Consider the following 70,020-nt stretch of genomic DNA (forward strand, 5'->3'; position numbering starts at 1 on the left):
TCAACCAAATCGATGAGCGATACAGATTATTAACTCGAGGAAAATGAGAGAAAATGTTTTATCTGTAAACACCTTGAGCTGTATATTATTAAAACCACTAAATAAAACCCGTACAACAGCTACATGCATCGCGTTGCCATGTATTTCGTTGGTGATGCCAAAATCGGTATAAATGTGTTATTTTAAGTTTGATCCTGATTTGCTGTAAAGCCTGTTTACATTGCTGGCACGACGCTGATGGTACAGAGGTTAGAAAAATGATTATTCTACTGATATTCATTTCAGAAAATATTCGATCAGTAACATTAATTTCACTTTGATTTGGCCAAAAATTAAAGTAAATTGCAGTATGGGACAGTGTCAGACCTGAATGCACTCCAATGCAATATTATGTTTGAACATATGAAGTTTAAAGTTTAACAGCTCTAATGTGCAGCTGTCTTAGAAATTATCGTCTCTAATGATCAGTAAAATAAATACATTAACACGTGTTTGTACCAGCTTTACTGTCTTGTGTCATTTGCAATAGCAGCATATTTTACTGTCATAACCTTAACAACCTGTTATCAACCAGCTGCACATGACTGATTCATTTTTAGCAGAAGAAGAGTCGCATGATGGGTTAAGCACTCACTTTTGTGTGAACGCGCACTGAATTTGAAGCAGAAAACCTGAATTAACAAATAAAGTTGATAATCACCTTCATGATTCATTATCTCTGACTGGGGTTTTAATTTCTGTTGAGTGGACATACACAAAGAAAGCCTGGCTATGTTAAATTTGCTTTGTAGTTCAGCCCTCTGGTTTGTCAGTTCAATGCTAGCTGGTAACAGAAGATTTAACTTTGTCATGAGAGCTTGGTCAATATCTGTTACATGTTTCTGTCCATTAGCTGTATAATATTATTGAAATTATGGCCACTTTTTGGATTTTTGAGTACTGGATTATTTGTTACATTGGCTTAGCACCCACTACATTGTACTGATTATTCTATGTATGTACTGAAACAGACTTGAAACTTAAATTTTACTGTTACACAACTATATCACCCTGTTTTGCCAGAAGTCATTCGGTGTTGAAACTACTGTAAAGTATTAGCAGAACCTGTGGTATGTGTGATTAGCAGAACCATCCTTGACCTGACTGTATTCACTTGTTTCTACATATTTCAGGCACCTTGTTGTGGGAAATTATATGTGTGTCGGCTATGCCATGATGCAGAAGAGAACCACCAGATGGATCGATTCAAAGTCAGAGAGGTGCAGTGCTCTGAGTGTCAGATGGTGCAGCAGGTAACTGAGAGAAGCAGCTGAAGTGTTTAAACTCTACTATCAATTGTAGCAGGACCAGCATGTGTTGTGATACAACAGTTTCTTGAAGACAATTCACTTCTTATCCAAGAGGTTTATTCTGTTCGCACAAACTGACAGGGAGTTACAGAATTGTAACACTCTAAGGCAAAAAATGGCTCACACCAACACACAAACAGAGCAGCATTGTATATGCAGTCAAATGCAGCAGACTGCACAGACTTGTCCATAGGGGAGACTAAACAACCGCTTTACAAGTGTATGGCTCAGACTTAGCAGTTCACCTGCATTTAAAGAATAAGTGACATTCATGTGAGGACAGCAATGTACACATTTAGGTCAAATGGTTTAAGACAGGAGTCAGCCTGCACCGGCCATCTCTAAAGAGAGGAGGGGTTTTGTGACACCGCTTATCAAGCACTGATAATGCAGTGATAAGGTCTCTCTCCCTAGAAAGTTTTGCCATCATTTACATCTTGAGTCACTCCTGATTTGGCAGATTCACATCCTTTGCTTTGTAAAAGTGGAGCCCCATCACCACAATTGCTTTCATTGTTGTTGGACCACCTGGTTTCACAACAATTCACATCTTGAGGCATGTGAGTCCTGGTTGTCATTGGACCATTAGCCACATGAACTGGAGTGACTATAAATTCTGAACTCCCTGTCAGTCAGTTATAACTGAAGAAGCCTCTTGGTTGAAGGTGAAACGTCTTCAAGAACCTTCAAGAGAAGTCCAGTTGATTCTACCGAAACTCCTACGATAAATATTACATTTAATGCATTACTGCTACATTGAACAATAAGGTATGTAAAATTGCATACATCATGTCCCAAAGGTTCATCCTCCCCAGAAAAACAAAGTTCAAAGACTGAATGTGCATTAGAATCAGTTTATTCAATAACTAGCATTTCCCCCTTTCAGTTTTATCACGACTTTCGGTCTTTCAGCCATGGAATGTATGAGATTCTTGAGTGTGGATGGTTCTATCTTCCCACTTTCCCACACAGCCCCAGAGTTGAGCTGTTTCATGGTGGTCGGTGGTGGACTAATAAAGATGCGACTGTTCAGGATTCCCCAACAGTTCTCAATTGGTTTGAGGTCACAGTAGTTTGGTAGTCATTTCTCCTTATACAGAAAGCCAGGTAGATGCTGAGTCATACGGGCAATGTGAGCAGGGGCACCATCTTGCATAAACATCAGTTCCGGACATCTGTTAAACATTCTCCGTTCAGTCACAGGCACCGATTTTGTCCTCCTGGCCAAAACTAGAAGTAGTACACTGCTCAAAAAAAATTAAAGGAACACTTTTTAATCTAAGTATTGATTCAAATCAGTGAAACATGAGGGATACTAATCTGGTCAGGTAAGTAACTGAGGGGCTTCTTAGTCAGTTTCAGCTGCTTTGGTGTTCATAAAATTAACAACAGATGCACTAGAGGGGTAACAATGAGACAACCCCCAAAACAGAAATGAGTTTACAGGTGAAGGCCACTGACATTTTTTTCCTTCCTAATTTTTTCTGACTGTTTTTCACTAGTTTTGCATTTGGCTAGGGTAAGTGTCACTTCTGGTAGCATGAGGCGATACCTGGACCCTACAGAGGTTCCACAGACAGTCCAACTCCTCCAGGATGGCACATCAGTGCGTGCCATTGCCAGAAGGTTTGCTGTGTCTCCCAGCACATTCTCAACAGCATGGAGGAGATTCCAGGAGACAGGCAGTTAGTCTGGGAGAGCTTGACAGGGCTGTAGAAGGTCCTCAACCGATCAGCAGGACAGGTATCTGCTCCTTTATGGAAGGAGGAACAGGATGAGCACTGCAATAGCTCTACAAAATGACCTCCAGCAGACCACTGGTGTGAATGTCTCTGATCAAACAATCAGAAAGAGATGTAATGAGAGTGGTCTGAGGGTCCAGCGTCCTCTAGTGCCCGCTGTGCTCCCTGATCGGCACCGTGGAGCTTGGTTGACATTTGCCATAGAACACAGGAATTGGCAGGTCCACCACTGGTGCCCTGTGCTTTTCACAGATGAGAGCAGGTTCACCCTGAGCACATGTGACAGACATGAAAGGGTCTGGAGAAGCTGTGGAGAACGTTATGCTACCTGTAATATTGTTCAGGATGACCGGTTTGGTGGTGGGTCAGTGACGGTGTGGGGAGGCATATCCATGGAGGGACACACAGACCTCTACAGGCTGGACAATGGCATTCTGACTGCCATTAGGTATCAGGATGAAATCCTTTGACCCATTGTCAGACCCTACATTGGTGCAGTGGTCCTGGATTCCTTCTGGTGCACGACAATGCCCGGCCTTATGTGGTAGGAGAACTCATGCAGTTCCTGGAGGATAAAGGAACTGATACCATTAGCTGGCCCCCATGCTCACCTAACCTGAATCCAATAGAACAACTTTGGAACATTATGTTTTATTCCATCCGACACCATCAGGTTGCTGCTCAGACTGTCCAGGAGCTCAGTGATGCCCTGGTCCAGTTCTGGGAGGAGATAACCCAGGACACCATCTGTTGTCTCATTCAGAGCTTGTCCCGGCATCGTCAGTCATGCATACAAGCACATGGAGGCCATACAAACTACTGAATACCATTTTGAGTTGCTGCCAAGGAATTTCAGCAAGATGGACCGGCCTGCCACATCAGTTTTTCACTTTGATTTTGTCTTGAATTTAGCCCTCCTGGGGGGTTGATAATTTTCATTCCCGTCAAACAATTTGGCACTTTTCATTCCTAACACATTATCCAGTCCATATCAATGCTAAGATCCAGTTTGTTTTTCCCACGTATTGAAATATGATGTATTTTCGAAGTGTTCCTTTAATTTTTTTGAGCAGTGTACTTTTTCTGGAATGTTGTTTGTCTTATATTGTGCATTAACAGTGGTGCATTGAGGCATAATATTTCATCAGATCCTTGGCTCTTGCAATTAGGCCACATAGACTTCCTGAGCGAGGCAATTCTTTGAAAGATCTTCCTTTGTTGTATCTTTGTCACCACTCTATACCCAGTGGATACTTCTGCCAAGGGCTTGAGCTACCTGCTGACAAATTTTTCCTGCATTTTGAAGAGCAATGGCCAGTGCATGAATCACAGACTTTGAATGAGTAGCTTTTCCATCTTTACTCTTGGCCATGGTAATAACACTTTCAAAATTTGGTTGTGAATGGATTGCATTTTGGTCAAGAAAGAAATTTCTATACTGGGACCTGACAGTTTGACCAGACAAGCAACCAAACAGTACCGGATTGACCAGGTGGAACCCATTTTGAGGGCAAAAAAATCAAAATAGTTGTCCAGTGGGTTAGAACAAACTTTTGGGACACAGTGTACTAACAATTTAGATTTACTATGTTAAAAAGTTAGACTCAGTCCTCTTTGGCATGGAGGACACAGGTTTTCCACAAATTTCCACCATTATTCAGAGCCTTTTTCCCTTCTTTCTCTTGCTGTTGGGATTATATTGCTCTGCCTCCCTCTTTAAAATATCCTAGGCAGCATACTTTGCAAGGTGATAGTGTTCACTTTTTTCCTCTTTAGAAACTGTGTTTTGGATTGTTGTGATGCTGGAATATTCCTCTTCTACTGAGTGTCTGCAGACAGAGACTCAGCCAGTGTTTTGCCATAACCAGAGGCATTCATGGTGTCATCTATAAATGTCATCTTCCCAACACCTTTTTGCACTTATGCACCTCCATGCATCACTATCAGGACTATGTGTTCACTATGGTGTGTAAAAAAAAATCACATTAATCACATCTCACCAAAGATTGTGCTTCCAATATTTGTCAGAAGCATTCTTCTCATGTTTTTTTTAGCAAAGTTTTATCATGCAATTTCATGTTGAAAAGCATGCAAGGTGTTTTTTTTTTCTTAGACACCCTCCTTAGAGGTTGATGTCATGCAGTATTCTTCACCTTGTCTGAGCTGTCACAGAACTCTTTTTTCCATTGATTACCCCTGCACCAAATTTGAAGCAGTTGCTTGTCTGTTTTTCAGAGTTAGATTGTAGAAGTAGAACAATGTCTCTGCCTGCTGTGGCTCTGATCAGTGCTACTATGGCTCATTGTAAACTTCTTGATCACTTCTTCAGCTGTCTTTCCACAGATTTTTAGTTGACCACTAATCTTCCCATATCCTTTTCCAGCTTTATGAAGTCTCACGATTAGATTTTTAAAAAAAATCTATGTGGCACCATAATTCCAACATGCAGACTGACACAGCCCATACATGCAAAACTGAGAAAATTCTGGTATTCATAACTTATATTATAGCCATGGTAATGCAGTTTAACTGCCTGGAAATCACAGGTATTCTCAGTTGTGTTTCAATGATCGCCAGTTTTCCAAACTAGTGGCAGTGACCACAAGTGTATTTGCTATTGTTGCACTGTGTTTCTACTTTGGACCCATTTTTAAAATGTTGTATTTGTTTCTGCTTATTCACAAGATGAAATCCTCTGCTTGTCAAGTTAGAAATAGTGCAGTTAGTGAGAGATGATTCGATTTTGAATCATAAAATGATATTTTACAGGAGTGTAATGACCTGTGTTTTGTACTGTAAATGTTACTTGTTTTCCTTTTATCTCAGTGTCATACATGCATGCTATGGTTAAGACCTGTAAATCTGTATCACTCTTCTAGGCTCAGCAGACTTGTGAACAGTGTCACGTGCAGTTTGGAGAGTATTACTGTGACATTTGCCACTTGTTCGATAAGGATAAGAACCAGTACCACTGCCAGCCCTGTGGGATATGCAGGTAAAAAATATTAGTGTTCAGATATCCTAAATTCAGGTCAATAGATTGTTACAATTTTTTGTATCAAGTTTTTTTACCCCTCTAGCAGATACTAACAATGATAGAGATATTTGTGTAATGTAAAGTTGTATACACGATCACCCTGATATTGGATTTATTTTGTTTCCAGTTCAGCTAACACTATAGTCAGTAATTCAGTAATTCAGGTTTTTTAGATTTGCCACTATTGCACAGTGTGTTTTCACCGTTACAGGATTGGGCCCAGGGAGAAGTACTTTCATTGTGAGAAGTGCAATTTGTGTTTAGCTCAGGATCTGCGAGGAAACCACAAGGTGATTATTACTCTGCGTCATATGTTTTCTGCATGATCAGCAAATGAGTGTCCTCACTGCTTTCATTTACAGTTGTGTTTTTTGTTGCAGTGTGTTGAAAATGTTTCTAGGCAGAACTGCCCAGTGTGTATGGAGGTAAGAACATTTTCAGTACAGAAGATATTTTTTTATGTAATCCTTTTCTCCACTGTTTGATGTGATTTATTATTTCTTTTCATACAGGATATTCACACATCCAGAATTGGAGCTCATGTCCTTCCTTGTGGCCACCTTTTACACAAGTATGATTCATTCTCTGAATAGTAGTGAATGAGATTCCTGGGGTTGAATTATGTGTATTTTCTGTTTTTACAGGCCAGAAAAAATACACTGGTCAAAGATACTATCTTGACATATTTTTATACAGGTTGCCAACTCTGTATAATATGTATATAAAGTATCTGTAAAATAAGAAAACAAAAACAGGCATTCAGAAAGAAGATGAGTAGAAAATTGAGACCATTAAGTCTGCTGTTGATTTACAGGATCTATGTTATCTGTAGGAGTTTATCGTGAATAATTCAAGATCTTCTATGCCAAAAAGATAACGTTGTGTTTGTTCATATTCCTCTGCAGGACCTGCTTTGATGACATGGTCACAACAGGGTATGTCTTATGAACCCCTTTTTTCTTTAATTAGTTTTGATGCAATTTGGTCACCAAGTTACAGTCACATTTCTCCACTAAGCAGTTTTTTTGGGGTATTTTTATGGCAAGTAAATGAGAAACCTGGTTTCTGTCATCAGGGCAGGGTTTCCACAGCAAAAATTCTCACAAAAAATGTGATCCATACACAGAAAACCAGGTTGCCGATTAGCTTTTCAAAAGTGCGTACCTGTCAACAGAGGGTTTTTAAAGTAATCAAAAATTTCCATTGCTTCACCATGGACCATTCCCTCACCCCAATCACTGTCAACATACCCACCCACACATACACAGGGAATCCTGAAAGCACTACTAGGCAACCTTCGTTAAATAGGCCCAGTGGTTAAGTCTGCTGCCAATGCAATATAGTGACAACAGAAAAATATTTAAATGAGAGGACAATACAAGGAAAATACAAGTAAAATACAGGAAAAATGAAAGGGTTGACAGGTATGCAATTGTGCATGAAACAAATTGGAGACAGGAAAAGTAACAACTGAGCAAATGCCCAAATAAGAAATCAGTACATTATTTGACCCTCCTATTTAAAATACTTAAGTCCAAGGTTGTTGCTAGAGGTACGGACCCGTACCCGTAGCCTGTGGCCTACGGATACAGCACTTGCCATTTGCTAATCAGATACGCGAGATCTGGTCACGTGACTCCCAGTGGACGCTAGCGGTACGGACCCGTAGCATCGGTACTACAGGTACGGACCCTAAACCTGACCCTAACACTAACCCTAACCTTAACCTTTGCTTACCTTTCAACAGTTTGCAGTGGTTAGCAGCTTCTTGACTCGCGAGACTCGTGTATGGGTCCATATCTGTCTGGCAAATGGAAAGTGCCGTATCCGTAGCCCACAGGCTACGGGTACGGGTCCGTATCTGTACACACTACCTAAGTCCAAAGTCTGACTGAACCTGACTTGTGTGCTGTGCTGTGTTTTCTTCAATCACTCGGGTGCATGTGCAGTAAATGTGTTCTCCAGTTTGCCACAGCTTCCATGTGTATCCTAGTTAATACATGTAGAGGCACTGAATGAGGATGTACATGGTGATTTTCCTTTTTTCATTTCAGAGCGTATCGCTGCCCTCTGTGTATGCACTCTGCTTGGAACATGGAGCACCACTGGGATCAGATAGACAAAGAGATTGCTCAGTCACCGATGCCTACTGAATACCAGGGTGCTACCGTCAGAGTAAGACCTCACTCATCCAATCAAATGCATGTGTAATGTTTTATCTTTTTTTTCAAAGTAGGTTTAATTTATTTATGGATCATTTTATGCATTTCTTTCAGTCTAATTAGTACAATTCTTGTCCAGTTGGTAATCTTGACGTGTAATCTGTCATTTTTCTTTTTCCTCACTGTAGATTATATGTAACGACTGCCAAGCCCACTGCACGGTGCCTTTCCACGTGTTGGGGATGAAGTGCACTGGCTGTGGCTCCTACAATACAGCACAGGACGGGGGACTCATCCAGCAGCCTCAGCCACAGCAGGCAGAGGCTCAGCAGGACACTGAGAATGAGGCAGAGATGGACACAGAACCAGAGCAGCAAGATCAACATGAGTCGACCATGCCACATTAGCAGAACTGGCTGAACCGTCATGGATGGATTTGACTGGTGCACTTTATTGTAGTTACCTACATGGAGTGTAGCAGTAAACTGAGCCAATGTTTCCACTTTGTACATTCTTTCGAAAAATCCATCTATTTTCTGTACCTTCTTATGCTCTTCAGCGCTGGACTTATCCTAGGATGTGCAGGGTGAGATGAAGGGGCACCCTGGATAGGGTCCCAGTCGATCACAGAACCTTCACATTAACATCTACAGACTATTTGAAGTCATAGTCCATCAGACCTGCATGTCTTTAGACTGTGAGAGGAAATCCACAAAGGCATGGACACAACATGCAAACATACATGGGACTAGTGACTGTTACAGTCTGGTAAATGTTTGATGGTTTCAGGAACTGTGCCATAACTCCTATTGAACTGCTCTCAGTAAGACACTGTGAGCAGATGTGTCTGTTTGTCATATTCTGTATGATCATGTGCAGCTTGACAGAACAATCTGCCAGCTTTGGAAATCTGTCAAAAGAGTTAGAACTGTCTTCAGCAACATGATTAACATTAGTGTAAATCTGAACATTAACTTAATTTAGTGAAAGATTGATCAAGCATAAGGGAAAGATTCACAGGGCATTTATGCAGGAAAAATACATCAAAAAGGTCCAGAGATGCTTTGTAAGTCGAAGATTTAACTGTTGTCATTTTTCCTCATTTGATTTCTCAGTCCATATTTTAGTTCCTGATTGTGGATCCAGTTTATGATTTTCAGATATTGATTCTACAGTTGATAAAAATTGTGAAAATAAATAAATTCAGTTTGAATTTAACATCAAATTCATGTTTACAGTGTTTCTAACTATGATCCAAATGTATTACAAAGCCTCCGTTCAACATAGTCAAAGTTTTGTCAATTTGTTATTTAAAACTGGTGTGTCATCTAATTAGTTTGCTTCCTTCAGTTATGACTATAACGTGTAACATGTCACTATTCTGATCAGAAAGATGATGAATTTGTATTGACAAGTCCAACCATTGGCTTATGCATGGAAAAGTATATAGTTGGCATTTAAATGGTCTATAAATGAACCTTTTAGCTGCACGTTGTCTAAAGCTAGCTAAGTAGATGACAGAATGGAATTTGAAACATCTTTGTAACTAGTAATGTGACACAATTGCTGCTGTGACGTGCAGCTATTGAACAGTTACTGCTCATCCACATACAGGCAGTACTGTCATTTCTGCTGCTTTGACAAAAGGCCCCTTATTTCAGGATTGTGAGTGTTTTTTATGTCTTTACCTCTTGCAGGTGTCAGGTTGCTGTGCTGTACAATAAGTGTAATACAAACTCCCACTAAACAACATCATTTTACCATGCAGTATTGTATTGTCTTCTGGACAATTTGTTGCACTGACTACAAAAAAAATCATCACAGTCTCTTTTTCAAATGTTCATTGGGACATCTGAGGTGTTGCCAGGTAAGGTGTTGATTATACAGCACTTCAGTTCAACCACTGCAAGAATTCCAACATTTTCATTGTTTTTAAACAGCAGTCATCTAAATTAGCACCATTGTAACAGAATTACCTCTGACAAATGAAATGTGAAATCAAAGTAAAAACCAAGTATAGTCTAGATATTTTGCTTTTGTGTAATAGTGAAGTATCAAACCAACACTGTATATGTACAGCAACAACCAAACTGAGACTCTATGCTGAACTAAAGATGAAATGAATTATAGTTTCAAATGTTGTCTCCTCTCACAGGTTCTGGCTCAGGAGTCACAAACTGGAAAGTGAAACAAACTGGAGCACCAGTCAGGGCAGTTCCCATCGGGATGGACAAGGGTGGGTCCACAGAGAATGTTAGAGGCGTTGGTGTGACGAAATGTGGAGGAAAGGGTGGAGTGGCACGCTGGTGGAATCCTTGGTATGTGGTGGTGACTAGTGGTTGATTTGTTCCTGTGATTATATCAGTTTCTGTTAGCACTGGGTGTAGTGGGGCCTCTGTGTCTGGTAGGACACGCACAGTATCAGCATTAACTGAGTCCTGTGCAGGGCCAGACTCGGGCATATCCTGAGAGATGTCTATGCCCAGAGCAGTTTGAGAAGGATCATCTGGGATGAGTGGTAAAGCATCAGCGTCACCAGAGGCTTGTGGGTCTTCAGGGTGTGCCAGGGCTGAAGTATCAAGCGGGGCTGGAGAAGACCCTACATCTGGGTCCAGAGGGTTAGTCTCCATGAAGTCCGGCTGCAGGGGCTCCTCAGAGTGAGTGGCAGCTTCTTCTGATGAATTAGACTCACTGGACTCTGAAGACTTGGATGAATCATCGCCATCATGTAGACAGATCTGTTGTATGATTAGAAATGTCACAAGTTCACTCACGTCACTATACAGTGGTAAAGTGCGGCAGAGAAGTAAAGCTACTCACTGGTTTAGATGTTACTACAGTCAGAATGAAGACAGCACACAGCGAGGCCCTCAGAGCTGCCATTACCGTCTCTCCTGTATCTACTCAAACAAATCAACTGTAAACAGAGTGAATTAATGGAGTGTGCTTTGTGCATCAAAAACAGCACATTTCAGAGGCAAATACTGTACTTCATACAGCACTACATTTAACTGACAACTGCACATAGTAGGAATAGTAGTAGTAGCTATTGCTTTTTTTCTAGCTTAATTAACCACGCCTGACGTACACGTCAGCAGGGTTACTGCATTCGCTCCGGTATCTGGCTGGCTGGGTAAGTATGTATGTGTGTGTGTGTCCGTTCAGGGGCGTGGTTCTGCCATCTACTGAGGGCTCGTCGAGTTTACTCCTGACTTCTTAACATTCACAACCCTTTCCACAAAACAACATTATAAGTTTTAAAACATTGTGTTTGTTGGACTGTTTGGTGAAAACAGTGCAGCACAAGGTGGGTCAATATGTGTGTTCCTGTAGGAAACAGAAATGTTAGGACACACAACTGCTGCTGTGGTATTGGTATCTTAAAATTATTTACACAGTTTTAATTGTCAGGTGCTTTTGTTGTCTAATGATTTAGAATTTGATTCAGAAATATGCCCCTGATATTAAAAACAAGCTGAAGAATTTTCACTTGGCTCATTTTTAGGTTGGTGAATGTTAAGTGTTTAAAATCACTTTTTCCTATGAACAATAATATTCATAACTTTTTCTTAGTTTAGTGCTGCAAATCAGCTTTTTTAAAATTTCAAGCTGCAAACTAATTTACATTAAAATGGGTTAAAAAGTTCATTTTGCTGATACTTATAAATTAAATTTACATATTATACTGATAGATTTGAAGTCCACATCTCAATTCAACTGAAATACTCTTTCATTCCAAAATAAAGCCTCTAAAATGAACATCTCTAAAAACAAGACTTTGGATTACAGATTAAATGTTTTCTTCAATACGATGAAAAATTATTTGTCATCTTAACCTACAAAAAGTATGAACATGAGTGAAATATCAGCATTTCTGCTTTAAGACTCACCTTTATAGTTTCAGTTTCCTCTTCTCACCACAGAGACACTACAGAATAATTCTAAAATGTGTCAGTTCTGACAAATGCAGTACAGTAAATGTTCACTTCCTCTCAGTCTTGAATGAATAACAGAACATCTGCATTGGGCCTGTTTTATATGACTGTTCATATGAGTGGGTACAACATCCCATCAATCCATCATTTGGCTCATGTTCCTGGCAACATAGCGTGCAGCTCTGATTTACTAACTATCAAAGAGAACTCATTAAACACCCTGAGATATACTGAAATTATAGAGTGCTAAAATTCTTAGAATATAATAAGATAATATGTACACCAGAAGTGTCTATTCATAAGCAAAGTAAACATGTGTTTTGTGGTTTTGGTGTGAACAATGGGAAGAATCCGGTTTACACTTTAAATACATGCAGAAGTCATCAGAAATTCTTGGCAGCATCTCATCATGCAAACTGTTTACACTGACTGGAACAAAAGCAGCATAAAATGGCAGGGAAAAATACAGTTTTATCTTGTTTCAGCATCCTTAGTATACTACAGGATTCACCAATTCCCGAGCTTCTCTTTCAGCAGTCAGTAAAATATATGACTTCCCAGTGGAAACAGACAATTGTTCCTGTCGATACAGAAGCGACATTTTAAAATCACTCTGAATCCATGTTCCAAGAAGTATTCTTTTTTAAAATTGTCATAATTTACAATGACAGCAGCAGTCAGTTAGAAACAGTTTGAAGATAAGAACATGGTCATCAACACATTTAGGTCTTTTACACACTGATACAGATGCTTTCAGATTTGACTGATCAGGCTTCTGCTTGTCCAGCATCCATATGTTCATAAGAATGAAAAATGTGTAATATGCTTTACTCTAAAAGGAACAGCAGAGCTAATAAGAGGGTGAGAGGAGTGTCAGTCAAGTAAACACTGTATAAATCCACACTAATTATGACCTGTATGTGGTGGCCTTTCAGTAAAAATGCTATTATCACAATGTAGAATCACTGGTACAAGCACAAGTTCTGCATTAAAAGTATATTAACAGCGAGATGTATTCGTAAGCTCTCACACTCACTATATCATTAGGTTGTTATAATAATGAACTTTATTTATATAGCACATCTCTTGGAAGAAAATAAAGTAAAAGGACTAAAACATCAGTTAAAATGAAAGACAAAATGATTGAATCAGTCAGAGCGCTAAAACATCAATCATGCATAAAGGGCTTTTAAGAAGAGATTTCAGACACTAAAGATGTTGTCAGTTTGATCTCAACAGACCAACTGTTCCACAATCTGGGTGCTCCAACAGCAAAACTCTTGTTCATAAGCCATAGAATAACCAGCAGAGCCCCATTCACTAATCAAAGAAAACACTCTGAGACAGAATATGTTAAAAAAAAAAAAAAAGTCCCTATTGTAATTCAGAGCTCTAACATTCAATTCAGTCAGTTCCTTCATTTTGATGAAGAAAGTGGTATCTTGACCATTTTTTTCATCGAATATCCTTTTATTTTGCTAAATGAAGTTGCTGCAAGGTTGCACTACCATGCCTTTCCCATTAAGTATTTGTTTGATTCTGGTACAGTGATACAAATGACATTAATAACATTTTTAAATCAATGCAGAATTTAGTAGGTAGCCAGTGTAAATTGTGATGTACCAGAGTAATGTGATCCTATTTCTTAGAGCTGTGCCAGATGTAGAATGTGAAAGGAGCTCTACTGATGTATTTAAAATCAGTGGCAGAAGAGATCTAATTTTGGGGATTAGAGTAAAAAATTAAAACATTACTGAACAACAGTTTTCACTTAAGCATCAAAACAGAGATCAGCTGAAGCTATATTTTAATATTACAGTTCATTCAGTCCCACAGAATGTTAGTAGTAGTAAAAATGGCTTCAGCCACAAAGGGCTAAAGCTACAATAGCAACCGGGAGGCTCAACAACCCTGAGTGACCACAATCTGGATAACTCAGACATGCTGATGTTCAGTAGGTATGTTTACCATGTTCCTCTTCCTTTAGTCTGGTACACCAACATTTTCTTATTAACGCTAAATAGAAATTACCACTTCAGCAAGCTAGTAGATATGGCAGTGGTTATACATCAGTGCGCCGGCCAGATTACAGTTATTGACCTAATAATGGGACAAGAGGAAAAGTTAAACAATGACCAAAACACATTATTACAAGTTATCCTGAGGGAACATGCAGCGTTCTGAAAAAGTCATCAGGGATGGTGTAGTTCTTCACTACAGGAAAAACAACAAGCCCCAGGCTAAATATGCATGCTAAATACTGTTTCAAGTTTTGTAGAGAATTTAACTCTTGCAGGAAAGCAGTTTTATACCGAGATACCTGAACTCTGCTGTTGGTTGCTCTGAAGTCTGACTCTCTTCTTACCATATTAGCAATGTTTCCATATGCAGTTTCCTGATGTCTTCTGTTTTTGCACATTTGTCACATAATCCAGATCATCAAACTAATATTTAATATTTGACAGAAATAACCCACAAAACGCAACATGCAGTTTTAAAAGATTTATTGAAGATTTGCTTAAAACCTATATCATCCCTGTGAAAAGGTAATTGCCCCCCTGAACCTAATAACTGGTTGGTCCACCCTTAGCAACAATTGCAGTTAAGCGATTGTGATCAGTCTTCGTCACCATGGAGGAATTTTGGTCCGTTCTTCTCTGCAGAAGAGTTAATTTGACCACAGATGGCTTTTGAGCATGAACTGCCCTTTTAAGGTCTTGTCACAGTATCCCAATAGGCTGAAGTTCAGATTTTGACCTGCCACTCCAAAACCTTAATTTTGTTCTTTTTTAGCCACTCAGAGGTGGACTTGCCCGTGTGTTTTGTATCATTGTGCTGCATAAACCATTTGTCACAGGTCATGAACTGATGGATATTCTCCAGGAGGACATTCTGATTGAGAGCAGAATTCATGGCTCTCAGTTATGACAAGTCATCCAGGTCCTGTAGAAGCAAAGTAGCCCTAAACCATCACACTACCACCACCATGCTTCACTGTTGGTATCATGTTCTTAATGTGTAATGCAGTATTAACTTTACACCAAGTGTAACAGGACCCATGTCTTCCAGAAAGTTCCACCTTTGACACATCAGTCCACAGGATCTTGGAGCTCATGCATTTTTTTTTTCCCCCCACAAAAGCCAAACGAAACTTTGATCAGTAATGATTTGATCCTTGCAATTCTCCCATGATGCCATTTTGGCCCAGTGTCTTCCTTATTGTGGAATCAATCTTAACAGAGACCAGTGAGGTCTGCAGATCTTTTGATGTTCATCTGGGTTCTTTTGTGACCTCCTGGGTTAGATATTGATGTGCTCTTGGAGAAATGTTGGTCTGCCAGCCACTCCTGGGAAGATTCACAACTGTTCCATGTTTCTCCATTTGTAGATAATGTCTCTGTGGTTCTCTGGAGTCCCAGAGCCTTAGCATTGGCTTTAACCCTTTCCAGACTGATAAATGCCAGTGACTTTGTTTTGCATCTGTTCTTGAATCTCTTCAGAACATGGCATATGCTGCTTTGAGACCCTTTAGCTACTTCACAATGCCAGACTGGTTCTATTTAGAGATCTTTAGATTCTGCAAACCTGGCAGTAATTCTATGTGAGTGAGGTTGGTGAAACCAAGTCCAATTTACAAATGAATTTGGTAACTTTGCAAACATCAACTTCAGCTCTCTAGCAATGTTTAGCAACAATCCCCTCCATTCTGATTCCTGCTTCTTAGACATGATTTGCTTTTCTATACAAAATTAATGCAATCTGAATGAGTTTTAGGTAAAAGGCTTTCCAAGACATTCCATTTGGCTCTCCTTGATATTACCCAAACAGAATCTAATGTATAATCTTCCTGTGATTGAACAATGTTGAGTCTGATCCAGGACTCAAACAGTGCATGTTAAAGATTTAGCTTTGGTGGTCCAACTTACTGTAAACAATGCTAAAATAACTCCACCGGAAACAATAGAAAATACAGACCATTTATTTAAAACATCACTTGCTCATAAATCAGCCTCATTCCACAGAAGACACTGGTTCCTGCAAAGAAACAAAGAAAAGTCAGACTGTCCCACAAGCTCAGTCAGCCAAAAAGAGAGCCTGTTGGTTTGTGTAGTGCTGGCAAGGTCCACCTCTGACTTGTCTGCATCTGCTGGGGTGGTCTGTTTACTGGGAGGAGCCTCCGCTTTGTTCTCCAGGTCAGTCATGCTGGTCTCCTTCAGTGCTGCTGTGCCACCTCTCCTGCAGCAAGGAAATGCATAAATGTCAATCTGTGCAAGCTCTACAGGCCACTGCTGCTAAATGTGACAAATCTTTTAATGTTCTCCACAGACGGATGTAGAAATACACCAAGTCATCTCTGTATTGTTCACATTAATCTTCCTACAGGTTGTTGGCAACATCTCCATTTTTGACCTGCTATCCATACTACAGTGCCAGAAAAAAAAAAAAAAAGAAGAAAGGAGCTTGGTTTGTTTATACATTGGTCCAGAGTGAAGTCTCAGTATTGAGTGAAATGAAAAATTACACTTACAGGTATTCATGGTCCCATGAGGATGAAGTGTATTGGTTCTCGTTATCCCTCAACTTTTCCTTTTGCATCACCATGGGATTCATGTTGGTATTTTTTGTAAAAACTAATTATTAAATGTCCTGAAATTTGGAAGATTTGTATGATGCCACAAGGCTTTTTTAATGCACTTAAGGTTGTCATGGTAAATAAAAATGCTGAACATGGAAATGCAGCTGCAAAACATCAGCATTGTCGTGGTTGGTCTGGCATGTTCTTTTCCGAGACGTTCACATTATTCTAAAAAGGTGGTCGGCCATAGTCCTAATTTTGAAGTCTTATTAGCCATAATAAGACTAAATTAGCCATTTTAGTGTGTTTTGCATTTTAAGGGATCCATTACAGAGGAGTGAAACCAGACACCGACATGCCACAAGGATGCATTTTTGTCATTGACTTATTGCAATTACAAGTCTGACTTGTAAATGACATTCACAGCAACTACCAAGTCAAAATTATGACTAGGAAGTCTTAGTTCCCTGAAACGCTTAATACATTCAAAAACTAAAAATGGATTGAGAAAAACCTCGAATGCAATTTGCATGCAGAATTTTGCAGGCCGTTAATCAGAAATTTTAAATTGTCACAATTTTGTAGATTTGTATATAATATTTTCAGGTCATATTTCAAATCTTAAAATGAATCTGGTAAATTTGTATTTGATAGAGGGGATTAATATTATATATAAATTAGTCACGTAAATTTTTTAAATAAATACTGTTGGAGTCCTACAATAAATTGGTAAATGTGTAAAATCAATTTTGTAGGTTTTAATTTAAAAATTTAAACTTAAGCAAAATTGTAATACTGGTTTTGTCTACCTAAAAGCCATCATTAATGTGAACGCTTGCAAGTTGGAAAATTATTAAACTTTCTTCTCTGCCATCTATTCAGTATGACCAGAAAATGGCATCAGTATGTTAGTATGCTTTGGCTGCCATACCAACATGGTTCAGTAAAGCCTCACAGCTACAAGAATAGCAGTTAAACAATTTTTAAACCAATTTTTGATTTTTGTGGGGGAAATGTAAAGCTTTGCATTTCTACAAAGGTTCACATTTGGATTTAAGTTATTAAGCAGAGAAACCTCAAGTTGGCAGCCCTCTTCCTCTTCACCACCACTGCTATCACAGTAATGACCAGGAGCCCACAGACACCAGCAGCACCATAGACAATGGGACCCTGCATGGTTTTCGTGCGATGGTCTTGACAGGAATTGCCACTGTAGCCCGCTGAACACACACATGCAGGAACTCCCTTAATCTCCACACAGCGCCCATTGCCGTTGCATTGCTTCTTGCTGCACTCCTGGGCCTGCAGATTCATGAGCCGACTGCTGTCATTCAAAGTGGTGCTCGTCCCTGGGACTCCAAGGAGAGGAGGGAGAGGGGAGGGAGAGGTAGGCAAGGAGCTGGAAGGCTGGATGGAAGGAGAGACCTTTGAGTCAGGCCACTGCTTCATACTGACACCTTTTAAAAAAAAAAAAAAAAGTTAGTATCAGGTTTGTTTTTTTTTAAAAAAAAAAGTGGTGTAAGGTCAGTCCATGTAGTGTGGTGCATTGCATTTTACAATTTCTTTCAGAGAGCAAGCTTAAAGACTCACAATTTTCATCTGAGTGGTCAGAGCAGTCCACATGCCCATTACAGAACTTCTCAACAGGCTGGCATGAGGCTTGATCTAGACATGGCCTGCTGCCTGCTGGACAGTGTTGCTCTGGGCCACAGTGGGTTTCATTCATGAGGACATGGTCATGGGCACACTTGCATGTCCGACCTATTGGGGTGGCGAGGCACAAGTGCTGACAGCCACCATTGTCTTCTGTGCACTGGTTGGAACCTGATTTTTTTTTTAAAAAAAGGTCTGTCAATTAGCTGGAATTTGACACATCAGATGACACTTATAAACATCTAAAGCAATGGTAGACTGTATCAGCACCCAGATAAACTTGCCGCTGTGTAACACAGGCAGGTGTCGTGTTGAATGATTACTACACACCTTTCTGACTGGATTGGCTGAATGCCTTCAAGGCGACCACTTGTGTGCCGACCTCAAACCACAACTTCTTTGGTTGCTGATCTTCTCTGTACCAGAGTCTGGCCTTGTCTGAAGGGAGAGGCCTCTGTTGCATCATCAAACTATACAGAATATGTTAAAAAAAAAATTGTATATCAAAGATGGACATAACCCCTGGTTGCAGTAGGTGCCCTAAACCTGTTTCCTTTCTGATAGCTAGCAAAGGGGCAACTTCTCTGCTAGCAAAACAGAAGTCCAATTGTAAAGGAATCAGAAAAAAAAAGACAGTATAAAATTTATGATAAAACAAGAATGTTTCAGGGCCCAGGAAAAAGTTGCCACTGTGTGCATAATATCCGAGTTCTCAATTAGATCCTATCCTTGCATGTTACATCTAGTTTCAAAGGAACAAGATGGCAATGGGCAACTGCCAGACTTCAGGTTTTAAAATGAAAGTCCACAAACCAATGGGTGATGTTAGATTTGCAAAGTCCATCTTTTATATACAATCTGATATTTTAAGACAATATTGGTATGGAGGAATTGTCCTATGTTGACTAAATGGAATAATGTAGGTGTAAATTATTTTGTACAGCACTACAACCTCCTAGTTGGCATCATTCACTACATGCTATGATCCTTTACCACTGACAGTCATCCAGAGCAGTATATCATCACTCAGAGCCACAGCAGCCAGGCCATCTCCAGCTCTCAACTCTCTGTATCCAGATCCATCAATCAGGACTGAGCCAATGGTTCCTAAACCTGAAAAATTCCAAGATGTGTTATTTTGAACTGTGCCTACATTGGGAAGAAGTACTCAATTTAGAAAGTCTTACTAGTGTCGGCCCAGTAAAGTGTATCTCCATCACTAGAGAACACCAAAGATGTCGGCTGCACGGCATCCTTCCACACCACTCTTCGCTCAGCACCATCCATGTTGGCACACTCGACTGTCGCCATGGTACCTGCACCCTGCAGATCCACGTTTGTATAACAAACTCTTCCACTGGGTGGGTGGAGGGCGATGGACTCCACTCTATTAAGGCCTTCCTTTAGGAGAACAGCTGTGTATGCACCTGTGACAGAGGTGACCTGCAGGCGAGGCTGCTTGTTGCTGCTCCAGTAGACATTAAGTGTTACCCAGTCAAGGGCCATGGCAGTGATCGTGTCACCCAACAGCTTGAGAAGCTGGCCTTGGGATGCCAAGTCAGAGTCTCTTAGCTTGAATGAACTGAGAGAAGTGGTGCCATCATCTGTCAAGAACAGGATGTGCCCACGTAGGCTGTAGTCCATGATGGTGGCTTCATTGATGCTGGGTACCTGCAGGGCCAGGTGTTCGGGCCAACCCTTCAGCTTGGCTGCTGTGTGTCGGGACTGCAAGTAGATCTACACACACATCACTAGGATTAAGTATATATTCATCAAAAAAAAAATAACCAAGATGTGATCAATTTAAAGTTATGGGCTATAGCACAATACCAGTCATATCTGCACAGTAAATACACAACCATAAGCTAATTAACTCAGTAGAATCTCAATTAATTGCTGCCTCTGTCTACCTGTAAGTTACCGGTTCCACTCAAACAGCCAGTGTAAAAAGGCCCTTTCACAGATAGATACATGAACATTATACATGTTCAGTCACCGAAATAAACCCTAAAAGCTCACTTGTGTATCAAAGTCACAGAATTAGATCTTTTTTAGAAGGCCACCCCTTCTGCCATGAAAATGGCTTAGATGGAGCTTCATTCCTGCGTTCCCTAGAATAAGCAGATTTCCACCCACTCCTCCACACTCACTGCAGCTCAAGCTTCCAGTTCAACTACAACTCTTCTTATACACCTCTACGCTCAAAAATAATGAATTCTTCGGTCATACATCTTTGGCAACTGATTCTGAAGAATAATAATTTTGTAATATTGACAAATCATGCTTGAGGGCATGTCATCACTAAGATGGCATTCTTGCTGTGCTTGTCATCGAGGTGCCACAATCCCAAGCTGGACTCAATACAAGGATTAGAAAAAAAATCCAATTCTCAAATCCAACTGCTGCATAAACAAAACAAAAAAAACAAAGCCAACCCTCCACATTGTTTAAAGTAGGCAGTGGACGACTGTTCATCCATTTTCCTATTAATAGCAATTATTTAAACTAAATGTAGTTCTGAATAAATATACCATCATTCTGACAATTTAAAAAAAAATGGATAAAGTAATCTTCCTAGGAGATGTATGTACATGATATAGTGAGTGCATTTACCCAGTGACAATTCAATTGAGAAAAATTGTGCAGTTTAGCAAAAACCTGAGTGATAGTGGAGGGAGACAGCAGCATCAGAAATGCCGAGTTACGCAGGCTGGAGCAGGTCATCCCATCCTCAGCCAGCAGCAGTCCAGAGGGACACTTGCATACAGCACTGGGTCCAGGGGCCAACACACACAGGTGGGAGCAGTCCAACATGTTGCAGGGGTTCTCAGTGATAATCTGGAGCATTGGGTGCATGATCTGAAACCAAGCTGGAAGTGTTATATTCTAAATATGCCAACTGCAACATGTAGTACATCAAACAGGTTTTCCCAACCAGTGACCCCAGGATTTTAATCATTTCCCAAAACTGTGCCAAAGAACTGGTTCATATTGTGAGCACAAGAAAGCTTCAAACAGAAGGTCATAACAGTGTGTGTGGGTGACTTAACAGCTGCTGTGAGCACTTCACACAAAGTGATCCAAAATTAGTGTTTGTTACACAATCCCAGTGTGTTCCAACCCTCCTGTGATGAAACATCCTAAATTCAACCCTTTACTCACCTTCACAGCAAATGGTTGGCTGGGTCTTTTCAGGAGAATTTGACGGTTCTTCCCAGAGATTTTCTGAGCAGCCTGCACCACTCGTTTTTTGGCATCAGACCAGTAGAGCACATCATTGAACACTGCCACAGAGAATGGGTTGGCAGTCTCTTTCATCTGGAGTATCTGAAAATAGCATTTCTGGATCATGCTTTTTTTTTTTTAGCCATGTGGCTGCATTTTAGGTGTGTTGGGCTTTAGCACAACTGGCATGTTTTGATATGAATAATAAACTATACTTTTGGATGATTTTAAAAGTCAGGGTACTTTTACATATTAAATGAAGGCATGATGACCTTTGGCAGATAGGTTTAGTGTTGTGGTGTAGTGTTTAAGTGTTGGGATGGATGCATGTAAAATCCCTCTTTCAAAGTTTTAAACAAAAATATCACACTGCTAATATATTTTTACCCGAATGTCATCACCATCCAGTGTGGTAGAGCCAATCGCCTTCAGTCTTTCATCTGTCCAGTAGATTCTGTCAGAGATGGTGTCCACAGTCACACCACCAGGCCAGCCCAAACTAGAGTTCACCACTGCCTTCCTGTCTGACCCATCCATCCCAGCACGCTCAATCTTTGCTGCATTACCAATCTCTGTCCAGAACATCAGCCTAGTAGAAAAATTAAAGAGTCTGAATACAGGTTTTTCAAAACACTGGAATTTAATCCTTTCATACTGACCCTTTCTGTGGCAGCAGGGCCAGAGAGCGGGGTTGATCCAGGTCTTCATCCAGGATGATGCTGTAGTCCAGTGACTTGACAGGAGCTGTTGCCAGTCTGATGGCAACAATCTGACTATTCACCCCATCAATCCAGTACAGGTTCCTCCCGAGCCAGTCCACAGCTACAGAATCAGCCCGGACACCTGTGTAGACAAGTGGAGCCTTGTGTACTTGTGATACACAAAGCTAATACCACCTGCAATACTTCCACATTCATGTTTCACCAACCTTTAATCAGAGTTCCTGTGGACTTTTGGTTCAGTGAGGACCACCTGATGCTCTCTGTGTCCAAACTGACCCAGAAGACTTTCTGTTCCCTCCAGTCATAGTCCAGAGACAAGATGGCCTTTTTGGCAGTGGAGGACAACACATCTAAGCTGGCACTGCGCAAGCCGTACAAGTAGAGCTCTGTTTGGACTGACGCCAACAGGAAGGGTTCACCTAAGGGATGGGGAAAGATAATCATCATCCTATTCAGTAAGCCCTTTTCTGATAGTCTGTCAAAATGTTTAAATGGAGGGCAAGCCCAGAGCAGAGAACAGTGAGAACATGTTAGAGATCCAGTGTGTATACAAACTTGAAAATATAAAGTGCTTAATATTGCCAGAAAAATGCCTACTTGCCTTCTTGGAGGGTGAAAAGAAAAAAAAAAGAAAAAAACTGTCAAACTACTTTCATGTCTGCTATGTACAAAGCTACAGCAGTTAGTCTTTCATGAACACTGGGAATAAATAGGTTTCCCACTATTTTGGATATGAAACAAGATCCATTGTCGATTTGTTTCAGATGTTGTGGAAAGTTAAATATTCTCATTTCCTTCTGGCTTTCAGTCTTGATGCTAAGCAAGTTGTCTCCTGGTGTGTAACTATTTTTAAAGGCAGACATGAATGTCAGTGATCTTTCCATATAAATTTCAACAAGAAGTCACATTCCTAAAGTGTCAAACTGTTCCTTTAAGTTGAACTTTACAGGGATGGGATCGGCAAGTTCTGATTCTAGCGGAAGGTTGTTGGGGGCGGCGCAGCGACTTCCAATCGTCGTTAACAAGCTATCGTTAACGTCGTTACCATCGTGCGGGAGTATCAGGAACAATAAAGTGTTCAAACTTGTGAAATCGGCGTTCAAACAAATGAAATCTGCGGAAATCCGTGGTAAATTCCCATCCCTGAAAAAAGCGGAATTCCGCGAATTCGCGGAAAAATCACATCCCTGACTTTATCTCTATTTTTATAGCCCCTTTCAGACATGCACTCCTATGCCATAATTTGATAGCATCTAAATGTGTCAGCTTCATGTTTGAGTAATCCGCTCATTTCTGCGAAAAGTCACAACACAATATTACCACGGCCTTACCGATTAACATTTCACAGAGTACACAATTTGAAATGCCTTTAAGATGGGCATGCACAAGCAATGAACATCAAGCTGTGCAGAGGGATTTGGAAGACTTTTTCCCCCCACTTTTCAGCCCCAACATTGGTCCAAAACATGACAACAAAAGACAGTTGAATGACTGAATGCTGTCACTTTAACAGATTGATAAAGCACCAATATTTTGTATGTCTGAAAAAGGCTTAAATGCTTTCACTTCAAAAACTAACACTGATGGTAAGCCATGTAAAAGGGCTTTACCGGTGACCTTGCAGCGCTGGCCATCTGCCTCCATTATGAATCCTGGGTGGCAGTCACACTGGTATGAACCTGGAGAGTTTATGCACAGCTGACTGCACACAGCTGATGTTTGGCCCTCACACTCATCAATGTCAGCACAGGTCAGCCCATCCTCCAGGAGCCTGAACCCTGCAGCACAGCGACAGCGCTGCACAGAAAGACACCAAATAGAAATCAGCAGCTGTAGCATCTTCACACACTTTGGGGGCAAGTCGTGATAATGATCATATTAGTTAGGATTAGTTAACTTGAGATGCTACTCACCGGTCCCTGAGGTGTGCTGTAGCAGGTTTGGGAGCAGCGCTTGTTATCCATCTCCACACACTTTATCTGACAGCTACCTCCCTCATCTGAACCATCTGCGCAGTTGGTAATGCCATTGCACACCAGGGCTGGATCCAGGCACTCCTGACTGCCACACTGGAACTGGTGGCATATTACCACCCCACCTGGAGAGCACACATATTCCTTGTGTTCATTTAGAATTTGACAGGTTTTCAGCTATACTTTGGAATAAGAAAACCATTTACTGCTGCTTTTAAATGTTTTACCATCAAGTTTGTCCTATAATCCATTTTCACATGTAGAATGTGTCAGTTTGCAAACAAGGAGTGACAGCTCTGTATTCTGAAGGTCACATTATACTTAACCATAGCATGTTTTTATCCCTGACATTTCTTGTTTAGCCAAGTTTTTTGTAAAGGCATGTACACATGACTTGTATATTGAAACTCAGGTTAGATTTCAGTACAAATATGGGAAGTGCTAAAACTGTGGAACAGCTTAATTTTCTATAAATAAAGCATCTGTACCATTGTCCTATTACTGCCACTAATTAAGATTCCTTTTTGGCATTTGACTGATTTCACTCAAAATCAAGCATTACTTAGTTCACCTACAGTCAGAAAACAGCCCCATTCATTCTGAAACGTACAATGCAACTACCTACATTCAATTTCGTCACTGTCATCATCGCAGTCCTTCATGCCGTCACACCTCCAGACTGCAGGAATACACTTGGTCCTGGATTTACACAACCACTGGAACACGCCACAGCTCAGTGGAACCACAGGGCAATCCTAAAGAGGACCGCATGGAGTATTTTACCAACATCTAAACTGAAACTTTACAAAAAACTGACAATAGGGAGGCCAGGCGAGTGTTAAAGTCCACCACAGTACCCAGCTTTAAATTGGAGGTGATGGTAAACCTGTCAGCTCAATGAGTGCTTTCTGACCTTTTAACTTTTATCACATTACCGGTATGTTGGCTAAAAATCTGTCTTTAGTTTTTGCTTCCAGCTGCTTCACTGCCAATTTTCCACATGCATCACAAAGCAAGCATGACTTTTTTGCTGACATTTTAGGTTTAAACTTTTCTTAGTAAGTTTAGCACAAAACCAAATATTTACAAAAACAAAAAAGAAAAATCATCCACCTTCTCATCAGTGCCATCTTTGCAGTCCTGGTCTCCATCACAGATCCACTCCTGCACCAGACACTCCTTGCTCTGAGGGCAGCGGTGTTTGGTGCTGCAGACCGGTAGTTTTGTGCAGCTCTCCTCATCAGAGCGGTCCCAGCAGTCTGGATGACCATCACAACGCATTGTGGCGGACACACACTGCCCACTGGTACACTTAAACTCAGCAGGGCTGCATTCCTGGTCAGCTACAGCAAAGAGACATATACCATCACTGAAGTGTTCAATTCAGCTAGAGCTGAGCAATCACAGTAGTAGTTTTCAACGTACCACAGTTGGCCTCGTCACTGCCGTCCCAGCAGTCCCTCTCCCCGTCACAGAGGAAGCTGTTGGGAATGCAGCGGCTGTTGTCACTACACTGGTGAGCACAACCCTCAATGAGCTTGGTGCAGCCCAGCTCGTCGGAGCGGTCCTGACACTGAAACACACCATCACACACCTGGCGCTGCTCTATGCACTTCTTTCCATGGGCACACTGGAACTGGTCTGCAGAGGACACATTGCAGAATGATGTTGCTAGCAGAAAACAGTGACCATGGAGGCTGATGCCAAACAACAGCAGGACGAGAGACAGGCAAATGAATGATTTAGCATTTTATTGACATAGTTTTGAAATTGCTTTATATGAATATTTACCAGAAGAGAGGCTTGCAAACAATACTTTTGCAGATACACAAGTCATCACACTGTTTAGATTTTTATTACCAACGTGTGTCCAGGTTCATCTGCTGAAGGTTATGCTTTACTAAATCAGATCAACTTGTCCTGCCGGGTTTTGCAGAAATCAGAACACAAAACAAAATCCTTCACACTATGAATGATGTATGCATGCAGTGTGAACAAATCTGCTTTCCTTGTAGACCAGTGCAAACTCTGCACAGTACCGTGGGGGTGGGGGACTTCTGTCATACTGAGACTGAAATTGTGCCGCTTCTCCTCATCTTCAGTAGATTTAATCATCACCTCAAAGTAATCCTATGTACACACTAGTTTTTGGACTTACCTGTACCATTTATTTCAAGTCAGCACCCATCTGGACAATCCAATGCCACTCCAGATCAGTGTGTTTTTTCAACATTGTGTGAGTACATGCAGATCTGCTCCAGCAGTCACCATGTAATATCAGTGCATACTCTGCAGCCAGACTGTGGACTGACCGTGCACCAGTATTCTCACTGAGCTTTGATTCTGATGTGAAGCCAGCACTGCACACTAGAGGGCAGTAAAGCCACATAAGCGTTGAGCACATTCACACAAACCAGTTACCAGCTTCACATGATGATGAGCAGCCTTCCTCATCTGAACCGTCCCTGCAGTCTGCCTCGCCGTCACAGACGTGGTTGTAGAGGACACACTCTGTGTTATCCTTGCAGGGTTTGGAGCCCAAAGAACACTTAATGGGTTTAGAGACAGCAGGCGCAGAAGTTGTAGGTCTACTGGTCACTTCTGCCTCTGGTTCCTCTTGTGCTAAATAAAAGCAAACATTTTTGATTTACGATACAAGTCTTAAATAAGGGTGTGATCATCTCCAGTAGGAGTTCAGGTCATTACACCGTACCACAGTTGGCCTCATCTGAGCCATCCAAACAGTCCCTCTCTCCGTCACAGAGGAAGGCTGCAGGAAAGCAGCGATCCTTGTCACAACGGTGGATGCAGTCCTCACGGTGCTTCAAACAGTCTAGTTCATCAGAGCGGTCCTGACATTGAGGGACGCCATCACACACCTGGTTCTTCTCTATACATTTCTTCCCATGAGCACACTGGAACTGACCTGTTTGTGTGCGGGTATTTGACATTAAAAGGTAATGTTATTGACCCAAACAATTTTTTTTTAAAAACAACAGAATTGCTTTTTAAAAACAAAACTACTTGTAGCATTGCAGAGGCTTAATGACATTTGATATATGATACATTATCTCATTGAAACTAGTTCAGCCCATCACAACAGCCCTGTAGTAAATCCTCCCAATCATGCGTTGTTCATTTTGTGTTTTTGAGGTATTAGTTCAAGTGTGTGATCATTTTTAAGGCTGTAGTTTGTGGTCAGTATCAACAGGGCAAACAAAATCATAAAACACTTCCATAAAGCACAGCTTTCAAAATAATATATAGTTGTATTAGACTGCATTAGTTTTAGTTGTATGTACCTAATCAACTGACCTTATTCTGTCAAATTTAGGCTGACAGCTTGTTGTAAAACTGGGTACAATTTGTTGAAAGGGAGATTAAAGAGATGCAGACCGTTGTGTTGTATTGTACACTAATGCAACAGAGAATTGGCAGGTTAAAATTTTGTGTCTACTTCAGTTTTATGATCATCCTTTAGTTTAACAGAAATACACAAGTTTGTTTAGATAAATGTCATACAAGCCATGTCTTTTATGACAAACTCAAACACATTTTATGGCAGTCTTACAAAAATATAATTCTGTCTAAGCTGACTTCTAAACCTGAACCGCCTCCTACCGTCTCTGCATCCTGTTTCACAGTTGTCTTCATCTGAACTGTCCTTGCAGTCATTCTCTCCGTCACACACATGGCTGTAGGGGATACACTCTGAGCCATCTTTGCACTTTGCAAAGCCCAGGCCGCACTTCAAAAGACTGCTCCCACCTGAAACAACTGTTTGGATGAAGTGAGAAAGAAAGGCATAAAATATTTTCACTGCAATCAATGGTTAAAAGTTGCACAAATGCAGTTTTGGTACTCTTGGCTCACCTTGCAAGGACCCCAACAATAAAAGCACACAAAGGAACAAGCATCCACCCATCACAGCAGATAAAATAAAACAGATCAAATGCTCCTGAGGGCTTAAGAGTGACATTTTATAAGGGAACCAGGTGAGACCAATACAAGTTAATTGAACACCTGAGTGAGGGGAGGAGCTACTGCTTGTAAGTTGAGGAGTTGTGGAGGTCAAATTCTATTTACACAACTGGCATATATTTATCTATAAAGTCTGGTGGAAGTAAACAGTTAGTCTAACTTTAAGCATTATCTTAAAAACATAATAAAGGCTTGGATGACCTGAAATTTTCTTCTTATAAGTTCAGACAAAACTAAAGTTTTTGCATTTGACCCTAAACACCTCAGAAACACGCTGTTGAACCAGATAGTTCCTCTGGATGGCATTTGTCTGTCCTCCGCTTCTACTACGAGGAACCTTGGAGTTATTTTTAACCAGGATATCCTTTAACTTACACAGCCTTCTTTCATCTATACAGTATCGTCAAACTCAGGAACATCATGTCTCAGTGCGATGCTGAAAAACGAATTCATGCATTTGTTTCTTCCAGGCTGGATGGTTGTAATTCCTTATTATCCAGATTTTATTACTGGCAGCAACCAACAAGAAATCATATTTCTTCCATATAAGTTTCTCTTGACTGTAAAATCCAGGATTGAATTTAAAACTGGCATACATACAAAGCTCTTAATGACTAAGCTCCATCATATCTTAAATATCTTATTGTTACATATCATTCCAAAAGAGCACTTCGCTCTCAGACTGCAGGGTTACTTGTGGTTCTCAGAGTTTCCAAAAGTAGAATAGAAAGCAGAGCCTTCAGTTGTCAGGCTCTTCTGCTATGGAACCACCTCCTTGTTTAGTTTCAGGAGGCAGACAACCTCCTCTACTTTCAAAATTAAAACATTCCTTTAGGGTAAAATTTATGGTTAGGACTGCTCAGGTGAACTTTTAGTTGTGCTGCTATAGACCTGGGCGACTGGGTGACTTTCCACGATGCACTGAGCACCAAGTCTCTCTCACTTTCTAGTTCTAACCTGTACATTTATATACCATCATTGCATGTCTCAACATTTGTCTTATCTCTGCTGTAGTTTGTGTTTTATCTTCTTTGCAGATATGGCTGTGGAGCTAGATTCTGATCTGCCATTACTGTCCTCACTGACCCCAGCTGTGTTTGTTGTTCTGTAGGCTTTTTTTCATCTATTTTTTTGTCTGCAAAATGCAAATTAAAGTTAGTTTATTCTCACTGCTATTTACCCTGCTATTTACCATCACCTCAACCAGGCGAGACAGATGACCTGGATGTCCGAGTAAAAGGTTCTTTCTCCTCATTGTTGCCATCTGCTGCTCAAAATCCAGGGAAATTTTGGTTTGTTGGGTTTCTCTGTATAATTTTGTAAAAGTTTCATATTACTATACAAAGGGCCTTAGAGATGACATATGTTGTGATAATAACAGAAGTGAATATTACCATAAGTAAATGACAGCAGAAATTTTAAAACTCATGAAGAAATAAATAAGATATATCTTATTTCTTGAAATAAGAAAAAACATTTGAGTTTTTCTTAGTTTTGATTTATTTATTGATTTGGTTGGAAAATGTTTGTGAATATTCTCAGATATAAATTCCCTCATCCATCAGGCACCCTTCAGGAAACCTTTCCCTGAAGGGTTCTTGGTTTTTTGTTGTTGTTGTTGTTTGTTTGTTTTGTTTTTTTATAACAATCTGTGACTTTCTTGTAAAATTCTACAGAAACTAACAATCAGGGAACCTCTAGGCAGAGTTCCCTGAAGGTTTCTTTTTGCTGGGATATGCAGTCAAATAAACAAAAAAGGATTGTCAAGGGCATGAGCCAGTATTCAGAGAACGTCTTCTTCTAATCCTCCAATCAGTGTGTGAATAGGAGGGATTAGGCGCTCGTACGTCGCCATCAGGTTTGTTTTGTTGTTCCGGTCTAGCTAACGCTGCTAACTAGCTCCAGTAGCACTGGTAGCAACTTGAGAGGAGCCTGCAAACCTTGTCAAAATTAGCTGCAGCATAATATCGTTCAGGCGGTTTTATGTCAATAAGGTGTCTAGAGGGCTGCGCACATCTCTTCCTGATAAATTGGAGCTTCGGACTTTAAAACTGGGGTAAGAGTTGCAATGCTTTTAGCTGCTTTCTCGACTTTGAAGCATGTTGTTTTGTGTGAGAGATCCGTTAGCCAGCGGGAGCCTGGATTCAGTTTGGAAGAGTTCGTCCAAGATGCTAACTCATTTTGTATTTTAGTAAAAGACACAGACAATCCGGAGCTGCTTTCAAATGAAACATTGCAGCGTTTAATTAATAAAGGAACCTTTAGTGAAATTATATTTATTTAGTCCTGGGTTTATTTGACAGACTGGTACCAAAGTAGCGCGGCTGGACTGTTGCGCACAGGAGGTTTTATCGTGGATCACAACAAAAGGATTTTTGATAACAAGCTGGCAGCTAGCTCAGTGAAGCTAACGCTAGCTGCCTTAGCTCCATTATGACTTCTCCTTAAAGTACATCCAGTTTACCGAGTTACGTTAGTTAGTGTATTTCGCTTTGCGTTCATAGCTTAGAACATTTCAGCAATTTGCAAGCTAAGGCTGGTGAAGTTATTGTTGTGATTTGAGTGAAGCAGGCCCCCCCCCACCAGGTAGCTAGCAGCCGGCCTTCCCAAGCCAGTTGGTGTTAGCACTGGGGTGCCTGTCACAAAATACTCTCCACGTTCACATCAATTTGATAACGTTCACACTGTTATTTACTGTGCTCATTAGTAGCTGGTCGTGATTACTTTGGTGCACGGAATGCAACAGGAAGAGTCACACCCCATGTTTCTAAGTTTGGAGGCTAGCTAGCTTAGATGTCAAGTAGTGTTTGTGACAAACTAACGTCAACTGGACATTTCTGCTCGACAAACACACCAAACCTTAAACTTCAGAGCATGGTGCCTCACGGAATGTTTTATAGGGACGGAAAGATTGAGCCAATTCAGTTATTGGTTTGGGGCAAAAGCCATAACTCAATTTCAGGATTGCTACTGTGCTGTAGTATAGAGGCTAGCTGAAAACTGTCAATATGAGAGTTAATGAATCACATACTACATGGTTTCTTATTTTATAGTTGTTGTTACTAATAAGCTGATGTCCATATGCTAATACAGGTACAGTTAGCATTTTGGTTGTTTGTTTGAACACGGTTTAAAATAGTACAGAAGGCAAGATGCTGAGGAGTATTTGAGGGGGAAGTTCATCCACAGGCAAGAAGTCCATAGTTTATTTTTGATTTCGTTATTGAAATTCTGTCTTTGTGTGACGATAGGTTGCAACAGCCAATTATAATACAGTCCAATAAAATGTGTTTTCAGTGTCACTCAGCTACCTGTTGCCATATTTTGGTTGTTGCTGTATTGATTCAAGAGGTTGTGCTCTGTATTGCATCCATACATACAGTGATGTCCCTGCTGTAAATATCCTGCTGTGAAACAGAACTATCTCCCTAATTCAGAAAAAAAGACTTGATCTGACAGAAAAAATATTTTGACTTTAGTAAACGGCTTGTGGTTTTACTGTAAAATAATATCCAGCTCAGGATTCAGCAGTAATAAACATTTTAACTGCAGCTGATTAACTGTGACTTTGCGAGTGACTGTGACTGTCTGAGGTTGAGAAAAGAACACTGTGTTACGTACTGTTAGATCCTCTCAAGGATGTTTTAAATTATAGAAAAATATTAATGAAATGACTGTCATGCTGTTTTGCATGTAAATATGTGCATTTCTCTCGCTTTGGAGATGCACATATGGGCTCTGTTGCTGGAACATACTACAAGTATTTTATTAAATTTAGAGCAGAGACTTCTACAAACAACGGAAAATCACAAGCTAAAATTCTCCTGCTCATGTGCGTTTCTGTTTCAGAGGGAATTCGTAAAGCAACCCTGTGATTAAATTCCCTATCTGAAGTTTAGCTGATCAACAAATGTTTTTTTTTTTATCATTTTGATAAGGCTAACTATAGTTAAATTTCTATACCATGTTTTGTTTGTAATGATGTACTTTGTGTCTGTGACTTTCTCCAAAGGTTTCCATCTCTTTTGCGTATACCCTGCTAGAACTGGCTTCCACCCTGTGACTCACTGGTCACGAGAGGGGCTCCTCAGAGCAAGGGCCCAAACTGTCGCTCCAGGTCCCCTCTGTCTGTGTGTTAGAGAGCTTGTCTTGAGTCCTCTGGAGACTCCAGGCTTGTCCAGTGAAGATGTCCTCCATCTTGCCGTTCACCCCTCCTGTGGTGAAGAGGCTCTTGGGCTGGAAGAAGTCGACCAGCGGCCCGGGCGGAGCGGGTGGTGGAGAGCAGAACGGGCAAGAGGAGAAGTGGTGTGAGAAGGCTGTGAAGAGCTTGGTGAAGAAGCTGAAGAAGACAGGTCAGCTAGATGAGCTGGAGAAAGCTATCACCACACAGAACTGCAACACCAAGTGTGTCACCATCCCCAGGTACTCTGCCCAACACTTGATTACTGTTCAAACTGGGGTCAAAAAAGGTGCTGCTGCTGTTACACATTTTTTCTTTGAGCATGTATAGGTACAACCGCTGCCAGATATTACACCCTGAGCTGTTACCAGATGCTGATGTTGCCTTTATCTTTTCTAAATTCTGTTTTGATATTGTAGTTTCCCGCAATATTTACCAAACCTATAAAACTTTCGAAAAATGTGACAAGTTTTGTTTAGAAATGCAAAATTGTAGAACATTATTTTTCCATTTAGAATATGCTCAAAATCAAATGACCAGTTACAACTGTATTTAGACGGTCTGTATTACTCTCACAAGGAGAGAAGCATTGAAGGGTCAAGAGAAGATGTTCTCTTTATCAGCCAGCCAGCCTTGGTGACCCAGACTCATGTTCAGTGGGAACACTGTGTTAACAGATTCTTTCCTCACTGATGTGCCGCCAAGTACCCCGTCAGATGTTTGTATGTCTATAGATAATGGGCTGCTTGCTATCGCCTGAGAATTGTTCTAGGCCACACTGTTTTATATTTGTGGAGATAGAGAGCTCGTTGTGAATGAAATAATCTTTTTTGAGGACTGGATGAGCAAAGAAAACCTACATCAGTCAGGGTTGGTCACAAACCCAATATAATGCCAATTTCAGGCATTGGATATACTTATACTGGTACGTTTTGATCGTGGTTAGTAAGCTTATCCACCCTGCTTGCCACTTTGACAAATACTTATTTAACATTTGGATGGATTTAATATAACATCTAGTTTCCTCCAGTGAAAACAGCTGTTGGTAATTGTTGTTGTCGGATCTATAAGCTGCTTTTACTAGTGGACCAAAGTTGGTTTCCCGTCCTGTCATGAACCAGAAAATTGCAGATTTGATGGCATTTAAGATCCCACTGAGGTCATTAAGTCTAGAACATGCTGTTGTGTATTTGTAGCATTTAACATGTAGAATTTGTTATTGTCCTGTTATTCAGAAGCAACTACTCATTTGTCTTCATTCCACATTTTTGGTTTTTTGACTGTTTTCTTCTGAATGTTTTGAGAATGTCTGAAAACATTTTTTTTTTGCCAAGGTTGCCCCCCCCCCCCCCCCCCCCCGTGCCATTGTGTGTCTTCAGTATTTGTTTGAATGTCTCCAGATAAATTCTGACATAAATGCCTGTTGTAGAAAAAGTTTTGAGTTATTTTCAGTGTTTTATACAATGCCACAATGTTTAAGAATATTCTTTGTCTCACCCATTGTGTGTTAGCAGATCCCATGTTTTGTTTTTTACCCTTGATTCTGTCAAAAAGGCTTCTCTTATCTGAAGTTCCCATCTTTCATTTCCACCGCTGAAAGTAAATTTGATGTCTTTTTTTTTGTCATAAGACTCCAATAAAAGAGGCCTTTTAATGTTCACATACCCATACTGATAATTCTGAATGAGCCATGTCCCATGTTTATCATTTGTTTTTTGTTTTTGTTTTGTTGTTTTCTCTGTGCACAGCAATTGCTCTGAAATATGGGGACTGAGTACACCAAATACGATAGAACAGTGGGATACATCAGGCCTATACAGCTACCCTGACCAAACCAGGTGACTATCCTCAACTATTGTATGGTGTTGCGTACAACTTTGATGTGGGAGAGTTGTCATTACAATGTTGGAGGTAACAGACATTCAGAACGTCTTTGTTTCTCATCACCGCTCAATCCAATCCATCTCCATCACCTCCCTTACCCGGCCATCTTATGTGTCACCCCCTCCGCTGTGTGTCTTCTACCCATCTCACCATCATCTCCTGTTTGCTGTTCAATCAGATCCCTGGATGGCCGCCTGCAGGTCTCCCACAGGAAGGGGCTTCCTCATGTTATCTACTGCCGCTTGTGGCGATGGCCTGATCTTCACAGCCACCACGAGCTGCGTGCCATCGAGGCCTGTGAGTATGCCTTCCACCTCAAGAAGGACGAGGTCTGCATCAACCCCTACCACTACCAGAGGGTGGAGACGCCAGGTGAGACAAATCCCTTCCTTAAAAATTTGTCATCTCGAACATTCACCCCTCTTTGCATTTCAGTGTCGACCTTATAATGTTTAAATCACTCCTTGAACCTGTAAAGTTCCACTGGGTGCAGAGCAATAACATTTTAAACCATTTGTCTAAAGATAATAATTAAAAGCATTTTGTTTTGCTTCCTTGTAATTTTTAAGAATTGTTGAAATTCACAGCCAGACTAGTAGTTGGACGAGAAGGTCAGGGACACACCACCCCCAGACAGCCAAGCTAGCTGTTCTCAGTCTTTATGCTAAGCTAAGTGGCTGCTGACTGGAGCCTTATGTAATATTTAAAGACGGGTATGACTGTGGGAATTCAATATAATCTTGATTTTAACTCTCAGTCAGAGAGCACACAAATGCATCTTTAAAAGCTTGAGACTGTTCTTTTAAAGATGAAGTAAGCCATTCCTGAGAAAGTTTGTTCAAATTTAAACTTGTCTATCAAACACACACCTCTTCCTTCAGTGTGTATTCAGAAGCTTCAGGCGTTGATTTCGTGGACATACATTGCCATGGCAACAACACTAGCAACTGATTTAACCTTAGACAGCATGGAGGTGGATGTGTCTGTCTCACAGCTGAAGCAAAATGTCATCAAGCAGTTGACATGCAAGCACACAGCCACAGAAACCGAGCGAAAATTAGTGAGGGCTAGTAAGATTGTTATTAGCAGGTGGGAGGCGCATAAAGCTGACTGCAGACACCATCCTTTCCCCGGTAGAGCCGGAGCAAGCCTCGACTGTAGCTACTGTTAAGAGGGGCGTTGTAGAGGATAGAAGTCTCAGTCTGTGTCTGTGATCAAAGAAACTAAGCTAATGGTGCTGAAATTGTGTTCTTGCTCAACATTTCCCCTTGGAAACAGAGAAGAGAGGAACGTTTACCACTGTCTCCCACACCTGCTGTTCAAGCTGCTGCTACACAAAAGTCTCAACTACAAAAGATGGAGCGGGATCAGTGTTTAAAAGTCCACTGAATTCACCCCATTCTCCTTTTTATGTATAGCGACTCATAGAACTGTCATCTGCATCAACACAAATGCTTGCGCTTGCTGGTTGGCTGGAACAGTCTTGTGTGGATCAGTCGGAGCCACTTTGTTGGTTTCCCTTTGCAGAGACAGGGACCTGTACACACATAGAATGAACAGGTCAGGTAGCAAACTGTGAAGAGATGTTTGCTGAATTTAACAGAAAGTGTATTTGATTAGAAAGGCTTACTCCACCTTTAAGAGCTGGACAGTGTTGAAATCTGAAGGGAATCCTGTTTTACTCTGCTTTAAGAAGCCATTCATCAGTTGAAGATTTTATTTTTATTTTCACTGGTGGCCTCCACTTTTTCCATCATTGTCTCATTGTCCAACAAAGACGTTTATACAACACCGACACTTGTTTCAACTCACTTGCTCATTTTTTGAATGAAAACTGTCAAACACTCCACAATAATTTTGGGGTTGTGTGTAACTGATTGGAGACTGACTCATCTCTTCTGACACTTACTCAACATTGTAGTGCTGCCTCCTGTTCTCGTGCCAAGACACTCAGAAATCCTGCCAGAGCTGCCACCTCTGGATGACTACACTCATTCCATACCTGAGAACACAAATTTTCCTGCAGGAATTGAACCTCCGAACAACTATATACCAGGTGAGTTCATCTCTGCACCAGATGAGTGTCTGTGTTCGACTGCAGTTAAACTAACTGAAATCTGAAAGTGGAGAAACTTCTGTGGGTTTCTCCATGCACTGTATTATCTAGTATGTACACACGTGGACAAAATTGTTGGTACCCCTCAGTTAAAGAAGGAAAAACCCACAATTCTCACTGAAATCACTTGAAACTCACAAAAGTAACAATAAATAAAAATTTATTGAAAATTAAATAATCAAAAACAGCCATTACTTTTGAATTGTTGATTAACATAATTATTTAAAAAAACAAACTAATGAAATAGGGCTGGACAAAAATGATGGTACCTCTATAAAAGATTGAAAACTATTTGACCAGAGTGACATGATTAACTCAGGTGTGTCATTTAATTGACATCACAGGTGTTTCCAAACTCATAATCAGTCAGTCTGCCTATTTAAAGGGAGACAAGTAGTCACCCTGCTGTTTGGTGAAAAGGTGTGTACCACACTGAACATGGACAACAGAAAGCGAAGGAGAGAATTGTCCCAGGACATCCGAAAAAAAATTATAGACAAACATCTTAAAGGTAAAGGCTATAAGACCATCTCTAAACAGCTTGAAGTTCCTGTGACAACAGTGGCTCATATTATTCAGAAGTTCAAGACCCACGGGACAGTAGCCAACCTCCCTGGACGTGGCCGCAAGAGGAAAATTGATGACAAATTGAAGAGACGGATCGTTGGAATTGTATCCAAAGAGCCCAGAGCAACCTCCAAAGAAATTAAAGGTGAACTCCAAGGCCAAGGTACATCAGTGTCAGATCGCACCATTCGTCGTTGTTTGAGCCAAAGTGGACTTCATGGGAGACGACCAAGGAGGACACCACTGCTGAAAAAAACTCATAAAAAATCGAGACTGGAATTTGCAAAAATGCATGTTGACAAGCCACAAAGCTTCTGGGAGAATGTCCTTTGGACAGATGAGACCAAACTGGAGCTTTTTGGTAAGGCACATCAACTCTATGTTCATAGACTCAAAAACCAAGCATACGAAGAAAAGAACACTGTCCCTACGGTGAAACATGGAGGAGGCTCAGTAATGTTTTGGGGCTGCTTTGCTGCATCTGGCACAGGGTGTCTTGAAAGTGTGCAAGGTACGATGAAATCTGAAGACTATCAAGGCATTCTGGAGAGAAATGTGCTGCCTAGTGTCAGAAAGCTTGGTCTCAGTCGCAGGTCATGGGTCTTCCAACAGGACAACGATCCAAAACACACAGCCAAAAACACCCAAGAATGGCTGAGAGAAAAGCGTTGGACTATTCTAAAGTGGCCTTCTATGAGCCCAGATCTGAATCCCATTGAACATATGTGGAAGGAGCTGAAACATGCCATTTGGAGAAGACACCCATCAAACCTGAGACAACTGGAGCTGTTTGCTCATGAGGAGTGGGCCAAAATACCTGTTGACAGCTGCAGAACGCTCATTGACAAATACAGAAATCGTTTAATTGCAGTGATTGCCTCAAAAGGTTGTGCAACAAAATATTAAGTTATGGGTACCATCATTTTTGTCCAGCCCTATTTCATTAGTTTGTTTTTTAAAATAATTATGTTAATCAACAATTCAAAAGTGATGGCTGATTTTGATTATTTAATTTTCAATAAATTTTTATTTATTGTTACTTTTGTGAGTTTCAAGTGATTTCAGGGAGAATTGTGGGTTTTTCCTTCTTTAACTGAGGGGTACCAACAATTTTGTCCACGTGTGTATTGGTGAATTTGTATGTTTTTGGTTCTTCTACTTCATTTCTGCAATTTGCAACTGAATATGCAGGAATTTTAGTCTGAGCTGCACCATTTTGGCATTCAAGTCAAAGAGCTGTGCATTTTACCTGCTTTACTATTTACATCATTTCAGGAATGATATTGTTGCCATTATTATATCATCACAGCTTAAGTTTTTTTGTCCTCGCATTATTTTAACAGAAACACCTCCACCGGGCTACATCAGTGAGGATGGAGAGGCCAGCGATCAACAAATGAATCAAAGTATGGACACAGGTAGCCTAGACTAGCACCTCCTTCTTCTTCCCTTGTTTGTCTGCCTCACCTCCCCAGCCAGGTCAAAATCAAATCTGTATTTTCAGAGAAGATATTTGAGGGTTTGTTGAGTTTTGTTTTAGCCAAAAAAAAAAAAAAAATGAAATGCATAAACGGATATCACTCTTCTCTTTTACACCCGCCTTTGTTTCCACAAATGGGTTTGACGCTTCACTTTTTTGGAATATTTACGCTCATTTCTGCAGACACTAATTTTTACCTGTTGTTTATAGACACATAATTTCAATAGTACTTACTTTGTAATTGTTGCCACAAGAAGTTGCCTCTATTAGGTAACTAGTCCAAAGCTGATGGTGTATTGTAGGAGGTTTTGACTCTATCAAAAGCCATTTTCAGCCCCAGAATATCTAACATTGCTGACTCCATTGAAGTGACAGTGTATTGCCGTTCAGCAACTTACACCTTAATTTTCCTTATGGCTTCATTAAAACATGCCAAGACTGTTACAGGAAGAGACACATCACTCCCTTAATATTTGGTACCTAACACACAAGACAAGACAGTACACAGAGTTATGTATGAAACCAGAGTGTGTTTACTGTAACACAATGGATGAACATAAGCTCTTATTCTGGCAAATGATGCTTTAGATTAGGTTTTTTTAATCATAACTTCCCCAGCAGCCATGGATGGCAGTCACGTTTTTACGTATTCCACTACGTAAAACTTGCTACATCAATATGTTGAAATCTTATACTAGTCTGTCCATCAGTACTGCATTCATTCAAGCTTCTTCTGTGTTAGACATGTTCACTTAAGTGCCAATGCTCCATATTTTTATACATGTGGAAATTAAGGAGGATTCTTTGTAGTTCACAGAATATATATCTCTTTCCTGTTGTAGCACATTCTGAGTGTGTTTGCATTGTTGATTTTTATGCTAATATCCATTACAGCACCAGCAAGATACTCGTAGTTTTATACATAGCCCATCTTGAAGTCGAATAAGTTATAGCTCAAATTATTTATTGTCAACAAACAAGATATACTAACCTGTCTGTGTGTGTGTGTGTGTGTGTGTATATGTGTATATATATATATATATATATATATATATATATATGTATATATATAGACAGACGGTTCTTTTAATATGCCAAAATAAACATAATCATGTCCTCACTTTATAGCAAACTGTTCTGTTTTTATTGTATGATTCTGGCTTCAATTTACAAGATTAGTTTATTTATAAGACCTGATCCACATATTAGTCCTGCTGTAATGTTCTGTAAATCCATCCACATCCATGACCTCCTGCTTTCTTTGTCAGGTTCTCCAGCAGAGCTGTCCCCCAGTACTTTGTCTCCTGTCAATCACAGCATGGGTAAGATACACTGTATATGCTCAGTATGGGTAATAAATCCAGCAGTAGTTGCTTACTGATAATACACATAAACACTAAGACAGTTCTAAGTACTTGTTGTAATATAATTATTGTGGTAGTAGTGCCTGATAAGTGGGTTTGTATTGACGAACAAGACTAAGTGCTGGATATGTGTGTTGGAATAAACCTTTCTGATGTGATCCTCTGCTGTAGACCTGCAGCCGGTGACCTACTCAGAGCCGGCCTTCTGGTGCTCTATAGCTTACTACGAGCTGAACCAGCGTGTCGGGGAGACGTTCCACGCCTCTCAGCCCTCGCTGACAGTGGATGGATTCACAGATCCATCAAACTCTGAGCGTTTTTGCCTAGGCCTGCTGTCTAATGTTAACAGGAACGCCACTGTGGAGATGACCCGGAGGCACATAGGTATGGCACAGCTTCAGGTTCAGCTTCACAGTAATGAATTATTTGTAGACATTATACTCACAAATTTTGTTGAAATCAAACTTGTGGTTATTGTACTTAACGAGCAAGTGGGTTGTGTGGGTCTGTGTTGACAGGAAGAGGAGTTAGACTGTACTACATTGGAGGGGAAGTGTTTGCTGAGTGCCTCAGTGATAGTGCCATCTTTGTCCAGAGTCCAAACTGTAACCAGCGGTATGGCTGGCATCCAGCAACAGTGTGTAAAATTCCTCCAGGTAAGACACAATAGCTGCCACTGTGGAACAATTCAGGAATGTACACATTGATAGCAAGATAGCTATTTGACAAGACAAACGTTAAGATGGGATCGCTTCTGGATGTGAATATGTAGACCGCTTTTAATGAAGATGATACTGCAGACTCACTATACTGTCCCATGAATGAATATGATTTCTTAAAGGTTTACGGCACCCGAAATATGTTTTTAATATAAAAAGTCCACATCCAGAGAATGTGAAAGGTGTCTCTGAAAAGTTTGTAGCTTGCTGCCTTGTGCTGAAAAAGCACTCAGTCGTCTGTGGCACAGCTTCCATAGCAACCACTCAAACAGCTTCTATAGCACAATCCACTTGACTGTGTGCCTTGAATGCTAATTTATAGTATGTCTGATTGGAGAGAAATTGTAAGGCAGTCTGCTTGAAAGTGAAAAGTACATAAAAACCATGCTAAATGAGTGGAATCACTGACTGTGAGACAGAAATCACTGACAGCTGACAAAGTACCACAAAGTCTGGATAATAATTAGCCACAGACACACAATGACAAACCAAACCAACCAAATTTTGTGTGTGTCTAGGTGTGTATATTTAGGTGTGTTAAATTTAAAAAAAAAATCACAGCACTGTTTGCCTTCTTATTCTTCCAGGTTGTAATCTAAAAATCTTCAACAACCAGGAATTTGCAGCCCTGCTAGCTCAGTCAGTCAACCAGGGCTTTGAGGCCGTCTACCAGCTCACCAGGATGTGCACCATCCGCATGAGCTTTGTCAAAGGCTGGGGAGCCGAGTACAGGTGAGCACTGATGCTGAAATTATGTTGGAAGTGCTTAATTCCAACATGCATGGATTTGTGGCTTCATTGTCCAACCCTAAACCTAGTTAGGACCGTTTAATCAAAATACATACAAAGTATTTTTTAGCTGTTCAAACAGCAGACATGGAATTTTAATGAGAATTTTTCTTGTATTATGCCTTACTGGAGCCTCACAAACTGAATTCATTTTTCTTCTGTTAGCCTGACTACACCAGAGGGAAGGATGAATCTTTGAGCTCTTGCAGTAGTAGAACTACTTTTATGTGTGTTTTAAACCATCTTTAATGACAGTGGAGAGCATTTTCACACTGGAAAAAAAATGACATTGCAATATGTTGTTTTTCTGCAATATATATAAAAACAGCTCATGACATACAGCATGAATATAACTTACCAACTGTAAGATGCAGTTTGTTGCCATAGACATGCCGCCTGGTGGGCTTGTTCAGGGTGGCAGCCTTCATCATGTTCAGCCTTCATATATGTCTATTTGCTCACCACATTGTCTGTCTAAGCAGCCAACATTTCCCTTATCCCAGCTGCAATGTTCTCACTTGTATGATCATTTGGAAAAATGATGTTTGCAAACAGCAGTTTGAAGTCCACATTAATAACATGAACAGACGCAAGTACGGCTCGCGTGTCCAGCCAGACAGTAAGTCTGTTGTAGCTGCGAAATATTTACTCTGCCAAGGAATGCGGCAGAGTTATGTGATGATCAGGGTACATTTGTCTGTGAATCTGTTAGTTTGTTTGTGTGTATGCAACACTATTCAATAACGGACAAATGGATTTGGATGGAATTCAGAAATGACACAAAGACTACCTCATTAGATTTTGGCAGTGATGCGGCGTATAGTCTGGATTCATGAATTTGTTAAAGATTTCCATTTCATTGCTAGGTAGTGGTACAACACTGAATGCTATGTCAGCTCCCTGCATCGATTCACGCTGCCCACTACATATTTTGGTCACACAGTTCGGTATGTGTACATAACATACACATGCGTAACATGTTTGTGCTTACCACAAGGTCCATTTTTATTTGTCTGTTTTATTTGTGGGTAGATCTATATTAAATATTCAGATTCTCTGTTGCCGTGATTTCTGATCATCAATAACTAATAAACAAATGCTGCATTTCTTTAGGAAAAAAGCTGTATTTCTGGCAATGCCATATGGGGGAATGAACAGCCTTGGCGGAGTAGTGTGCTCTGGGTGCTTTTCTTGCTTAATTTGTGACAGCTCTCTTTCAACTCGTGTTGCATTTGCCATACTCCTCTGGGATGGCAACTTCAGAAAAATAAGCGTGTGCTACTAAATCTTCCTTTTCAGTGTTTCATTCTGTTTGTGCGTATTTTGCTGTGCATATGTGGAGCCAGAATGTCAGCAAACAATGTCTTTAAAAAACAGCAAATTTATGAAATGTATCCAATAAACCTTAAATCTGTCTAAACGATGTTCTATGTGAGAGCATTTGTAAATTAGTCATGGAAACTGAGAACCCTGTGAGTTTCATTGTTGTATTAAACAGAAAAAAAAAGCTGCAATGTGATGTTTACCTGAATTTTCCTTAGCTTCCACTGCACTTCTTGTAGTGTAACTATTGCACAGAAATGGTTAAATCCAGTCAAGGAATTTTTTTGACAGGTAATAGGAGTCATTATCACAGATTGAGTTTCATGCATTTCCTTCACAGTAACTTAGAGACCTACAAACCACAACATCCCCTTCCTGGCTGCAGAAATACATGCATAACTGTGCATAACAAAACTAAAGCATCATGAGTCACTTGTTGTAAGGAGTGAAGAGCCTATGTCAGCACTTCCCAGAAATGAATATGTTTGTCTTTATTTTACCAGGCGGCAGACTGTCACAAGCACTCCTTGCTGGATCGAGCTGCATTTGAATGGCCCCCTGCAGTGGCTGGACAAGGTTCTGACCCAGATGGGTTCCCCGTCTGCACGTTGCTCCAGTATGTCCTAAACAGCAAAGGAAATGCCGAAAAAAAGCCCATGACAAAGATCATTAAATTCTAAACTTGTGAGTCCTTTCATGAAAAAATAAATGGAAACCCTACAGAATAAATTTTCTGTACCATACTTCATAGTATTTGTGGCCCAGTTCCACATCCCTCTTTTAACTTACACACACACACACACACACACACACACTCATACACTCAAAAGAACAAATGCACCTACACTGTTGTACTCACATACAGACTTTTCAGTAAAAAACAAAAAAAATTGGCACTTTGTTACCCATCTGTCATGCACCTTGTTAAATTGCTTTTCCCCAAATCCTTAATATTAGATCTATTTGTGGTACAAATAAAATGTATATTGGTTTTTAGTCCGGGAAGTAGGGGAAATACCAAAAATATCTGTGAATAGTTTCTCAGTATTGAAGATTGCTTGTATGAGTAACACGAGCTTGAATGCTAAAATGATTTTTGTTCCAGCCCACCCCAACCATTGTTCTGAACCTAAGTTTACTTTTCTCTGGGAAACTTGGCCCCATCTTTTGTCAGGGGGGAGGTGGCTTGGTGAAGAAGCGATGGCCTTGCTGGCTGTTCTCCTCTGAAGGAAACGCCACAAAATGTTTATGAAAATTGAATCAACTTTGCCAGAATGGCCCTTTTTTTGTTTGTTTTTAACTCTTGAAGTGTGTCGTTATAAGACATGCTTTTTAATAGACAAATAGGAATGTTGGGTAAAAGAATATTTCCAAAAAATGCTAAACAAACTGCAAATTCAGTCTGGCTCTAGTTTATTTCTTTGTCATTGTATGGCACCCTATGTGTCCTTGGTTTAGTTGATTTACATCCCCACTGAGGAGCCTGGATGGAAACTAAAGAGATGTTGGCCAGGCTTTGTAGGGCGCACTGGGCAGGGACCAGAGAATATCAGCTATTATCAAAAAGCTTTTTTTGACACGACACTGGGAGTCCTGGGGCTCTTCGAGGTGGCGTCTCACCAGGAGAATTTGAAGGTATCAGTGAATTCATTCTGTTTTTAGCCTATATCCCCATTGTTTTGCTACTTTTTTGTATTCTCATGTATTTTTATATATAAATATACTTAAAATTTTCTGTCGTTCACTTTTTATTAAAATAATATTTTCAAGACCACAGTTGTTTCTAAAGTGACATGGAAGGCATGGATCATTCCTTCGTTTTACCCTGAAGGTTCTGTTTGAATTAATTTTCAATTGCAGCTCTTTGTCTTGGTGGAAAAAAAAAGAAATCACTGCCCCACATGACGTGTAGCCTGTTTCTATCCTTTGTTTTTCCAAAGAAATCGGGTGCATTTAAAGTACACAAAACAACTGATTTGCCTGAAACTTAAAAAAAAAAATCATTGTAATGGTTTTAATGATTCCAGAGGCATGTAAAACTTTGTAATGGCCGTACATTTATTCATTCATTCATCCATTCATCTCTCCACTTTTTTGAAAAACACACGTGACCTCTTGTTGCCTTTTGGTGCTTCGTCAAGCGGGTTAAGGTCGACCAGATATAATTGGCTTTCCAAATGTTACAGACAGATGGGAGGAGGGCAGTTTTCTTCCGTGAGACAAAAAAAAAGAGTGAATGTGCCTGCACACTGGGACATTCTGTGTTAATGTGTGTATTGTATTTGTTCCGTCTATTAAATACAGTATGTACAACAAGTTTAAACTCACTACATGGCTGTTGCAAGGTTAACATGTCCCCCTTCCCTCCCTTCTCTATGATGTAAATGTCTTTATCATATGGCACTAGTGATTGTACTTTAAGTGCACCTAGTGAAGTTTGGATTTGGGGAACTGAATCATGTGTTAGGGTCCAGTGTTACATTGTTTTTATCTTTGGCCTACAACATATGAATGTGAAAAAAAATACATTACAAAAGCTGACGTGGACCAGACATGCATATACATAACAGTAGTACAGTATGTGTGTATTTAACAGTAATCTTTTTGCAAAGCAGTCAGTACAGTAGATGTCGCAGTTGTTTTACCAGTAGAGGGCGGTATTGATAGAGCAGTTCTTTTTTTTTCTGACCATAAGCTTCTCAGGCGTGTGGCATATTATGCAGACTTCATAAAACACTAATAAAGATTTTTATTCTCATGATTCTGCCTGTTGTGTTTATTAATAAGCTATACTAGGGCTTTTGTGAATCACAGATCAGTCTGCAGCCTTATAGCAAAAACGTCACTCTCCAAGTCAACCGTGGCTGCTTCTGTGTCATCTTGATTTCATTTCGCAGAGCTTGCACAACAATACTTGTGTAAACTGATGTTTTAGTCTTTGTCGAGTAACATGTTGGCTGCCAATATTTCCACCTTTTAAGCAGGAAAGTGGTGCATGTGCTCAAGTAAGTTCAAACTGGAGGTGTTTAAGTGTTTTTATTGTTTCTCATACTGTTGTTTCACTGTGTTTTGGAAACAAACAGCTATATTTAAAAGTTTATGTATTAAGATTTTATATAAAATTTGATACTTTTGACAGTAAACGCCTCAGTGCTCTGTAAAGAAGATACCCTCTTGGCCAGCTGTAACATAAGAGTGAATGACCTAGATACAGTCAGTGCATGCATCTACACAGATGTCAAGAACAATGGCGCATAGTGCCTATAAATAATTGTTATTAATCGTAATATTTCCGATACGACCGTTGTGTCCTGTCCAAATATTTAGACAGATGCCATTATTGTTACATAGAACTTTCATGCCAATTTAATTGAACCAAAACTGAAAAAAATATTATTAGAGAAGATTTTTTAATCGTATAACGTTACAAATAGGAAAGGGAACACGATGCAAATATTTAACTTTAATGACTGTCATATTTTGAGTGTACTTGTGATCAACAAAAGGTCTGGATTGTTCTCCCACGGCTGGTTACCCTTAAAATGCTTTTCAAAGCCGCACACGTCAACGTGCTGCTTGACGTTTGTCCTTCCTCGGCAGCCGTAGGCTACGTCAGAAGTAAATAAGTGTCAGCTACAGTTAGCCTACAGCTAGCTGCTTGTTGGGACAACATGGCATTTACCTTGTATTCTCTCATTCAGGCAGCTATCTTGTGTGTTAATGCTGTCGCTGTATTACACGAAGAAAGATTTCTAAGTAAAAGTAAGTAGCTGTAACTTAAACTGTTTGCGTCATTTCGTTTTGAAATTGGGTTAGCTGTTAGGTTAGCATATGCTAACCAGCTAGTAAGATAATATGTAATTAGAACAGTTTTGGAGACGTAAATACATTTCTGATTTAAAACTAGTGTACCATCTTCTAAAATTCAGCTTAACAGAGAGTTTCCCCAACGTCAAAATCCACAAAGTCTCGATACAATTTAGAACTTTTAATGTTTAGTTGTGCAATTTATCAGGAAAACCAGTGTACAATGACACACTTAAACACATATTGAAACACTGTGTGTGTGTTAAACAAATTATCCTTTTGTTTTATGACAGCTTTCCACAAGGCTAAGAGTGCGCAAAGCTGTCATAGAGCAAAAGGGGGCTACTTTAAAGAGTCTAAAATATGAAACATATTCTGGTTTCTTCAGCACTTTTTTGTTTACTGCTTAATTTCATGTGTTCTTTCATAGTTTTGATGCCTTCAGTATTAATTTACAATGTAGAAAATAATTAAAATCAATAAAACCACCGAATGAGAGGGTGTGCCCAAACCTTTGACTCGAACTGAATGTATACAGCTACTGTGCATGAAGATAGATAGATAGATAGATAGATAGATAGATAGATAGATATAGGTATTAGAAATTCTGTCCTTGCACTTAAATGTTTGTAATTATTGTTCAAACTAATGGACAACTTGCTATATAGCTCTCATGTAAACAGTTAAATGAGTAATTCCAATAGATATATAGTATATATTAGAATATGCATATTCATCATTTAGAAAATGCAGAGGAATTTTGCACTGTTAAAATATTACATCAATATACTTCAAAGTTTGAATATGATTTATATGATTAGCAAAACCACTACAATCAAAGACGAGACCTGACAGAAAATTAACAATATCTAGTGATGAGAGGGAGATTTATAGTTGACTGGATTCTTATACAGGTTTACCCTATAACGACAAAGATACCAGTATCTTGCAACAATCTGTTCGTGTCTGTCTGCATTTTAACTGTTTTAGTTGGTTGGGGAGTGGACCAAAGTGTGGGAGGATTTGGTGATGAACCAGGCATCAAAGTGCAGCTAATGAACCTTATCCGCTCTGTGAGGACAGTCATGAGAGGTGGATACAGACACACACACACACACACACACACACACACACACACGTATGTATGTATGTATGTATGTATGTATGTATAAGATGCTTAGTGACACTCCTCTTGGTTGTGATCATGTCATTTTACCCTGTAGTGCCACTGATTGCCGTGAATTCAGTCTGCATTGTGCTACTGCTTCTGTTTGGATGAAGAAGACTGAATGAAGATGGGAAAAACCAGCCTGCTGTCAGGAGAACATCTCCATCACCTCAGGAAGCCCTCACTGTCTCTTTGGCATACAGGATGACCCGTCAGCTTCAATATGAATGTTATTGTATACTTCTCTTCAGCAGGTTTTTTTTTTTGCTAAGGCCTGTGTTTGCTAATATCCTGCAGCTGTTTAGTATGGTTAACTACTTTCGTCTATTGAATAGAACAATACAATTTTGAGTAGATTACACTTTTTTTCAAAATTATTAGTAAGCAAACAAATGATTTTACACATAAAAATATCAAAGGACTAAAACAACTGCTGTCATAGCGTGGTCCACTGTTGGGGATTTATACTCTGAACACATGTAAATTAATTCATGAATATGTGGTGTTGCAGAAATGTTGGAGAATAAAGAATTTTTAAAAAACGACCTCTAGCGTGCAGACAAGCTTCGTTTCGTTGCATTGAATTGTCGAAGGCGTGTTGTTTGTCCCAGCGCTCTCGCCGTACTTCCTCTAGTGATATGCATAAAAACTGTTTGTATATATCTATATATCTATATATATCTATATATATATATATATATACTAGATATATATACATAGATATACTATATATATCTATGTATATATATATCTATGTATAAAACGAGTAGCGGAAGTGACGTACTTTTCGCACATGCGCAGTACAAATCGGGTTTCCGGGACGGATCGGGTAGCAACAGTGTCCTCTGTTTGCCTTCCTCATACCACCCATAATACTACACTTCCTAGTACTGTTGGATTTGTATTCAATGAAATAAGTAATGGGAAACAGACCGAGTTACATTGTAGCCCCGCTGTCTGTATGTTCTCTGTACTTATTTTATGTTCACATTTACTGCGCTCATAGGCGGCTAAAAGCTAACGCAGTCAGCAGCGACAAACTTCCCAGTGTTGTGTATCTGTACCTCAGATATTGTACCAGAGTTCTCACCCGGAGAACAGGTCGCCTAAATGAATCAGCTGCTGCACACAGGAGTGATCTTGTTTACACGATCCTCAACTGCAGGTGAGTGCCTCCACTTTGATTCAGAAAGCCTGTTAACGATCTGAAACATGTGGCGGACGGTAATCCCGTTTTGAGTTCGTTAAGTCCTAGAAGTCTTTTGCAAACAGGTTCCTTCTGGCTTGAAATGACAAACAACTGGCAAAAGACAGGAAGACATTTTGTTAGAGATGTGATGAATTTTAACTGTTTATGCGTTTTACCTTTTCATACAAATGCTTTGTCCAAAATCATCTATATCCCTTGAAATTATCACACATTCTTGACAGTGCAGCTTCTGTCCCTTTCCAACTGATTCTGGTATTATCTTCCATGTTTGGTGGATTATAATACAGTATAAAAGGGAATCAGCTGACGAAGTAGTTATTTAGTCACTCACTCATCAATTGCAAGTTAAGGCTTAAACCAGGGCTGTCAAACATGCGGCCCTCCAGAGGGTCCAATCAAGCCGATTGGCTGAATAATTTTGGACATGGTATTATAAGTAAAAAAAACTAAAAGTAGTATAATTCATCATTAACATCTGCAACACAGTGTCTTACTGTCTTTTGTCATTTGAGTCTGCAATTTTCAGCCAAAAGAAGCCTGCTGGTCAAATAAAGATTCTTTGTAAATTAAATGTTGCCACGAGTATGACTAATTTTGGGCTTCACTGTGTTTCTCTCTAAGGCTGGAGACTCTGTTGTTGAGGAGATTCTGCAGAGCTGCAGGTTATGGTTGGGATTATCCAGACACTGAATACAGAGACATCCCGCTGTGTTTCCCAGAGTTCCTCTGTGGCAGACTGCTGCTTATGTTGCTGACTGATGAGAACTTCGGACTCAACCCAGCAGGTAAGACACACAGCACGTCTCTTTTAACTGGTGGTATAATGTATAAAACTTAGTACTTTAACCTAAGTACTGCGCTCGTTTACAAATCTGAAGTACCTTTACCTTAATTGAATCTTTTCTTTATATGTTACTTCATACATTACTCCACAACACCTCAGAGGTGAATATTAAACTTTTTACAAGTTACAATAAAGACTTTCCTACACAAGGCAAATGAAGAACTTGTGAAATATTTTGCTTTGAATGAATCAGCTACACTATGTAACTAATAATTTAGAACACTTGTTTGGGCATTTCTTATAATTTCAAGAATTTTTACAAACCAAACAATTAATTAGTGGAGAAATTATCACCCAATTAATGCATATTAAAGACAAACACTGTGAGGAGTTGGGATTTGCTTGAATTGTAGAAAAACTACAAGTAGATGAAGTTTGACTAAACAAATCATGTAAGAAACGGAACTGACATTCGCCAGAGAGTGTGACAGCATATATTTTTGAGGTTCTCTAGCATGAACAAAATCTTGGGAAAGCTTGCATGCTGAGCTCATCTGATGTTTCTCGTGGTAATAGAATACATCTTGTTAACTTTACTTAATTGAGAGGAATGTTATGACTCGCTGCTATGAACAACACCAGCCAATCACCCACAACATGAAAACCAGTGTTGTGTTGCTCCCCTCCTGCTGACAAAGCAGCTCTGGAGCTTTGAGATATGAACTCAACAACATCATACTGTTTCTGCTGGTTTGCCGTCTTCCCATAGTGCATCCTGCTGCTACATGTCCCCCAAGTAAACGACACGCATCCGAATTAAGACTTGATGTATGAGATAACGTGATTGATCAGACCAGGCCTCCTCCTTCCAGTGCTCAAAAGTCCAGTTCTCAAACTCACATACACTACCGTTCAAAAGTTTGGGGTCACGCAATCAATTTCATGTTTTCCATGAAAACTCACACTTCTATATATGTACTAACATAATTGCACAAAGGGTTTCTAATCATCAATTAGACTTTGAAAACAATTAGATAGCACAATGTAGCAGTGGAACACAAGACTCTATGTAGGTATTCCATTAACAATCTGCTGTTTCCAGCTAGAGTAGTCATTTACCACATTAACAATGTCTACACTGTATTTCTGATTAATTCAATGTTATCCTCACTGAAATAAACTGCTTTTCTTTCAAAAATAAGGACATTTCTGAGTGACCTCAAACTTTTAAATGATAGTGTACATGTAGGGACGTTTGGCTGTGAACAGCAGTCTACACAGCCTCAGACACAGCGAGCTGTCGTGCTCTGTTTGTTCTGATACCACTCTATCAGAGCAGCAATAAGGTTCTTTGTTAGGTCTTATTATTTCTTTTCTTACCTTTTGAAGTGTCAAGTCTTGTTGTCAAGGATTATAGTGTTGTCAAGGTGTATAACTTTTAAAAAAATGATGGCGGGATGGTCGTGACTATTGCTTACTTCTTCAGGTCTGGTTCGTGTGCGTCAGAGTTTGAAAACCTTTGAGCCTGTTGATGAGCTGAAGAAGGGTCCGTTCATGCTGCAGGCGCAAGTCTTGTCCTACCAGCAGACTGATGCAGGGGTGGAGGTGGACGTCTGTCTGTCTGCCACTTCCCGTTCTGGATGCCCAGTGTGGGAGAGTGTCCTGACTCTGCTCTCCGAAAACAAGCTTCACAAAGCCAGCACACACTTACCGAGGAATGACAGCAAAAATGAGCAGCGTTTTGGTGATTTCTGCTCAAAACTGTTTGCATTTTTACACCAGGAAAAATATTACTGCCTTCCTCTTAAAGTGGCAACATTGCATTTATTGTTTACTTTGATCACCATAACATACATGGGTTTCTTTGTTCTGGCAGGCCATCCACCAGATGAGCCAGAAAATGTGAAGCAGGTAGAGCTCAGAGTTCCCAGGACTGTGGAGCTGCGGTGTCCATGGTCCTTCTCTGACTACTCCCCCCGTCGGCTCCTTTCTCTGCCAGCCAGGTTCTTCGGCTACAGATCGCAGGCAACACCAAGTCTCTGGATGCTGTCTGTTTGCTTGGCTGAAATAGAAAAGCACAAAGGTAGTAGATTTTAAACAGAGCCAGTCATGTATGTTCTGTCAAGTGTTTTCAGCAGCACCTTGTTGTTGCTCTGTTGTGTCATCAGGTGTTGACATCATCACAGCTCCTGTCAGCATCTCTGTCCAGTTTAAGGAGCCTCTGTTGGTACCAGGAAAAGTAACAATCAGTTTTTGGGAGGAAGTCAAAGATGGGGCTCAGTCTTCAGCCAGAGGTCTCAACTTCCACATGGAGGAACAAGCAGGCAGCATGTCTCACATCCTGGGACTTATTTCTAGATCATAATCAGCAGAGAAGGTTGGCATTTGTTGTTCTGCCTAAATACATTAAAATGCAGATTTTTCTGTCTGGACATTACAGTGTATCTATGTAAAGTAAGAATGAGGCAACCCTGTTCAAGTATCTTCTCATTAGTAAATAAACATAATATTGTCTTGCTGATTTTGCTCGTTCTTGTTAATGTCATAATTTGAACTAAAATATATTCTTTCTATGTCCTGTATGAATGCGTTTATATGTCTCTTGGAAACCTTATAAAGTCATAAGTGTTTTCAGTGTACTATTCTACAGACAGTGCTGATTGTTTTAAATTATGACGCAGACCTATGCACAGTCAGTGGTTGACAGCGACCTTTCAGAAAGACTTGCAAACTGCTGCAGGGCTGATCTGTCACAGTGACAAAGTGAAGGAAAATATCACTTGTTTAAATGTGGTTAACACTGTATGTTCAGCTCTGCTGTGATCTCTCTATATCTATTCTATGTATCTATCAGAATTTACATGCCAGTAATGAGTTACACATCTGTGACACATGGAGTTAATGAGGCTTCATACTGAAGGTCTTAGTTAAGTTAACGGATATTCTGGTTGACAAGATCATGTAATGTCACATTTGTACACACGTCCAGAGCTGTCTGAAGCAACTTCAAAGATGACTTGCTAGAACTGAGGACATTCAGGCCTTTACTGACATACCAGCATCCAACAGCCAACAGTCTGTTTTTGTCTTTGTCTTGTCGTCTGTGTCATTGTGTCAGTGTTGCATTCGAAAGTGGCCTTTATTAGTCACTGGTCAAAGAGGTATTCATGTACTGGTCTCGCTATCTGATTATTGTCACACCAAACTGAGCTTTGGATTAATTATTGAGAATTTTTCACCAGTTGAACAGCTCAAAGTCTTTTTGTGCACAACTGGCTAAATTTAACCATTTTCTAAGCAGAGCAATAGAAATCTAATTTTAAACTTTTTCTCTAAGTCAGAAACAAAGATGTCTCTGAAGGTTCTCATTCATCTAGGTCATCTTAAGGTGAAGGGTTTAGTTCAGGCAGCTGGACTTATTCTTGTGATCTTTAAGACATTTCGCCTCTCATCCAAGAGGCTTCTTCAGTTTTAAAACTAGTTTGGAGAGTCCCAGGTATTTAACCTCTAGAGGTGAAGGTGGGGCTGAGGCTGATGGTATCTACTTTCAGCAAGGTGAAACAAGACTAAAGAAATTTTTTCAGCAATGTGCAAGTGATAATAATAACACAGGCCTCACTCTATTGAAGTGGTCCATCAATGTGACAAGTCAAATTGTCTTCCAAAAAAATCCCCAAAACAATAGAATTTAAGAACTTGGTTCATCATCAATGCTATAGGTTTCATAGATCTACGGCACATGAGCACTTTGTCAGATGTCATGTCTGCTGGTTGACAATACCAAGCTAATGCAGGCATCATCCCTACAGGGAGAGAAGACTTTTCAATATTTGATCCCTCCAATATTCCTGTTTGCAGCTTTCATGTATGTGACGGCCTGTCCTGCTCTATTATTTATTGGAACACATTTGCTGCATGGGACTAAGAGAGCTGGCTTTTTACGCTTATCTGCGCCGATGCAATGTTTCATTAAAAAATCAGAGGTTGTTTCTAACATGACTTCTTGTGTACAAGCAGGAAAGAAAGGACTGGAGGTATAATTTAATATTCTGAGAGAAAACGGGGGTTTGAAGGCCATGCTTAGCCAAGGTAGCACTCTCTAGTTTATAGTCTTTCCTTGTAAATGATAAAGAATGGTATTTAGAAACAGGCTGGAACTTTTAACAACATCATCATTTTACTCCACCAAGGAACATGGTGGAGTTATGTGAAGATCACCGTATGCTTGTCTGTGTGTTTTTCTGCCTGTTAGCAACATTACTCAAAAATGGATTTGGATAAAATTGTCAAGGAAGATCAGATATGACACAAACACTAAGTGATTAGATTTTGGCAATGATTTGGCTTATAGTCTGGATACACGGATTTGTTAAAAATTTCTCTGTCATTGCCAGATAGCTGCACAGCCTCACTGTAACTATGACAACAGGTGAACACTAGGTCATCTGCCTGCTTATGGTCACATGATTGTGATCCTACTACAAATCCACTGCTGAGGACTTAAAGGAACTTATCCATCGGAAGTGATTCAAATAACAATTGATTAAATTGTGGGGGTGTCTCTGAGTCCCATCAATTCCCGCCACCCGCTTCATAGGTCACACAATTCAGTATCTGTACATAACGTACACATGCATAACACATGCCTGTGCTCAGTGCAAGGTAAATGTTTATTAAAGACTTCATCCATCTGAAATGTTACAACACTGAGCAGCCTTGACGGAGTACTGTGCTGTACTCTGAGCGCTTTTCTTGGTAAAAACATGTTTTGCCATATTGACAATACACATGTTCATCTTGTTGCTGAGAGCTAGGTGAGAAGAGTACACAGTGTTTGTGCTCTAAATACAAAACTACCATCAGGAGGTAATTAGCTTAGCTTAGCACAATGACTGGAGAGTTGGCCACAGTTAGCTAGCCTTTGAGAAACGTTTTTAAAAATCACCTGCTACTCTCCAAATCTCATAAATGAAAACCGTGTTGTTTTCACACAGGTTAAAATTTTGTTAAGGATTTATGAGACATAACATGAGATTTAGCTAACCTATCTGGTTGTATATACCAAACAGCTATGAAAGTGGTTTCAGTCTTATGATTTGTCTCAGTAATTAAGCAAATACGCATGATTTCCAAAATGTCATATTATTTTTTCAATGAATTGAACCTTTTTGGTGAAGGAAGCATTTCAAACTCTTTACCTTCAGTTTGAAATGTATTTCTTCAAACACTTTTGTTATATTGTGGTTGTTTCTTATTTTATGAAAACAGCTCTCCATCCATCCTCTATACACCGCTTTATCCTCACTAGGGTCACGGGATGTGCTGGAGCCTATCTCAGCTGACTCGGGTGAAGGCAGGGGACCTCCTGGACAGGTCGCCAGTCTGTCGCAGGGCTACATATATAGACAAACAATCACACTCACATTCACACCTATGGGCAATTTAGAGTACTCAATTAACCTCAGCATGTTTTTGGACTGTGGGAGGAAGCCGGAGTGCCCGGAGAAAACCCACGCATGCTCAGGGAGAACATGCAAACTCCATGCAGAAAGAACCCAGGCCCACCCTGGGATTCAAAGCAGGGATCTTCTTGCTGCAAGGCGAAAGTGCTAACCACTACACCACTGAGCAGCCCAAAAACACCTCTCCCAGAATTGAAAATCTCACTTAATAATCTAGAGATGCAGTTTGCTTGCAGATTTTAATATATACTGTATAAATGTGAGGATCTTTGTAAAGGAAGTTCAACAGAAGCTACAGTGTCAAGAAAAAAGGCATCACATTGGTGTGATTGCAATCAGAGGAGCCTTCAGTGACTGCCTCCCTGCACACACTGTGCAGTTTTGTAGTTTCTAAGAGGAGGGGAGGGCTGTGTGAAGAATCTCTGTTTATAGTCGTCCACACGGAGGAGAAATCAGTCTCACCAGATGTGCAGCAGATCAGAAGGAGGCTCGCCAGCTCATCCCATCCCTGCCATGTGATTTTCATTCAAGCAAGTTGGGGAAGAGTTCAAGCGTGTCAGGCTTTAAGGTAAAGGCAATATTTTGACATATAAATTAAAATGACATTTTTTAAATGAAAATATAGATTACTGTATTTATTCTTGGTCTATCTCTTGTGTCTTGGATATTTAACCTAATAGTCTAGTTAGTATATAGCACAGGGCAGTGGTAAGTAACGTATGTATAGAGGAGTGAGACAGACTGAATTGTATTTTTTTTAAATAGTCCAAGTATTTTTGTCCTCCACAGAAAAGTCAACTTACAGCACGTGAAATACATTTACTGTCTGATTTCCCTTTGCCGTGCCAGTGCCACAGTTAAAGCAGATGCCAGGCTGCTTGTGGTCCCTGCTGAGACAGAAACAGTCACCAGCCATGTGCAAACTGAAGCAATAATGCAATGAATGTGTTTAAAATCATATCTATTTTTCATCTCTTCTTTCTCAGTCACCACTACAAGCGGGAGTATGCTGACGCTCGCTTGAACATGTACATTGCAGCTATTATTCATTTATAGAGTCCCGATTGTGTCAGGCATATGAGGTAGTCGAGTGTAAGAGGGTCAGTTTGCTGTACAGAGTGCAGTGCATTCAGCATGCAGAGCCTTAAATTGGAAACATGCCGCTTTAAGTCTGATTCTTATAGACTATTAAGTGTAAATATCTAATTCATGCTAATGTAATTTGTCTGTCACGTGTTCTAATTATGTTAAATAAGCTAAATTTGCCCTTTATGATGCAACTGTTCAGATTTTTTTTTTAAACGTTCTGCTTCGCCAGTTTTGATGGCCTTAAAATGTACCTTAACACCACATGAAATTTAGCTGAAATGTTCTGGAGAGAAGCATTCATCATGACATCTGAAATGCTTCTGTGTGGGGGAGGGAAAGCAGAAGGTGTGTTGCTCTCCTTTCCTGGTTAGAAGCACTTTAGAGGAATTCATGTGTCTCCATCTTCAAAGAGCTGCTCCTCTGGGAGTTCAAGTTATTTTTTGCTTCTTTTAAAAGTACCAGCTTCATTTATTTATTCGGAGAGGCCAATACTAAATGACAGCTTGTTCTTTCGCACTGGTCCGCCGTTGTTCATAAAACAACTCCAATGCACTTACTGTTACCTGCCCCAGTTACTGTGATAGTGAAACATGTGAATAACATTAATACTGCAACTGCACAATACTACCATGTGTATAAGGGATAAGCCACGTGGATAAAAGTATCTGTCACAGTATATACTATTTTAAACGGTACATTTACTACATAGAGGTGCAAAAACTAAAGGAAATACCTGAATAAATAGTGTAAAACGCTAACCTACATAAAATAACGCTTCCCCACATGGCTGTTTGACCAGAATTTAACCCAGCTGAGGACAAAATGAGGAGATTTTAGAGAAACATGTCAAAGTGTGGTAGTCAGCAGATAATATCTTTCACTTCTATATAAGCCTGTCCAAGAGTCAAATTTAAGGCTGCTTTTCCTGTGTAGCATTCACACATAGGTTTGTTCAGCTTTGACTGGATGGTTGTACTAAGTTTTAAAGTGCATTAAATATCAGAGAAATGTCCAACTGCTGTCCTCCCTCCTGAGGCTCCAGTTACATGAGCCAGTGGAGTTTATAAAGGAGTAGTATGATTATGTTTAATGCAACATAAACTTTAAATCTTCTAGTTATGTCAGTGTTTCTAAACGAATTTAAGACAAAATATCAAAAAATACTATCCGTCCAGGTGCTGAATCTCCACTCATGAGATCTACAAGACCTAATTTAAAAGTTTGTTGAAAGCATTGCCAAAGAAGCAGTTAATGAGGTCCATGATGGCCCAATTAAGGGGTTGGTTATGTGACACCTTTATTTGTCCTACAATTCTAGTTTCTAAACATTCAACTGAGAAAATAAAGTAAATAAAATGTATTTATATAGCACCTTTCACAGATCCAAAACAAAAAGTACTTTACAGCGATAATAAAATAAAGATTAAAAAAGTAATGATAAAGATAGTAAATGATAAAACAGGAGAGTAACAGCTAAATTACAGTGCATCAAAAACAATAAATAAAATAGAGCAGCTACGTGTCAGCCAAGACCCTGCCTCATTAAAGCTTTTGCAGGAGTCGACCGATCTCAGCTGTAGAGGAACAGCATTTCACAGTTTTGGTGTGAGAGAGGGGAAAGTACAGTCACCACGGGTTTTGTACTTTGTTTGCGGGACAAGTAATTTTTGTTGGCCTGACCTGAGAGCTCTATTCGGGGCGTAAAGGTGAAGGAGGTTGGCAATAGACCACAGTGTTTGGCCACGCAAAGCCTTAAAAGTTAGCACAAGTATTTTAAAATAACCACGAGAATTAAATTAAACAGACAGGAATGACTACTTTCCAGTCTGACTAGCAGCGTGGCTTTATATAAGAAAATGTTGGCTGGTGAGATGGTTGATCCATCCATCCATCCATCCATCCATCCATCCATCCATTGTCTGTACACAGCTTAATCCTCTATAGGAATATTTATTGATTTATTATCATTCATAATCTTGCTACTGTCACCTTAGGGCTGCTCTGGGAGTTCAAGCATATGGGTTCTGCAAAGCGTCTTGAGACAATTTGACCTATGATTGGCGCTATATAAATCAAACTGAATTGAATTGGATAATCTCATTATGAAAGTGTTGGTACAAAATCTTTTATATTGGCATTGCTGGGTGTCCTGCATGGTTAGTCTTACACTGAAAGCAGAGCAATAGAAACAAAATGTAAAACAATAGAATACAGACAGAGGTTGCTTTGATTTCCCTATAATTGACTATTTTCCATCCCTTTTACATCTAGTTGTCTTATCAGAGAAAGAATCCCTCAATAATCCTTCTGTCAGTACAGAGGTGGAATCAGAGTGTTGAAATGGAGAGCAATTCACTCTTTTTCTGTTGTTGAAAAAAAAAACTTAGGAGTTTGTTTTCTGGTGCATTTAACCAAATCTTACAATCATCTCAACAGAAAAAAAATGCACTTTCCAAAGACCAGTGTTAACTTCCAGCTTTCTGTTTTGTCTCAGTGTGAGGAGAGAAATACATGAAGAAGCAGGGAAAAGGCGACACTGCCAGCATCCCCCTCTCTTCCCCAGCAGGGAGCAGCAGTGTGCAGCTGTGCCATGACTACCAGAAGGTGGGCTTCAAGATGTATCCTGGGAATGGTCACACTACAGAAAATGGTTCTCACGCCAGGAGAGACCAGGTCACTGGTCGAGATGGTACTGGGAAGATGTCTTCTGTTCCAGATGTCATCTCCAACAACTGGGAACAAAAGTACAGCATGAAAGACGAGACTGCTCTCAGGAACTCCTCGTGGATGATGGATTCAAGCAGCCAAGCATATTCAGGGCCGGAGGACAACTCCACAGACCCACATGAGACCCTGACAGAGACATCAACTCTGACCTTTGTGGAGGCCCACACCATGGATGAATCAGTGGAGAACCACAGTCTGCATGGGGTGGGGATGATATACCTAAAGGAGTTTGTCCTGATAGATGATGACGATGATGGGGACATGTCACTAAGAGAGAAAACAGTAACAGACTTGTCCATCAGGGATGGAAAAGCAGCTGACCTGGTGTGTGGGAGGCTGTTGTCCACCTCCAGTTGCTCATTTTCCGAATGTAAGGAAGAATCTTCAGCTCCTGAAGCAGCTCCACCTGAGGAGGCTGAGACTGCGCCCAAAAAGAAGCACTGCTGCTTCTGCACCCTTTTATGACCCTGCAGAGAAGTTAGAGGTTTGAAACCTGCTGCAGTTTGTGTGCTTAAGATCCTTGAAGATGTCTTGCAGACTTCTGTGTGCTAAACCTTAGGGTGAACTCACTGTTGGTAGAGGTGGAAGAAACAACATTTTCTGGCGTTGATTTTATAGAATATTATAGCCTATAAATCAGCAAACATATGTCGAAAAACATCAGTAAAACTACCTATTCATTCTGAATCTGAACTGAAAGGTATGTATGCTGAGAGGTGTTGTGCTTTCTGTTTGATTTATATTTACAGAAGGGCATTTAGATAATCATTCAAACTTAAGAGACATATTTCTGAAGTCTATGATAACATTTTGATACTAAAAAATGCATGTTCCTGTAATAATTGATCTGAATGACAGACTTTGTGACAACTACGCTGAAGGTCTTGAAAGATCAGGTGCTTACAATAAATAAAGGAAAAATTCTCTAACTAAAACTTTTTCACTTGGTTTATCCACAAGATGTGAACTAACCTCCACCACAACATTAAAACCAATACACCTCTGAAGGTGTGCTGTGGTATCAGGCACCCTATAAGTCCTGGAAGGTGTGAGGTGGAGCCTTCATGGATCAGACTTGTTTTTCCAGCACATCCCACAGATGACTGACTTAGGGAATTTGGAGGCAAAGTAAACACCTTGAACTCTTTACTATTTGTCTCAAACAATTCCTGATTAATGTGTGCAGTGTGGTAAGAAGTGTTATTCTGCTGAAAGAGGTCACAGCCTGAGAAAATATTTTTTATGATGGGATGTACGTGGTCTGCAACAATGTTTAGGGACGTGACCCATGTCAAAATAAGATCCACATAAATGCAGAACCTGAAGTTTTCCAGCAGAACTTTATCTAGAGCATCACATTGCCTCTTTAGGGTCCACATGTTTATTACTGAGCCGAAGGAGCCCATGACAGTGTCGTCGGTTCTCCAGTTGTCCTTGGACAGCTTTAGTAGGTACTAACCACTGCATACCAGGAAAACCCGACAAGACCTAAAAGATACAAACAGTATGTGTGTAAATGTATTGCCCCAAGGTGTGTGAGAGACTACAGGGTGGATTGGTGGTTAGCACTGTCGCCTCACAGCTAGAAGATACAGTTTTGTTCTCCCTGTGCAGCATGTGTTTTCTCCGGGTACTACAGCTTCCTTCCACAGTCCAAAGACATGCTGTGGTTAACTGGTGATTCTAAATTGTCTGTAGGTGTGAATGGGAGTGTGCTTGTTTATCTCTCTGTGTAGCCCTGTGACAGACTGCTGACCTGTCCAGGTGTCCCCTGCCTTCACCCTAAGTCAGCTGGGATAGACTCCAGCTCCCCACGACTCTACAGAGGATTAGGCAGTGTATAGATAATGGATGGATGGTTTGTGTGATGCTGCACACCTACTGGTAAAAGTAGGACTAACTTTTCCATCCACCCCAATTCACATGTGCATGATGGAGTGACACCACTACACCTCCAACAGCAACCAGCAGGAGATGCCCGCTGCTGCCTCTCACATGATGATTGTGGCTTGAGACTAGTTTGTCTTTTTTGACATTAAGTCAAATGAGAGAAGCAAAGAGTGAAAAAAGAAAAATACACAACAAGGAGATCTGTCAACAGAGAAAAGACATTATTCCTGTCAGGGAAGATGATTCATTGATAATATAATTGGAATGTCAATTTAAATACATTAATATGAAAAACCCCAACACTTACAAACAAGATGAGAATTCAGTTGATACAGTATATAATTATAAAGTAGTAATGTAATGTAGAGTTTTAAAGAAGTTTAAATTCGCATTTCTAAAATGTCAAATACATAAAAATGTTTTTATTGATTTAATTCAGGCAGAGCACTGAAGTTTTGAATAGTTTTATTCCCGTTTTATAATCACTGGGTCATTTATATCAGGTTATATGTTGGATGACATCAAATTGTAGTCATTCAGGTACACAGTTGGACACTTTGTACTTTGAAGGTCACATGATGTCACTTTGTCAAAGTTTGCCAAAGTTTGCCTTTATTTAGCTTTTGAACATGCTATGTGTTTTTTAATCACTAATTTAACAAAAAGAAGTTTGTGAATGTTTTAATAACTTTACCAGCAAGATGCATGTTTCTATTCACGGTTTTGACAGCTTCCTCAAAAAACAACATTTATGATCTCATCAAACTGTCACCATTTGTTCTTCGTGGTCAGTTTTCATGCAATTGTTTCCAACTGAACTAGAGGTTTTGTGATGACCTACATGTTTGGCAATAGACATCATGTGACTAAATACAATAAATACCACAATGCATAAGTATTACAGCAATTAAGAAGTTAAAACCTAGAATAATAACATTGGGCTCTAGCTAACTTTGGTTGAAAATAATTGCACTGACTCCATGGTGTCCAGTTCCAGGTGTGGGCTCACACAAAGATATAAGTCTGATGTTGGGTTTGGACAGAGAGGTTTTTTGGCAGGCCTTTCTACGAGACAGTTAATCAGTCCAGCAGACACGTCTCTGAGACACCAGCTCCTGGTTTGAGTGACAGTAATACCCCAGTTAGGACCCTGCTGGACAGAGAGATAGGAGCTCACCAAACTTATCTCCTACTCACACCCCCTGACACCCATTACAGACCCTGTGGTACAACAAACCAGAATTACTGCCTTGTGGTTGTCCGCCTGAACAACCAGTGAAGTTGCAGTTTGTCTCCTTGTCTGTTCAAACTGTCAAATATGTATTTGTGAAGATTAGGAAGGAATTTAACAGACAGACCTAATATTTGAAAAGTTTTGGCTTCTGTTGCCAAGTTATGGCACTGAATAAATATTTTTCTACAGAACATTCAGAGCATTATGCATTATGGGACTGAAGGTTGAAGAGTTTTATTTTGTCACATGCTCATACAGTATGTGTAGTGAAATGCAAAATGACTGTTTCTCAAGGCTTTGCAATAACAATGACACATTGTAAGAGACAGAACTCGTGTGTGTGTGTGTGTGTGTGTGTGTGTGTGTGTGTGTGTGTGTGTGTGTGTGTGTGTGTGCGTGCGTGCGTGCGTCTGTGTGTGCGTGCGTGCGTGCGTGCGTGCGTGTGTGTGTGTGTGTGTAGACCTACATGTTATTTATTAATGTTAATAATGTGTCAGCAGTGAAGTCATCCTTTGACCTTTTGGACATAAATTGTCATCACTTAAGCATTTTTTCCTCTTAGACAGTTGTGTGAAATGTTGTCGTAATTCAGGTATTAACTTTTGATGGTGAAAAATGTGCTCTGTGAGATCCTGCTAACCTTTGACCTTTGAACACCAACATCTAATCAGTCCATCCTTGAGTTGACGTTTGTGCCAAATCTTAATGGGTTCAAGAGATAAAGCGTTTGCAAGAATGGGAGGGACAGGCAGCAGCCTGGCAGCATAAAGCCTCTGGCCTTAGCTATCATCAGTGTGGATACATAAAGAAGATATAGGTTTCATTGATGTAAAACAGCAGGCATACATTTGATGTTAATCTTTCAGGATTAGTTGAGCCACCACTGAACAGAAGGTAAACTGAACAAAACAGTTCTTAAAGCTTGGTCTACAAAAGCTGTCCCAGTTATTGATATTCGGTTGACTGATGTAGTTTGTAGGTCATCTAAATGAAGAACTTAGCTCTAATTTTCTTAGCTAACATACTAACAATACAGTTCATGTGTTTCAGAATGACCCAATGTTCGTGAGGGCGAATACAGCAGGTTCGTTGGGCCAAATATAGGCCTAGCTGTTATCAGCCACCAGAGCATGATTGTGCATTTCACCAGAGGCAGCACTGAACGTATCATCAGCTTGTGGGAATAGTAACAGACGAAGCCACAAAACCGCCAGTTGCAAGAAGACCATTGAGAAAAGAAATTAATCCTCAACACACCCACTCATCGCGTCCTCTCAGTTCTGGTTATCAAACAAGCTCAGTGCCAAAATGGTCCACAAGAAGGAAGTACAAAAACTAAAAAAAAACAGCAATGGAGATGAGGAGGTTGAGTTTCTGGTGAAGTGAAAACAGCAGTAGAGAGACTCTCAGGAAGGATGGATGAAAGAACCATAGCGATGCTTGTTGTTTATCTGCTCTGTATGTTTGCAGGTGAGAACATATTTCCCTTCATCACTCAAATTTGGGGATTTCTTAATATAATTTAGCTTTTGAAGATCCTAAGTGACGATTAGGGAAAAAACTGGCTTATGGCTGTTTTGTCTATCCTGTCAGGTGTGCCAGCAAAAGGCAAACCTCTGCTGGATGTGTGTGCAACCTGCCACGCTAACGCCACATGTGATGACAAGTCAGATGGCTCGGGCAAAGTTTGTAACTGCAAATACGGCTTTGTTGGAAATGGAAGAAACTTCTGTCAAGGTATGAAAAAATGTTTGGGTGTGTTTATTTATCATGTGAAATTATATGTGTTTCTTCATGTCAACCTGTTGTGTTTTTCTCCAGTAAGAAAAGTATTTTGCAGTGAGATCTGCAAAGGAGTTTAAATGTTATGTTAAACTTTAAAGGGGAATTAATCCATTAAAATTCTAGATATCAAAGAATCATATTACTCAAAGTTGCTCATAGTAATATATTTATATTAACAATGAACACATCAATTTAAGATATGTAATGTAAAAAAGGAACACTAATAATGATAATCCATAAAGAATTATCATCCAGTTCTGACGTTACATTTAGTTTTTTTAGAGACTTTTGGCTCAATATTTTGGTTTCACCACCTGCAGTTTCACTGTTTAATTTCTTCTCACTGTCCTCATTGGGGCGTTTCCAGCAGCAGCACACAGCTGTTTCAGCACAATGATACTATCCTAATTTAGCATGTTAGCAAACCAACGTGTTGGGTAGTACTAAACAAAATACACAAGGCACTGATGGAAATTTATATTTGACATGTATCCATTCAGAAACAAAGCTATTGAACCAACAGAAAGCCAGGAATCAGTATATAAACCATGAGTGTGGAGCAAATTTCATGTTAATTCATCCAACAACTGACAAGAGATTACTATAAAAATCCAAAATGAAAACCTGAAGGAAAAAAATAATAACAATAATAATAATAATTCAGAGGCTCAGTAAAGTCAGCAGGAATTTGATTTGTTAGAGATAAACAAGTACATTTATGATTTCAAATGTTTATGGTTTTTTTGTTCCAGACAAAGATGAGTGTCTGATTAGTGCCAAGCTCTGTGGGCAGCACACCACTTGTCACAACACATATGGCAGCTACTACTGCACCTGTTTGACCGGCTACAGCCCCTCTAACAACATGACCGTCTTCATCCCAAATGATGGAACCCACTGCCAGGGTGAGTTTGGTCTTTTTAAGACCACACATAAGATTTTAACAATGTAGACATTCAGGATGTTTTCAACGTCATCTTCCTAAAATAATGGCTGAAATCATTTGTTGACAAAAGTTATGTTTCAATCACGATACTGGCCACCTCTGGTAAAATCGCCTACATCCTCAGTTGAACAGATCATGCGATTCTACCCCATAGTATAAAGGCCTAGGTCAAGGTTCAGTGTGGTGTGGTTCAATTTTTATGTTTCCTGAAAAACCTGAAAAAATGACTTAGATCATTATTTGAACAGGGTGTCCACTAATGTTACACATGCTGATGTGAAGTTCTGTTGTCAACTGTAAACAGTTACATATCAATTACCATAAACCCATGCAGAGTTGAGGCAATTTCAACAGGCTGAAATTACACAGTGGATCTTTCCCTGTAAAGTAAGCCTTATAAAATCAGTGACATTAATGTTTTTACGTGACACATTCATTTTCCTTTGTGTGTGCAGACATTGATGAGTGCAGGATCACTGGACAGTGTGGAGATGGAGGTCAGTGCAGGAACCTTGAGGGCAGTTTTGACTGCAGCTGCATGGTGGGATACAAAGTCCACAATGGAACTGAGCCTTTTCACCCAATGAAAGACAAAGCTTCTTGCAAAGGTAGAACTATGTAATGTCTGTTGAATGTATATTACAACATGTCACTTCTAAAGAGTGATGGATTTTTATTGTGAAAGACAAAGCACTGCTGTTGAATTTGTCAGCCATAGTGCAAACCCAAAAGAAGTGAGAATATGCAGCTGGTCATTGGGAGAAAACTTGGATCATAACCTGAGTTTTGCTTTCTTCTGCCCCACTCAGTGGTTAACTGTGGGCCGCCTGTCTCAGTGAAGGACACAGTGCTACTGTCGGTCACAGGAACCACATACAGCAGTGTGGCCATGTTTGGCTGTGATGAAGGTTTTGTGTGGAGGACTGGAGACAACAGCTCTGTATGTGGAGCTGATGGACTGTGGAGAAGACCTACTTTGGTTTGTGAAGGTAAGTAAAGTCTTTGTTTAGATGTACCTAACATTATGCTAAATGTTTAAAGTTGTACTATTCTATATATTTTTTGTGTTACGAATAAAGTGTATAGTGTGAATGCCTATAAAATTATCAGTAGATTTTTCATTTTAGAGAACATTTTTGGATCTGTCAGCTCAAAACCTTAGTGTTTTGAGTCTGTCATCTTCACAGCGCAGCTGTTCACAACACACACACACACACACGCACGCACGCACGCACGCACGCACGCGCACGCACGCGCACACGCACGCACGCATGCACACACACACACACACACACACACACACACACACACACACACAAATAAAATAAAATAAAATCTCTGATCTGATCTAAACCAAGGATGAAATATTGGACAATTGAACAATTGTCATGTAACTAGAATGAATGCTAATTCTGCTCTGTGTCTACTGAATGTTTAAATGTGCAACTGTTTGTGGGCATAATTGTCATAACAACATCCTAACATAGCAATAGGCAAGTGTTGTGCTGCCCCCTAGTGACCAAAAATCAGTTGATGCAGCTTTAGAGCATCCCGCTAACAAACATTCCTGATAGCTTTACCCTCATAACTTGTATTTTTCTGAGGCACATAGTTCAAGTGTTGTCAGTAAACGCATTGATGAGCCACACTGTTGCAGTGGATGAGCACTGTCACTGTAGTTTACGTTGAGCGAGCCCCACATGTTCCATTGTCAGTACTTGCCAGCTGGTTGAAGTCTCTATCAGAACATGTACAAAGTACTTAGTACTATCATCTAGTAAGCAGGGCGACTTAAGATCAGCCCACAGAAGAACAAAGACTGAGTACAACTAAAACATCCCAGAAACAGCCACCATTCATTTGAGCTGCTTCAAACTCATCACTGTACTTATTGAGTGGAGCTGCAAAGTTTGAAGTAGATTGGATGTACAGTTGTCGATGTAAAGAAAGGGCCACACACACGCGCACACACACACACACACGCACGCACACACACACACACAGATACCTGGCGCAAAAATGTTATTTTCAATAAATGTTGATAATCATTTTTAGATTTCATATCATGAAAAGTCACTGAAGGGGACTGAAATCATGCACTGATGCATTCTTGTTCATGTTTTTTCAACATACAATGAGGTTTTATCAGTTTCAGGAGCAAAGTGATGATGAAACTCCTCAATCAGAGCTCCTGGAGGTCTTCTAGTCAAAACACTTTCATGCAGCGTATCACTGCTTTGGCTCTCAGAGGTTGACTGTGGCTCCCCCCCTGCCCTCCCTCACTCTCACATGCTGTGGAATAAGAGGTCGAGGATGGGCGCTGAGGTGGTTTATCAGTGTAACTCTGGATATCATAATGTTGGAAAGGGAAATATCTCCATCTGCACTGCAGCTGGTATATGGGAGAGACCCTCTGTGCTTTGCCAAGGTACAGTCACTGTCTCATCAGGTCTACAGATCAGATTTACAGACTTTCATCTTTTTTAGCACTAATTATAACAATGTACGCAGATGTAGTGTCTCCTTGTTTGTCATTTTATGTCAACTGAAGTGAAATATTCTGAACCCTGGTGTTTCTCTTACATTTTGATGGTGAATGTTATCCTTTGTAGAGATCTCGTGTGGAAGTCCTCCTTTAATTGAATCCACTGAGCAGGTGTGGAACAGTAACTCCACTCCTGGCAGCACTGTGCTGTATTTCTGTATAGATGGTTTTTATTACAACGGAGGACATAATGCGTCCATCTGTGATGAAAACGGTCAGTGGACACCACCAACTCTGTCATGCCAAGGTAATTCAAACAATAAAACAATAAAATTGTTTTCTTTTCAAATGTGAAAAGATAGGAAACTATTTTGGTGTTTTCTGACAGTGTTGCTATTTTTTAAGAAAATTATTTAATTTACTTGATTTAATTTTATGTGACCCACAGACTTTTCAGACATTTTAACCTGTTTTTGCAGAAAAGCACGGACAAAACAGGATGGTTCATTTTTATAGAATGTCCTATTAATGTTCAGTTCACTGAATCTAGCTCACCTGAATGCAGTGCAGTATTTTTTGAAGTTGTCATGAACACCCATACACGATATGTAAAGATGGATATTGTTAAAATAACGTCACTCAGTGATTTGCATTGAAGAAGAACTGAAAAGTTGAGGATGGCTTTATGGACTTTCCAAATAGACAAAGAAGTGTTGAGCAGATGGTGTCACCATAGACTGTATTTAAAAGATGAATACAGCCACCATGATATCACCCACTGGTTTGTGAATCATTATTTTGAACCTTCAATTTGATATTTGGCTGCCACCATTTTTGTTTTTTTTGAAAGTACATGTAATGACTCCATACAGCAATACAGCAATAACTAGTTATTCACAAGGTAGCTCCACCCTAAAACATGCAAAACGTGTATTTTACTTTAAATGGAACCATAATTCACAAAATGAGCATCATAGTGTATCGAAGGAGACTTGGCAGAATTAGGAATCAGATCAGAAAGTCATTAGCAATATATTTACTCATGGACTTGAATACAATTTGAATTTATTTATTTGATAGGGACGATGCAGTTTAACATAGTTCCATCACTAAGCATGAATCTGATGTGCTGCACAGAGAGTTTATAGCAAATGCTAATTTCCAACTCTAATCAGAGTTCTATTAGCAACCAGAGGAGTCACTCTCTGCTGGCTGAAATGTATTAATTTATTGTTTATCGTTTCCTGTCCCAGAGATACTATGTGGAGACCCTCCTATTCTGCCCCACACTGGCCAAGTGTGGAATGGCAGCTCCACCCCTGGAAGCACATTGACTTATTACTGTAAAACAGGATTTTATCACAATGAGCGAAACAATATGTCAGTGTGCACAGTTAATGGTTACTGGACAAAGGCAGACATCTCATGCAAAGGTAACGTCTTGATCCCAAATGTAGTTCGGTGGTTCTTTCTCCTGATACTCTTGAGAAATAAATGTTTATTTGTTTTTTTCTATGTTAAATTATGTAATTTCCATCTCTGTAGAAGTGGACTGTGGTGAGCCTCTCCCCATCCCTCATTCAGTGATGCTGTGGGATAAATTCTCCACTGTGGGCTCTCAGGTTGTTTATCAGTGTAACCCTGGATATGTCAATGTTGGAGGGGGGAATGTGTCAGTTTGTACTGCCAGTGGAGAATGGCAGGAAGCCTCTCTCCGCTGTCAAGGTGATATGAACATTCATCTAGATATAACTATATTGAGTTACATTCCCACTCAGTGTAAACCTTCTCTACTTTGTCCTAACATTGCTGAGAACATACAGTACATCCAGCTGTAATGATCTACACTGCTTGCTGTCTCTCTGTTGTAGAAATCAATTGTGGGGAGCCTGTTTTTAAAGCCCATGCTAAAATGTTATGGGATGGCATGTCACACATTGCTAGTGTGGTGTTTTACCAATGTGAGGAAGGATATCGCACCAGGAGCCTGAGAAACTACTCAGTATGTGGAGAGAGTGGACTGTGGGAGGATATTGATCTGTGGTGTGAAGGTGCAACATTTGTTGACCACAAATACTTTTTTTTTTTTAAATGATTATGTTCATTTAGACCACACTTTAGGGAGCAATATGTTCAGGTTAGACTACTACTGTGGTGAAAAGAGATGTATGTCATGATACAAAAATATATGTAACATAAAATTTAGTCAGAGTTTGCTAATGCTTTTCTTCATATGTACAATTCTGCCATCATTGAATTGACTGGATGGTGCCATTTGTATCTTTCTGCACTTCTTTATAGCTCACATCTGTACTTATTCATGTCTGTGTGCAGAAATAAGCTGTGGTCCCCCACTAACCCTCCCACACACTAACCTGCTGTGGGACCGCTCCAGCACCCCTGGCAGTGTTGTGATATATGAATGCATGGATGGATTTTACCAGGAGAGTGGAAATAATATTTCATCATGTTCACTCTCAGGAGAGTGGGGGAAAGTGTCTGTGAAGTGCAAAGGTAGAGTAACAGTCTATGTACAGTATATATGCACCTCAATCTATGCAGCTGTGGGAGCTTCATTATGTTTTAGTATTTGCATGTTACTGATACATTTCTGCTCATAAATTCCATTACCTATACTCAGGGAATCCACAAATGT

General features: G+C 40.0%; 6 protein-coding genes across 14 annotated transcripts in view; 5 read left to right on the forward strand and 1 right to left on the reverse strand.

Moving 5' to 3' along the window:
• rchy1 (ring finger and CHY zinc finger domain containing 1) overlaps positions 1-9,515 on the forward strand; it is a 10,011-nt gene extending 496 nt beyond the window's left edge. The window contains exons 2-9 of the mRNA XM_022212819.2: positions 1,173-1,292; positions 5,971-6,086; positions 6,340-6,418; positions 6,509-6,553; positions 6,641-6,699; positions 7,034-7,063; positions 8,183-8,303; positions 8,479-9,515. Of these exons, the coding sequence (XP_022068511.1) occupies positions 1,173-1,292; positions 5,971-6,086; positions 6,340-6,418; positions 6,509-6,553; positions 6,641-6,699; positions 7,034-7,063; positions 8,183-8,303; positions 8,479-8,697 (789 nt within the window). The 3' untranslated portion in view covers positions 8,698-9,515. The remainder of the gene's footprint in view (positions 1-1,172; positions 1,293-5,970; positions 6,087-6,339; positions 6,419-6,508; positions 6,554-6,640; positions 6,700-7,033; positions 7,064-8,182; positions 8,304-8,478) is intronic.
• Positions 9,516-16,188: 6,673 nt separating this feature from the next.
• On the reverse strand, positions 16,189-27,325 carry lrp13 (low-density lipoprotein receptor related-protein 13). Its single transcript, XM_051951141.1, has 18 exons — positions 27,088-27,325; positions 25,800-26,015; positions 25,488-25,717; positions 25,000-25,129; positions 24,315-24,499; positions 24,012-24,198; positions 22,608-22,820; positions 22,339-22,522; positions 22,067-22,268; positions 21,617-21,781; positions 21,113-21,313; positions 19,642-20,191; positions 19,448-19,567; positions 18,785-18,892; positions 18,392-18,625; positions 17,877-18,258; positions 16,353-16,461; positions 16,189-16,260 (listed from the first exon to the last, which is right to left on the reverse strand). Exons 1-18 carry the CDS (start codon positions 27,323-27,325, stop codon positions 16,237-16,239), a joined length of 3,678 nt encoding a protein of 1,225 aa, XP_051807101.1. The 3' UTR covers positions 16,189-16,236.
• A 2,898-nt stretch (positions 27,326-30,223) lies between these two features.
• Positions 30,224-45,538, forward strand: LOC110964172 (mothers against decapentaplegic homolog 2). Of its 3 annotated transcripts, none has more exons than XM_022212806.2 (11): positions 30,225-30,411; positions 32,368-32,777; positions 34,284-34,373; positions 34,598-34,791; positions 36,341-36,475; positions 38,446-38,520; positions 39,851-39,904; positions 40,118-40,330; positions 40,465-40,602; positions 41,253-41,397; positions 43,281-45,538. In XM_022212806.2, the coding sequence occupies exons 2-11, from the start codon at positions 32,542-32,544 to the stop codon at positions 43,402-43,404; spliced, it is 1,404 nt and encodes a 467-aa protein (XP_022068498.1). In that variant the 5' UTR covers positions 30,225-30,411; positions 32,368-32,541; the 3' UTR covers positions 43,405-45,538. The 3 variants fall into 3 exon arrangements, with proteins under 3 accessions (XP_022068501.1, XP_022068498.1, XP_022068500.1); XM_022212808.2 differs by having other exon boundaries at positions 38,446-38,508; XM_022212809.2 differs by lacking the exon at positions 34,284-34,373 and having other exon boundaries at positions 30,224-30,411.
• An 833-nt stretch (positions 45,539-46,371) lies between these two features.
• Positions 46,372-48,297, forward strand: LOC110964174 (immediate early response 3-interacting protein 1-like). Its single transcript, XM_022212811.2, has 3 exons — positions 46,372-46,539; positions 47,575-47,676; positions 47,808-48,297. The coding sequence occupies exons 1-3, from the start codon at positions 46,449-46,451 to the stop codon at positions 47,861-47,863; spliced, it is 249 nt and encodes an 82-aa protein (XP_022068503.1). The 5' UTR covers positions 46,372-46,448; the 3' UTR covers positions 47,864-48,297.
• A 242-nt stretch (positions 48,298-48,539) lies between these two features.
• si:ch211-12e13.1 (uncharacterized) lies at positions 48,540-52,267 on the forward strand. Of its 2 annotated transcripts, XM_022212813.2 has the most exons (5): positions 48,540-48,917; positions 49,584-49,747; positions 51,233-51,490; positions 51,623-51,829; positions 51,915-52,267. In XM_022212813.2, the coding sequence occupies exons 1-5, from the start codon at positions 48,673-48,675 to the stop codon at positions 52,109-52,111; spliced, it is 1,071 nt and encodes a 356-aa protein (XP_022068505.2). In that variant the 5' UTR covers positions 48,540-48,672; the 3' UTR covers positions 52,112-52,267. The 2 variants fall into 2 exon arrangements, with proteins under 2 accessions (XP_022068505.2, XP_022068504.2); XM_022212812.2 differs by having other exon boundaries at positions 51,233-51,829.
• A 10,605-nt stretch (positions 52,268-62,872) lies between these two features.
• susd1 (sushi domain containing 1) overlaps positions 62,873-70,020 on the forward strand; it is a 12,862-nt gene continuing 5,714 nt past the window's right edge. Inside the window, exons 1-7 of one of the 6 annotated variants that reach the window (XM_051951198.1) lie at positions 62,873-63,042; positions 63,199-63,618; positions 63,742-63,885; positions 64,686-64,838; positions 65,335-65,487; positions 65,689-65,868; positions 69,699-69,878. In XM_051951198.1, coding sequence (XP_051807158.1) covers positions 63,564-63,618; positions 63,742-63,885; positions 64,686-64,838; positions 65,335-65,487; positions 65,689-65,868; positions 69,699-69,878 — 865 coding nt within the window. In that variant the 5' untranslated portion in view covers positions 62,873-63,042; positions 63,199-63,563. Of the gene's footprint in view, positions 63,043-63,166; positions 63,619-63,741; positions 63,886-64,685; positions 64,839-65,334; positions 65,488-65,688; positions 65,869-66,145; positions 68,798-68,909; positions 69,090-69,235; positions 69,416-69,698; positions 69,879-70,020 lie in introns of those variants that run through there. The other 5 variants (XM_051951199.1, XM_022212817.2, XM_022212814.2 and 2 more) reach the window with 5 other exon arrangements.

This window comes from Acanthochromis polyacanthus, chromosome 7 (genome assembly GCF_021347895.1).
Source record: "Acanthochromis polyacanthus isolate Apoly-LR-REF ecotype Palm Island chromosome 7, KAUST_Apoly_ChrSc, whole genome shotgun sequence".
Taxonomy (NCBI): Eukaryota; Metazoa; Chordata; class Actinopteri; family Pomacentridae; genus Acanthochromis; species Acanthochromis polyacanthus.

Excerpts from the sequence above, each read along its gene's own strand:
- lrp13 (XM_051951141.1), bottom strand. The coding sequence starts at position 27,325 with ATGTCAAATACCCGCACACAAACAGGTCAGTTCCAGTGTGCTCATGGG. Across the intron at positions 25,718-25,799 it reads CAGTGACGAGGCCAACTGTG|CTGACCAGGAATGCAGCCCT; the intron begins GTACGTTGAAAA and ends TCTTTGCTGTAG. Across the intron at positions 19,568-19,641 it reads ACTTTACTGGGCCGACACTA|GTTTAGGAACCATTGGCTCA; the intron begins GTAAGACTTTCT and ends GGAATTTTTCAG.
- LOC110964172 (XM_022212806.2), top strand. The coding sequence starts at position 32,542 with ATGTCCTCCATCTTGCCGTTCACCCCTCCTGTGGTGAAGAGGCTCTTG. Across the intron at positions 32,778-34,283 it reads AAGTGTGTCACCATCCCCAG|CAATTGCTCTGAAATATGGG; the intron begins GTACTCTGCCCA and ends CTCTGTGCACAG. Across the intron at positions 34,374-34,597 it reads AGCTACCCTGACCAAACCAG|ATCCCTGGATGGCCGCCTGC; the intron begins GTGACTATCCTC and ends CTGTTCAATCAG.
- LOC110964174 (XM_022212811.2), top strand. The coding sequence starts at position 46,449 with ATGGCATTTACCTTGTATTCTCTCATTCAGGCAGCTATCTTGTGTGTT. Across the intron at positions 46,540-47,574 it reads AGAAAGATTTCTAAGTAAAA|TTGGTTGGGGAGTGGACCAA; the intron begins GTAAGTAGCTGT and ends TAACTGTTTTAG. Across the intron at positions 47,677-47,807 it reads TGTGAGGACAGTCATGAGAG|TGCCACTGATTGCCGTGAAT; the intron begins GTGGATACAGAC and ends TTTACCCTGTAG.
- si:ch211-12e13.1 (XM_022212812.2), top strand. The coding sequence starts at position 48,673 with ATGGGAAACAGACCGAGTTACATTGTAGCCCCGCTGTCTGTATGTTCT. Across the intron at positions 49,748-51,232 it reads CTTCGGACTCAACCCAGCAG|GTCTGGTTCGTGTGCGTCAG; the intron begins GTAAGACACACA and ends TTACTTCTTCAG. Across the intron at positions 51,830-51,914 it reads TGAAATAGAAAAGCACAAAG|GTGTTGACATCATCACAGCT; the intron begins GTAGTAGATTTT and ends TTGTGTCATCAG.